This window comes from Amborella trichopoda, chromosome 8, assembly GCF_054954075.1.
Source record: "Amborella trichopoda isolate Santa Cruz 75 chromosome 8, AtrichopodaSantaCruz75HAP2 v2.0, whole genome shotgun sequence".
NCBI classification, from domain to species: domain Eukaryota; kingdom Viridiplantae; phylum Streptophyta; class Magnoliopsida; order Amborellales; family Amborellaceae; genus Amborella; species Amborella trichopoda.
The window spans coordinates 2,669,030-2,726,518 of NC_142343.1; the positions used below are offsets into that span (position 1 = coordinate 2,669,030).

The 57,489-nt window shown below is 34.4% G+C and overlaps 4 protein-coding genes and 1 pseudogene across 6 annotated transcripts; 1 reads left to right on the forward strand and 4 right to left on the reverse strand.

Moving 5' to 3' along the window:
• Window positions 1-6,432: 6,432 nt before the first annotated feature.
• On the reverse strand, window positions 6,433-7,145 carry LOC18437795 (pathogenesis-related protein PRB1-2). Its single transcript, XM_006847994.4, has one exon. The coding sequence runs from the start codon at window positions 7,121-7,123 to the stop codon at window positions 6,626-6,628; it is 498 nt and encodes a 165-aa protein (XP_006848057.1). The 5' UTR covers window positions 7,124-7,145; the 3' UTR covers window positions 6,433-6,625.
• A 9,834-nt stretch (window positions 7,146-16,979) lies between these two features.
• On the reverse strand, window positions 16,980-42,123 carry LOC18437794 (Neutral/alkaline non-lysosomal ceramidase). Of its 3 annotated transcripts, XM_088873371.1 has the most exons (12): window positions 42,079-42,123; window positions 41,867-41,956; window positions 29,029-32,364; window positions 24,793-25,186; window positions 23,935-24,143; window positions 23,126-23,491; window positions 22,447-22,711; window positions 21,825-22,095; window positions 21,299-21,424; window positions 19,343-19,406; window positions 18,998-19,167; window positions 16,980-17,678 (listed from the first exon to the last, which is right to left on the reverse strand). In XM_088873371.1, the coding sequence occupies exons 4-12, from the start codon at window positions 25,140-25,142 to the stop codon at window positions 17,124-17,126; spliced, it is 2,376 nt and encodes a 791-aa protein (XP_088729497.1). In that variant the 5' UTR covers window positions 25,143-25,186; window positions 29,029-32,364; window positions 41,867-41,956; window positions 42,079-42,123; the 3' UTR covers window positions 16,980-17,123. The 3 variants fall into 3 exon arrangements, 2 of the variants coding, with proteins under 2 accessions (XP_088729497.1, XP_011624702.1); XM_011626400.3 differs by lacking the exon at window positions 29,029-32,364; XR_016060349.1 differs by lacking the exons at window positions 16,980-17,678; window positions 18,998-19,167; window positions 19,343-19,406; ... (3 more) ...; window positions 23,126-23,491; window positions 23,935-24,143 and having other exon boundaries at window positions 25,085-25,186.
• On the forward strand, window positions 35,343-36,362 carry LOC18437793 (pentatricopeptide repeat-containing protein CRR2, chloroplastic). Its single transcript, XM_006847992.2, has 3 exons — window positions 35,343-35,566; window positions 35,818-36,062; window positions 36,220-36,362. The coding sequence occupies exons 1-3, from the start codon at window positions 35,343-35,345 to the stop codon at window positions 36,360-36,362; spliced, it is 612 nt and encodes a 203-aa protein (XP_006848055.2).
• Window positions 42,124-50,141: 8,018 nt separating the features above from the next.
• On the reverse strand, window positions 50,142-52,529 carry LOC105420945 (putative pentatricopeptide repeat-containing protein At3g23330 pseudogene; annotated as a pseudogene).
• Window positions 52,156-52,749, reverse strand: LOC105420944 (pentatricopeptide repeat-containing protein At4g25270, chloroplastic-like). The gene is made up of 2 exons (XM_011626512.1): window positions 52,357-52,749; window positions 52,156-52,272 (listed from the first exon to the last, which is right to left on the reverse strand). The coding sequence occupies exons 1-2, from the start codon at window positions 52,747-52,749 to the stop codon at window positions 52,156-52,158; spliced, it is 510 nt and encodes a 169-aa protein (XP_011624814.1).
• Between the last annotated feature and the right edge of the window lie 4,740 nt (window positions 52,750-57,489).

Below are 57,489 nucleotides of genomic sequence, written 5' to 3' on the forward strand. Positions count from 1 at the left end.
GATTCATTAGTGGACTAATGACAAGTTTAGTTTATTACATAGGATTAACAGTTTGGTGAAAACTTGTTAATCTTAATTAGCTGCACTTAAGGGAATTAAAGCAGGAGTCACATTTGGATCTCAACTCCTGTAGACCATGAGAGTTACAAAAAGAATGGGTTCTCTATAAAAAAAGGGTTAACCCCTCAAGAAATGTAGAAGAGAAAATAAGGGATAAAATATAGAAAAAGGATATAAAAGAGATATGGAAGGTGAATGAGATTCACCTAAGGGAACTCTCGAAGTTGCCTGTCACCGGATGACTTGGTCTATAGGATTTCGTATGGAATCTTAAGCCCCTTGTGTAATTTAATGATAGATCCGAGTAACTTGTTTATTGATTTTATTTACTTATTGATATTATTTCTATTGATATTTTGTACGACGAATTTCTATTGTTATTTTGTAGTGGGACTAACAATTTCCTTTGCTTGTGCTGAATCCAAATAGTTGGGGAAAAGTTATGTTGATGATGATGATATCCCTCAACTATTACAAGAACACTAGTGTAATTTCTTGTGCGTGCGACATTCATCAGAAGATAATGCAACCTGGCTATTGCATTCATGAGAAGATAATGCAACCTGGCTATTGATTAAATTAGACATAAAGAAACAATTATTGTTTCATGTGGGTGACTCCACACCCTATATGGATGATGTCATCCTTTAAAAAATTAATAAATGCTTTTTTTTTTATCAATAATTTTTACTTTACCCTTAATTAATTACTTAAAATACCCCAAGACCAAAAGGCTAAAATACCCCAAGACCAAAATTAGTAGGGTAATTTTTACTTTACCCTCAATAAGTAGGGTAAGTGTATCAAGTATCCAACAATTTTGAGTATCCTAAGGAAATACTCATAAGTATGGTGGGTGAGGTTTGTATAAGATGTCAACTTTGAACAATCATGGCAAGGTGCACCTCAAAATCTTGTTAAAAAATATAATTTTGGTGCCAAAACTCTTAGCATCACCTAAGAGTCTATTTTTCACTTCTATAATGAAATCGAAAGTTCAAAAAATGGTGTAGAATTAGCAGATCTATGAACACTTGAAAATTTAAAAAATGGACGGTCCAGATAATGTGTAAAAAGATGTACTATTTCTAAACTTTAAAAATTAATTTTTTCTTTCATATCCATACATATCGAGGTCAAGATGATCAATTGAAGAATTCTATAGTGACAAAACAAACATTCTTTGTTGGGGTTTTGAGGTGCACCTTACTTCTACACTATAAGTTTGACACCTTATATAAACCTTTTTTATATTAGAATGAGTTGTGGTTGCGTGTATTTATCAACAAATCATTATTTTTATTTAAAACTATTTTAATAAGTAACTTAATCATCAAGTAAGGGTAAATTTAATATTTTTACAAAAGTACAATAGTATTTTAGAAGTTAATGTCCGGAAATTTTATTTGTAAAATACCTTTGTCTTTTAGTAAAAATTTCGATTTTATTCCATGTAGAGATGACAAATTGTCCTTTAGTAATATTTACATATATACCCTTACTTGTCGAACAAAATACTACAAATGTAACGTTTTTTTTTTAAAAAAACCATGTCGTTAGTAAATCCACCATTCAACAATTATTTTAATATTAATCTTTGTATTTTAAAAGGTTATGAATTGTAGATTATCCCGATATACACACTTGAAAATATAAAAAATGGGTTCTCCAAATAATGCGATGGAAGATGCACTCTTTTTGAGACTTAAAGTTCTTTTTTTTAAAAAAAAAAATTCGGACTTCTTTGGTTTGAAATCATCAATTGACAAGTTTGCTAGCGACAAAACAACATTTTTTAAAAGGAAAAAGTTTACATAAGGATGCAACCTTATAATGTGGAACTACAAATGCCTCTCAAAAATCCATCAAAAAATATAGTTTTAATGTTGCCTTTGATTGATCATCTCGACATCGAGATGCATGACCATGAAAAACAAAAAGATTTTAAGTCTCAGAAATAGTGCATTTTACAATATATTATCTACACCGTCCATTTTTAAGATTTTCATGTGTTTATAAATCTACTTGATTTTGACCATTTTTGAAATTTAAAATTTTATAATTAGATATAAAAACAGATTTTGAGATAATCCTAAGAACATTTTACATCACAATTATATACCATGATAAAATTTGAAGGTGTACCTTACGTCTACAGCTACGGTTGCATCCGTATGCCAACTGCACCCTTTTTTTAATGGATCGTTCGAAGAAATACTATGAGTTTTGGCCTCTTGGAGTTGAGTTTGGGGCTATTCCAAGATTAAAATGTCAATCAAGAAAAACAACATACGACATTCAGAAAAAGGGGCATAACAATAGACTAAGCGGAGTAGGAGTTAGAAATAAAATTACTAGAGAGCCCCAAGTAGGCTGCCGAATTCGATGTGCCTAAGTGGCATTCATGTTGGGACAATGATGCAAAATCACCTTCCATTTAACCTCATATTATTCTCTTAATGGCCAAGGGCAATTTTGGTCAAATGAAAAAGTCATTTTAAGGAGCATTTGACGGTCAATTGTAGAGAGAGAAGGTATACTGAGGGGGCTATTTGTAAAGAGAGAAAAGAGAAGATTCGTAGAAAAGAAGAGGTTAGGGGTTTTGTATAAACTCTAGTTTTATAGTTATATTAGGCTGAATTTCATCGGCCTTTCTTCGTGACGATGGTGTTGGTCGACGATAGACGAAGAGAGGAGTCGATTGATGCTATCGTTGTGGTATGAAAGTTCATTTTGAATTTTTCTCTACCATTGTAAGGTAATCGCTATATACGTCAAAGCTTGTAATTCTTTTATTGATAGTTAATAATTTTCTTGCTGATTACCCGTAGATGTATGCCAATTTTGGGATAACTACGTATATTTGTGTTTGATGGTGATTACATTACAGTTTGTGATATGTGATTGTGCCATTAGATTTTCTCTTTTATCTTCTCTTGATTTCATCTTATTGTTCCAAATTTATGATACTATATACAATTCTCGAGTGTGGATTTTCTGAAATCAGTTTGTCGGTAATAGACAAGTTGGTTTTAAGGCATCAGATTTATTGTAGTGCGAGGTTCACCGCAACAAGAGGTGATCGAGGTAATCTCGATTCCCAACAATTCAGACCGTCAAACCGAAGGACCCCAATTTTGAGAACCAAACACAAGGAGCCGAAGACACTTTACTAAACTAAAACTGCCGGAGACAACTATAAATGAACAAAAGACTGTAAAATTCTTATGTTTCGAGGAACATGCCAATTTTAGAACTAAAACTTCAAGGAAAATGACACAATAGACCATTTTTTTTAGTACAAAGAGATCATAATCACTCATATCCATTGGGTTTTAAATCGGGGGTTTTAGTTCAATAAAGTGTATTATTGACTATGAATAGTATAATTGTATTATTGATTAAACTTAAGATTCAAAAGAATTTCGTAAAGCACCTCAAGTCATCTAATTTAACATTTAATGATTAAGAGTGATTGTAACCTCCTCGTAACAATTAAAAATAGTAGTCTCATGATATATAGAATCCTAAACCTTAATTATCTCATGATATAGAATCCTAAACCTTAATTATCAGATCCGCACTCTTCAAGGAATCTGAAAGCAGTAGATGGACTTGCTCTCTTTGAAGGGTGTAGTACTAAGGTGGGAATCTAAGGAAAAACTACACACTCCTTGAATACAATAAACGCGGTGAGTCACCTACAAGTCTTTGAGTTTCACTCTCTAGAAAATATAGAAATCACTACTGTGTACTATTAATTTTTTGTTCTTAAGTTCAAATGGAACGTTATTTGAAATCACAGTTGTGTACCGACTTGGGCTATTTGAAATTTGATCAAAAGAAAGGCTATTGAAAATTAGATTAAAACACATGGTAAGTTATTAAATAGTTCAACTCTCAGGTTTGATTTAATAAAGTTCCCTTAGGAGGATGAGATACTAAATAGTTCTCCTCTTAAGTGCGATTTAGTAAATGACTGCAATAATTCACGTAAAAAAATCTAAATGACGAGAAGGCAAAAGGAATCCCTACAATGCATACATTATTTGGAGTTGTGTATGTAGAGAGAGAAAAAGAGAGAGAGATTTAAGATGGACGTTGAAAAAAGGGGGCACCAAACGAACGATGCAAAAAAATTCTCATATATATATATATATATATATATATAGAAGAAAATGTTAAGATCAGCCCACAAATTTATATAAACATATAAGCCCAACGGTTCAGATTGAATCTGGACCAATCTGACGGTCACGACTTCTTTTTGTGTTTGAATTTTAATTTTTTTCTACATATCCAAATAACTTGAAATTTTAGGTGTGTATTCTTCAAAAATATTAGAATCTACTAAAAATATCAAAAAAAATTTGTAAAAAATAAATTGAACAAAATACCCATGAAATATTTTGGGGGTATTTTGATCAATTTATTTTGTTATGAATTATTTTTTAAATATTTTTATTAGGTGTGCCTTGATGAGAAGAATTGACACTAAAAATTTCAAGTTATTGAATTTGTTGAAAAAAATTTAAAATTAAAATACAAAATGAGATCGTGACAGTCAGATCGGCCTAGATTCAATCTGGACCGTTGGGCTCATATATTCATATGAGCTAGTGGGCTAATCTCGATGAAGTTTCTATAGGGCCTAGGCTTCATGAAAACAAAATAAAGCCTCACATTGAATCCTCATCCAGAAAGAACTTTGGGTGCTAGAAATCTCTATGATGGCTTTAAAATCAATTTCCAACACTCGTTATGAAATTAAACTAAAAAAGTTGTAGATCTTATCTATATGTGCACTTATTCTTAGGGAAAATTGGACGGTCTAAATAATGAGTTACAATATACACTATTTTTAGGCTTGAATTTTTTTGTTTTTGTTTTTCACAACTATAATGGTCATGGCTAAGACAATCGATTTGGAGGTTTTTTTATGCCAAAGCTGACATTATTTTTGAGGCTTGAATTTTTTTTTTTTTTTTTTAACAACTATAATGGGCTAAGGTTTTCCAATATCAAAGCTGCAATTTTCAGTGAATTTTGATGTGAGGCTTTACTCTTGATAAGGCTCCTATCGAAATATGTTTCTAAAACATAAATATCTAAAATCCATCTTAAAAGAAATCCGGTCCTTATTTATATGACCTTGTAAAAGTCTAACCCATGAATGCGTATTCACTGCATATCGTGGCCTGTTATTTATATTAGCTTTATGCCTTTATCAAGGGGAAAAGTTTATATAAGGTTGCAACCTTAAAATGTAGAATCACTGATGCACCTCAAAAATCTATCAAAAATATTGTTTTAATGTTGAAAAATCCTTCTAGTTGATCATCTCGACAGCAAGATACATGAATATGAGGAAAAAAGGTTTTTGAGTATCGAAAACAGTGCATCTTACAACACATTATCTAGACCGTCCATTTTCAAGATTTTCATATATTTATAGATCTACTTGATTTTAACAATTTTTGGAATTTAAAATTTCTAATTAGATACGAAAATAGATTTTAAGATAATAGTAAGTATTTTTTACAACAAAATTACATGTTATAAATAAAATTTTAAGGTGCGCCTTAATTGGATTGTTCAAGGTTGCAACCTTATAGAAACCACACCCTTTATCAAATGCGCTTGAATAAAATTCAAACTTAGATACTAATATCTCATTATTATATTTTATCATGGGAAAGGTTTTTATACTTCATCTATATAGAATATATCTACTTACCTCTATTCAGCCTTCCAATTTAGATCAAGTGAGCTACTGACCGTTTGATATAGATATGGTGCGTCAGAGTATTTTATTTTTAATTTTTTCTACAAATTATATGAATATAAATTTGGTACGGGCCATCATCTCAATGGCGCACACCTAACAAAAATATTTAAAAAGTAATTTTGATAAAATATAGTGACCAAAATACCCCTGAAACATTTCAGGGACATTTTGATAATATTAGTTTATTGGAAATATTGTTTTTCTTTTTTTTTTATGGAGAATTGTACGCTCAAAATTTGGTGTCAAAATATTTTATAAAAAAATATTAAAAATGAAATAATGTAGAGGCATGACATTGTGGTTGAGATTATCTCAGCCGTTCATTCAGAATAAACAATTGGATAGGGGAACTATATATGTTTTATGAGAAATTATCCTATAGGACTCTCCCTCACCCATGTGTTTAGGACCCCAAAGGATCACCATTAAATTTGGCACGGATCTTTAGAAAAGTCAAGTCCCACACCCATGTGGTAATTTTTCTAAAGATCTATGTTAACTTTAATGATGATCCTTTGAGTCCTACACATGGATGAGAGAGAGTCCTATAGGATCTTTACTCATATTTCATTTAGCATGAGAAATATAAAAAGGTTGCCCTTTTATTATATGGCATCGTCACTCCAACTTATACTACAAGCATGAAAGACAATAGGTGAGCATGGTCTATACTAACTTCAAGGATCCAAGTCTACCACTAAGTCGAACCCTAATGGACAACTTAGAGCACGGATACCGGCTCAAAAGCTTTATTTCCGACCGAAAGCTAATGATATATCAATAGGGTTTCTGCCCGATGAAGTTGCCGGGAGGGTTGTAGTTGCAGGTTATGAAGATGCCTCCATTGTTGCACCTGACCTTGGCACAACCCAACCGCACCGAGTTGCGCCACACGACTTGTGTGTAGTGGCCGCACTGCTTGCCGGCTGCACAAGTGTTGGAGTTGTAGTCATAGTCTGCCTTCTCATTGACCCATGCGTTCACTGCGTCTGCTGCTGAGAAATCAGCACCCGAACCCCCGAATAGGTTCTCACCGTAAGGCCCCCCAGAGTGTATGAGATTGCAATCTCTAGCCCTCTGGTTCGCATAGTTCTGCGCAAAGGCGGCGACGTTGTCGTCCCATGTCAAGGGTCCAACGTTAAGTCGTGTCCGTGCGGCGTTATGCGGGTTGAGATAATCCTGGGGAGAGTTCTGGGCATGGCACAGATGCACCATCCCCATGGTGCACAGCACTACGAGCAAGGTAAGGGACCAGGATTGCTTGTTCATGGCCATCTTTCAATTGTGGTTTTGTGAGTTTTGGTGATGGCTTGAGCCCAAACCAGTGCAGGTATTTATAGGACTCTTGGACCACAAAAATCACATTTCAAGAATAAAATTCTTGAAAATTCTAGCGTGCATACGTCAGGAGATGAGGCAACCCCTTGACGTTTTCGGCTGCTTTTAGTTTTACTATGAAAATTATTTGTTTTAACAAAACAAAACAATGGGACAGTTTTTCTTGGAGTAACGCAACTTTAAACGTTCAAAGTAAGGCGTGTCTCTAGACTTTGTCATAAGGTGTAATTTTGGTATAGAAAATTTTTAAGATGGTTTAAAAATCTATTTTTTATAACTATAAATTTTAAACTTTAAAATTGGTTCAAATCAAGCAGATCTATAAATGCATAAAAATCTTGAAAATAGATGGTACAGATAACGTGTTGTAATATGTACTATTTTTGGGACTTAAAATATTTGTTTTCATATCCATCCATGTTGATGTTGAGATTATTAATTAGATGGCTTTACAACCTTAAAATAAGCTTTTTTATTTTTTTATTTTTAAGTGCACCTTAATTCTATGATATAAAGTGTCAACCTCATATAAACTTTTTTCATATTAAAAAAGAAGGGCCAGGCTAGGGATTAATCGGTCAGGGAGATGTCTATATAGATTAAACCGAGCAAAGGAAGGTTGCCTATTTTTTGTAATTCTTTCCCAACTTTTTGTTTTTGGATAATTCAATAGAGAGGATAGACCCTTATCCCTTTTTTATTAAGGAATTAGCTTTTTTGAAATTGTCGGTAGGATTGAAAACCACAACGTGATAACTAAGTATAGGGTTACTATAACTACGACCCCACCCTTCGTTTATTCATTCACAAAAACAAAAAAAAATACTTGGGATGATATTACTATTTTGGATGGGAAATTGAAATGATTTCTTAGTCCACGAAGAGCACACCGTCCACTTGCTTCCTCGGGCAAAGATCCAAAATTTTGGGGATATAACAAATAAAAAATCTTTTTAGATTGAACAAGTAACTAACTGAAAGAGAAAAATAAAAAATAAAAAAAGAAAAGACCTGAAAAATGAAATCCCAGGTCTTAAGATTTAACAAGTGCGTCCAGTTTTTAGAGGGCATGATCTAAGTGTTAAAAAACTCAAAATCTTTTTTTTATTTATTGTTGAAATAATAATGTGGTCATTCTAACATGGATCTCAAAACTCCATATCCGAAAAAATCTCCCAAATAAAATTTTCACTCCACGAGAGCACTTATTTTTATCTGGACCCATTTTGTGTTATTTTCCACAGGCAAAGAGAAAAAGCACGGCACAAAAATACCCACTTTTCCTTAATTTGTGGTCAATATGAACTTGGCACATTCATCTTTTTTTTATTTATTGTTGAAATAATAATGTGGTCATTCTAACATGGATCTCAAAACTCCATATCTGAAAAAATCTCCCAAATAAAATTTTCACTCCACGAGAGCACTTATTTTTATCTGGGACCCATTTTGTGTTATTTTCCACAGGCAAAGAGAAAAGCACGGCACAAAATACCCACTTTTCCTTAATTTGTGGTCAATATGAACTTGGCACATTCATCTCTTACGTGCATCCCCAAGTCTCCAAAAAAACATCTCGATCTATGGATAACGATAATGACAATATAAGTAGTCACCTAAAATGACGTCAGATTTTGATCGGATGGTTGTCATGAAATTTAATGCTCCAAATGTTAATATATATTTTCAACTATCCGATTTGTAGACCTAATCATGAAATTTCATGTAGATCGAGGAGATCTATATGTATTTGAAAATTTTGAAGTGGACAATCTATAAAATATGTTATAAGATGTTTTGAAATGGATAGTCTATGGCAATGCTGTAAGATTCGTTTCGGTGTTTTTCAATTTGGTGAGAAAAATGAAGCAATTCGATGCTTAAGTCGGTTCAGAGGAAGACTTTGAACCCTTTTTTTGAAATTTAATTTAAAGAAATTAGATATTTATATATAATGTATTAAAATAATGGAAAAAATTTAAAAACAAAAAAAAATTAAAAAAAATCTACAAAGTACTTTCATATAGGTATTTCTTTTTTGACTAAAGGAACCCAAAGCTTCGGCCAAAGCAGACCCAAATATGACCGAAGCAACCCAAAGTGGTCCGAATCTGATCGAAGTGCAGCACCAAGCTTCTCTTTACTTCGGTTTATGCCTAAAATCCGAAGGTTTTAGCCTCTTCAGCTGAAGCAAAGCGAATTTGATAATATTGTTCTATAGAATATGTCAAAAAATGTAATATTTTAAAGACTAGAGTCTTTATTTTTCTTGCTCGTACATCTCAAGGTCTAGATGGTTGATTGGAGGGCTTTCTAGGGTCCAAATGACTTCTTTCGATGGTTTTTGCGGTGTCCCTTCTATGTTATGAAGTTTATTCAACACAGTCATATATTATACAATGGGATGTCTACAAAGAGACAATTTACTTTTTTTACAATGAGGTCACAATCATTCTTGTCCTTTAGATTTCAAAATATGTGGTTGTAAGAGTGTCATTGAATTGATACAAAGTTTCAAAAAATACTCTTGGACTTCATGACTCATTCGAAGCCATCTAATTTGACATCTGATGAGTGAGAATAGTTGTGACCTCCTTGTAATAAAGATAAATGGTCTATTTATAGAAAATCCCATATTCAATACTTCAAAAATTATTTCACATAGATCATACATTGATACGGCTATTTTTAGCCTCCTTCTTATAAAGGGAAACCATTTATACATACCCACGAGGTACTTTATGTCTAATTTGTCTTTAGGGATGCTCTTCCTTCTTCAAATCAATCATCTCGACCTTAAGATGTATGGACAAAAGAAAAATGAATTTCAAGTCTTGAAATTATTGCATCTTGTAATATTTTTTATGAACCTTCAATTTTCAAGATTTTCAAATGTTTATAGATCTGATCGATATACACTATTTTTTAAGCTTTAAATTTTATAACTAGAGATAAAACAAAATTTCAGGCCATCATAAAGATTTCTAGTACTGAATCAACATCTTTTGACATTATTTGTAGGCGCGCCTTACTTTGATTGTTTAGGGCCTAGGCCCTATACAAACCACAAACTTTAATCAATAGCCAGGTTGCATTTTCTTCTCAAGAGGGATTTCCAAATGTAGCGCGCACAAGAATTTACACTAGTGTTCTTACACTGGTCGAGAAATATCATCATCAGAGCCTTTCTCCAATTATTTGGATCGCCCAATTCACTGTGACCGAGCCTAATAGATTCTTTAAAAAAAAGAAAAGAATAACTAAAGGGCAAACACTTGGAGAGGGTCTAGTACGACCGGCTTGGCCCTCAATCCATATTTTGTGACCCACACCCTAGTTTTTTAGGATTGGACTAGGTTGAACCACCTTAGGTTCCAAGTTGGTCCACTTAGTTTCAAGTACTCCCCTTGTAATAAAAGTTAAAGCAATATATTTGTAAAGGGATTGTATACAATGAGACCATTTACCTTTGATACAGGGAGGTCAAAATTACTTACAACCAGTGTTTTAAAAAACGCCGAGTCGAACCAGACTCGCCCGGTTCGACTCGGAAATCGTAAAAAGTGGATCGTATCGGCTAAAAATCAGAAATCGTCCGGTTCTAGAGAGAACAGGACGATTCTGTATAGTGACTCACCGATTCACTGTACGGAATCGGCGAGTCCCGTATGGAATTTTTTTTTTTTTTGTAATCCATGATAGATTTTTTTGTAATACTTGATCGATTTTTTTGTAATCCATGATCGAATTGTTTTTGTTTTTTTGTAATCCATGATCGAATTTTTTGTTTTTTTGTAACCCATGATAGAATTTTTTTGTAATCCATGATCGAAATGTTTGTTTTTTTTTCTTGTAATCCATGATCGAATGTTTTGTTTTTTTTTTTTTTTTGTAACCCATGATAGAATTTTTTGTAATCCATGATCGAATGTTTTGTAATACATGATCGAAATGTTTGTTTTTTTTTTTGTAATCCATGATTGAATTTTTTGTTTTTTGCTTTTTTTGTAACCCATGATTGAATTTTTTGTAATCCATGATCGAATTGTTTTTTTCTTTTTTTGTAATCCACGATTGAATTTTTTGTTTTTTTTTGTTTGTTTTTTTTTGTAATCCATGATCGAATTTTATGTAATCCATGATCGAATTTTATGTAATCCATGATCGAATTTTTTGTAATCCATGATTGAATTTTTTGAAAATTTGTGATTTTTTTTTTGTTATCCATGATAGAATATTTGGAAAATTTGTGATTTTTTTTTTAAATCCATGATCAAATTTTTTTTTGTAATCCATGATAGAATTTTTTGAAAATTTGTGATTTTTTTTTTTAATCCATGATCGATTTTTTTGAAAATTTGTTTTTTTTTTTTTAATCCATATTATTCAAAGAGAAAATGAGAGAGATGATGATTCTGAGGCCATCCTACCCCAGCCATATTATTCACGTATCGAGTCCCAACAGCAACAGTGTAGGGATGAGCACGACAGTGCAGGTGAGCATGAAGGATGGACAATCTTCGGGGATTTTAGATTGGGAACACAACAAAACACTAACACTCAGGGATTTGAGAATAGTCAGACGCCTGCTAATATCGATGATTCGTTTTTAGATCGAATCAATGAATTGTTAAACGAATTCAATCAATGGCACCAGCGTGACCAAGAAGAACAATAACGCCGTCTATCATTTTATTTTTAGATCATATGTTACTAATTTTATGCTTTATTGTAGTCCATGTATGTTGATATACTTATTCCATGATAATTATATGTTTATCCTTTTGTGTGATGTAAATTAAATGCTGAATGGCGGTTCAAGCAGGGAAATAACATATCAATATTCGCATATTCATTCAAAAACATGAAAATTCTTAATGGAGTACCCTCATTTCTTATTGAATTCCTAAAAAACAATATTTATAATGAATTTTAATAATTTTTTCGGATTTTTTTTAAACTTTATTCTGACCGATTCACTCGATTCCCGATCCGGATCGCCGATTCGTCGATCCGGATCAGTTTTTTGGAAGCCTGATCCGGGTCACCGATCCGTTTTTTAAACCATTGCTTACAACCATTCGATCTGAAATCTGGTAGCTTGGGTGTGTCACAAAGTTCTAAAAAATTTCTTTTGAACTTTAAGCTTGGTCAATGAAATAAATGTAGCCACTCAATTTCACATCCAATGGTCAACATTAATTGTGACTACCTTGTACCAAAAGTAAATAGTCCCATTATATATTTTCCGATGTAAAAATAATATAGAAGTTAAAAAGAATTTATTGGTAGTCAAAAAGAGAAAACTCCAAAGGTAATGTGTTTGAGCAAAATTTCTCAAGATTGCCGTATCCAAATGCAAGATCAAGGCGGCTAAGAGAGAAATCTTAGGATCACTGATTGACCAGTCCAAAAATATGTTGCTTACTGTTGTTTATTTTCTTGCCCTTGCCACCATGAATTGACTGTCTCAAACTAAAAAACAAAAATGTTGCTTGCAGTGTAATTTAACTTAAACTTTTGCAAGACATTTAATTAACGTGGTCTAGAATGACAACTACTTTTAAATTTTTCTTTATCTTCATAATAAAGGTGGGAAATATATAAGCTAGTCAGCCTCTTCTTCTATGAACAAGATAAGGTTAGAAAAGAGACTTAAAATTCTAACTTTTGGACGGTTCTAGAATGGTAGAGTCTCTTGTAGGGCTGAGAATGGGTTGGATCGGGTCTATATTTGAAAAGTATACACGGGATTCGGATTCAGATTTGGACTCTATCATATCCAAAATATTCAGATCTGGATCCAAAAAGTATACATGGGCTTTAAATGCAGATCCGAACACAATCAGATCGAAAAAATTATTTTATGTATTATTTTATATCTATTAAATACTATATAAAAAAATTATTATATAAACTATATGTATATATAAAATAATATATAATATTTTAATAACTAGGTCAGATCTACTTGTACTCAAATCCAATCCGAATTACTATTCAGACCCGACCCATCAGATCCAAATTTTGGATCCCAAAATTCGAGTTTCATATCCAAACCGCACAAATTCTCAGCCCTACTCTTGATACCATAATATTAGGAATACTTGACCCTTCTTATCTTCTAACTTATAAAAATTTAATAAATTAATGTGTACTTTCAAGTCTTGCTAAAAGGCGCAGTTGTAGCGCAAATGGTGCTAAATTGAGTACTTCCCAAGCTCTAACGTGTAGTCTATTCCTACCTCTCCTTAGTGCAAATTGAGTATATCTAAATATTTAAAAATATAAAAATAGGCAGTCCAGATAATGCATTACAGGATACATTCTTTTTAGGGTGCAGTTGGCATACAGATGCATCCATAACTGTAGAGGTAAGGTATACCTTCAAATTTTAACATGGTATATAATTTTTTAGGATTATCTCAAAATCTATTTTTATATCTAATTATAAAATTTTAAATTTAAAAAATGGTTAAAATCAAGTAGATCTATAAACATATGAAAATCTTGAAAATGGATACTGTAGATAATATGTTGTAAAATGCACTATTTTTGAGACTTAAAATCTTTTTATTTTTCATGGTTATACATCTCGATATGGAGATGAACAATCAAAAGGTTTCAACATTAAAACTACCTTTTCCGATAGCTTTTTGAGGTGCATCCGTAGTTCTACGTTATAAGGTTGCATCCTTATATAAATTTTTTCCTTCTTCTTAATACTCGAAATACTTTTTTCTATATTCATACTTCTCAAGGTCGAGATGATCAATTGCTAATTGAAACAACTTTTTTTTTATGGATTCTTAATTTGCGCCTTACTTCTATAATATAAGGTTAATGCCTTGTATGCATTTTTCCCATTAATCAACTAGCATTCCACTTCAATAGGTTCAAATCATCCCTTCCGCCTTAAATTAACAAAGGAAAATGGTTTGATAGAACTACATCGCTATCAAAAATAAGTAAAGCCTCATTTCATAATTCATCAAAAATTATAATATAAGTATTGGAAAACCTATGCATTGATGATCTCAGCTTGAACATATTAGTTGTGAAAAAAAATTAGGATCTTTGAAAATTGTGTACATTGTAACAAATTATCTAGATCGTCCATTTCCCCTTAAAAACAAGTGTTCATAAATATGTAAGATCTGTATCATTTTTTTAGTTTTAAATTTTATTTTTTATTTTTTTGACAAGTAGTTTTAAATTTTATTATTAGTGTTTTAAATTTTATTGTTAGTGTCGAAAATTGATTAGTTTGCATCTTCTTTGATTTTTATTTATGTTAAAAGATGAGAAAAAAAACAACAAGATTGCAGCCGTAGAAGAAGCAGCTTTGATTCTTGTTAAAAGATGAGAAAAAAAAAACATGATTGCCGCCGTAGAAGAAGCAGCTTTGATTCTTGTTAAAAGATGAGAGAAAAAAAAAGAACCATAGAAGAAGCACCTTTGACGTTGAAGAGTCCAAAGACTTTGGTGGGAAGCTAAGAGATTGATTACACAAGGAAAACATGCTATTTTTTTGGGTGCAGTTTGTATAGAGTCGAAGCTCTAAACAATCAAAGTAAAAGCGTATCTTTAAATAGTATTGAGAAATGTGGTTTTCATATTGAAAATCTTTCTGATAGTCTTAAAATATGTTTTTATCTTTAATTATAAAATTTAAAGCTTAAAAAATAGTGTAGATCAAGCAGATCTATGAAAATTTGAAAATCTTGAAAATTGACAGTCAAAAAATGTATTACAAGATGCACTATTTCCAAAACTTGAAATTCATTTTTTTCTTATGTCCATGCATCTTGATATCGAGATGATCAATTTGAGGATATTTAGGCATCAAAACAACCGCTTCTGGTGAAATTTTTGATGTGGGCTCTAATTTGATTGCTTAGAGCCTCAGCTCTATAGAAACTTTTTCCAACTTCTTTTGTTTTGTTAACTTTATAAGAAAAATATGCTACCAAACACATGAATGGGTTAGGAAAAAAATGCAATCAAGCATGTGAATGGATTTTGGCCTCTTGGAGTCCAATTTAGGGAAAATTCAAGATTAATAAGTCAATCAAGAAAAAAAAAAAACAAAAAAAGAGCATAGAAGAATATACTGGGTGAAATAGGGGCTGAAAATAAAACCAGCAGACTCAATTGACCTATCGAACTGTAGAGGATAAGAAACCAATGTTTGAGTAAAATATGACACGGAAAAAAATAGTGCAGAAAAATAATACAAGCATGATGCAAAGATTCACCTGATTCGATTGCCTGCGTCTAAAAGGAAAATGTTTATATAAGGGTGAAGCCTCAAACAATCAAATTAAAACGCACCTCTAAAATTTACTAGAAGGGGTTTTTTTTATGTTGAAAAACTCTTGATTCAATTACCTCGACCTCAAGATGTATAGACCTGAGAAAAAATAGATCTCAAGTCTGGGAAACAATGCATCTCATAACGTATTATCTAGACCGTCAATTTTTAAGATTTTCATGTGGTAATAGATCTGCTCGATCTACATTATTTTTTAATCTTAAATTTTATAATTAAACATAAAAATAAATTTTCAGACCATCATAAATATTTCTAATACTAAAACAATATATTATGGTACTATTTGAATGTGTGCCTTACTTTGAATGTTAAGGGCTTTGGTCTTATACAAACCACACCCATATAAGTAATTTAATGAAACCACATCTAAAAGATATGTTTGTGGCATTTGTATAACTCTGAATTTTGCACAAATACTCTTTCATCCCAATAATCGATCTTTTAAAAAAAAAAATTCAATTGTTGGCCAAATAAGTCCTTTTAAAAAAATGAATCTAGACTATCTATTTTGTGAATTTCAAGATTTAAGCCTTTACCAATTAAAAAATATATATTTTTTTAACATTGTTAATTTAATGATAATAAAATTATCTCAAAAAAAAAAAACCTAAAGCTTATATCTAAGCATCTCACTAAGATAGAGGTTAAAAAGCACTTTTTTGGGTGTATTTTCATTTTTATTTTATTTTATTTTATTTTATTTTGTGATTGTTCATTAAAAAGAAAAGAATATATTTGAATACATAGTTCAAACAAATAACCCTGACATGACTTTTGAATATTGTTTTGTTATATTACTATGTACATATATAGATACCAAAGAGGTTCAGTGTAAGAGCAATCCCTCCAAATTCTAGATAATTTCAATATGGATTTGGGAGATTTGATCAAAACAAGCCCCAAAAGTCCAGCCATCTGGGTGCCATTTATGGCCCTGGAATTCCTCTTGGGGATTTGTTATCTTCAAGTCTTCTCAAATCACCCACCATTTAGAAGGAGAATGTTACCTTGGGTTCCATAAGCCCCTCACTTGCAAAAGCCAATTCATAAGGGATTTGTTCCTATGACAACCATTTCTATTGCAGTTTTCATATTCTGTACAACCCAGAGCAAAACACAATATAACCCTAAAACCTCTATGGAGTTTTGGTTTAGGGCCATTCCATCCCACCATAATAATAATAAGAAGAAACCAATCCCTTTTGGACTGAAGGGCAGTGGAGAATTTGTGAGATAAGGAGAGGTGATAGAGATTGCTTGGAAGGGGAAGAGACCACAGAGGGGTGAGAAGGAAAAGGTTGAGAGAGAGATTGAATTGACTGGTCTTTCCAGTTGATGGGTAAAGAGAAAGACTGTCCATGTGCGTGTGTGAGAGAGAGTAAAACGGCATAAATTGACCTCTTCATCAAAAGCACCACACCACAAGGTGCCAGAGAGAGAGAGAGGGGCCAGGACACATTGCATTCCAATACTATATACACCAGATCACATTAAAATTCCACATATCAGTAGCAACATGATTAAACCTACACAATTAAGCATGCTTGAGCAAGAGCAATATCTATAACATACAAATTTGGCACCAACTTCCAAATCCTCTCGCTAAACGACGACAAAAGCGCTAGATGACCCTGTAAAATGATGGATCGATCCGAATATCCTCTTTGCTGCCCCATAGTGTGTTAATCTATAGACCCCTGGCACCGCATTTTGTCGTATATACCATTCCAATGTCGCATAGCTATGCGTACTAAACCTGGATGGTCTCCCCCACTTGAACCTTAAGCAAAAATCATCATCATCATAAGATGGAACCCAAGTTTTATTGTCCGTCTCACTAAGCTTCTCCACCACTGCAAAGGACCCCTCAGTTAAGAGATCATTTCTAGGACAAGCTGACCAAAACGAAGCCACCACTTTGTCACCTCTCTTAAATGAGGCATTTTTCGGGACATCTGTGTCCATATCGCCAAAGCTTGTGCCAGGAGGGGTCATGTCGACTACGACAGGGGGAAGGAGACTGATTTGTTTGTTAAGGAGGTCAGGGGGTTGGGGGCCGGGACTTGCGGGATGGCCGCTTGTTAGAGCAGTGGCGAGCTTGTTGAACTCTTGAATGTAGGCGCTGAGGGTGTGTGGGCCATAGAGTGTTGAGGCTCCCTGGGAATTGTTCATGGGATGGTTAGACAGAGAGGAAGAGTGTGGTATAATTGGAAAATTTATCAAATCACTCCAAAGAGTTTTAACTATTTAGCATTTCACTTGATTTGGTAAGTTTCAAAACCCAGATGATGTATCATTTGATGGGCTATTTGAAACTTGATCACAAGAAAGTCTATCTGAAATTATATTAAAAAACATAATTTGATTAAGTAGTTCATCTCTTGGGTGCAATTTGATAAAGGTCCCTTTGATGGTAGGAAGAGATGTTAAATAATTCCAACCCTCAAATGCGAGTTGGTAAATTATCTTTCGATGGTAGTTCATAGCGATTGCAATAAATCAAGTAAGAAAATTTAAATGACCAGAAGACAAAGGACTCAATAGAGTTATATAATTTATTTGGTGTGTGTATGTCGAGAGATATTGACATCAAGATCATGAGAGAGAGAGAGAGAGTTAAACAAGGTTAAAGAAAACTGTAATAAAGACCCAAATGGAGCGGGGCCAATACTGATGGATAATGGTCTTGGAGATATTACTGGATAGTGGATATGAAATAGGGAAAATAGAACAGGCATAATATTTTTTATTTATTGTGTATCCATTAATAGAATTTCAACAAAAAGATTTATAGTAGCTATATCAAGGGATGTTTTTCAATAATAATGAATTGAACATATTTAGGAGGGATATAAAATGGTTTACTTTTGGAAAAGTAGAACCCAATAGATCGGCCTTATGCTATTATGCATTGGTCAACTTATTGATATTTAACCATATCAGCCAATCTTGACCAAGTACCCATACTGGTCATCACAACTGGATGGGCTAAACCCACCGATGACATGCTTGACTTGCTGACAGTTTTTCTGAACTTACGTTTTTATGCCAAACTGGTGATTGCTATAGGGGGGGAAAGCATAGCATGATGTATGCAGCATATAAATACTGTAATGCATGAAGAAATCAACAGTCAATGATCAGCAATGGATAGTTGAGATGAGTCATTCTCCGCTCAAATACGTCAAAGTCAGTTATGTCCGGCTTCAGTGGAGAAACAGTTCATCTCAACCATATGATTCTTTCCTTTTTTTTTTAAAGATAAATACTCAACCAAGTAGTGTTTGTATCATATAGTAGACGATCCCTCAAATCCCTTGTAGAGGAAGGTCATTTTTCAATCCAGTTAAACTGGTTGAAAATCCCAACGATGAGAAGAAAAGGAAACAAAAGAACCCATCAATATGTGTGCAAATAGATAGATAGATAGATAGAGAGAGAGAGAGAGAGAGAGAGAGAGAGAGAGAGAGACAAACCTCGTATCTCTGAATCTGGTACTCCTCCAAGGTGGTCACATATTGTGAGTAGGAGTTAGTGAGCCCTGCAATCACGACATGCATATTGCCATCAAAGACTCCATTCCCACCATTTATTAGGGCTGTCTTAACTGCATCACGGAGGCGTCTCCCAGCCATTGTTGTGAACTCTGCAAGATATTGATTTAGAAGATATCATAATCCTCTTTTTTCATAATTGACTTTTATTGAAAACAAAAGGATATAGGGGGAATTTATAGATCTCTCTCTCTCACACACACACACATGCACACACACAGACAGAAGGGTGTACCCTTTGCAAGTAATAAAGTCTAGACAAAATACCTCCAGGAACACAGAGAATGACCATCTGCCCAATCCTGAGTATTTGTATGGGGAGTATGGAGGGCTGCAACAAAAAATTAGATAGACTTCCTATGAAACATTTTTTGTGTTTATATCAGTAAGTATATAAAAGAGCAAATAATTGTAGATCATATGATCTTTAACATAAAAATCAGAACAAATGAAGCCCAAAGGAAAGAAGTAACATGTAGAAATTGTAAACGTTCATCACTATATTTTAGGTGGGCAATAAAGGAAAGTATAACATGCTTATGCCATATGGTAGTCCGAGGCTGCAAACACCATCTCTTCCCCTGACGGATCGATAAAGGTCGACTGCAGTGGGTTCCACAGGATTTACCACAGAAAAGTTAATATCCAAGAATCCACTACTGGGATGCACCAACAATTTCTCGTGTTCACCCTAGGAAGATAAGCTTATAGGTAAAATTCATTAATGAATGGCATAGGGATTCCATTAACTTGTTAGCTTGTATTTTGACGACAAAGGGGAAGGTTATAGAAACATCCCCATAGCAAACATTTATGCAGTGTTGCACGGTGGTATCCGTCACTACATAACCCTAGGGTGTTGGCTTGGATTTCATTTTAGAATGCCCTATTCTTGATTAGGGGAGATTTAATTAACGTAATGTGATGAAAGTAGCATGCTTAAACATCAGAACACTATTACTTTTATTAAAAGAAAAAAGATACGAGAAGATATCACTAAAATGGTCAAACCACATTAAAAAAATCATTGACATGGTTAGATCATCCACTTTAGCAATAGAGTGGGCAGTTTATTGAATTCATTTCACTTAGCTACACCCTCAACCATTTTAATAAAAATGCCCAAACTGCTATGTTTTGAGTATGAAACCCGGAACAAGTAAGGGCGTGTTAGTAATTGGCTCCATTTATCTGGCCCAATGACAAAAATATGCTGTTTGCACAAGGTTAGAAACCCAACACATGCTTTTCTTATTAAAATCTCTATTTCCATGTTCCTATAAACTGAACAAGAAGGAATAATTTCATCATTTGGTTAGGAGCAAGGTGGCACAAGCCAAATGACGAGTCTCCTCCCACTTATTTCAACTTTAGGAACAATGAAACATGTTTTTTAATTGAAAGATCTTGTTCTGGGTTCCTAAACCTAGCATCGAGGGTAGCTTCATCATTTGACTCAATTTAAGTGGCTTGATACAAATGATGGGTCTACCCCAGCTTGTTCAGGGTTAGATACACCAGTTCCCAATCTTGAAAGACAGGGTCATTTGGCTCAAATGCCCATAGCCAAATGACAAGTCTACCCTTGCTTCTTTAGGGTTAGAATGAGGAAAGCATCTTGTATTTTGAAATATCTTGTTCTTAGCTTGTAAACCCGAGCAAGGAGTGGCAGTTTTATCATTGGACTCAAGGTCAGTGGCTGAGCCAAATGACGAGTGTACCCCCATTTGCTCATGGCTAGGGAAAAGGAATTTTTTTTGTTGAAACAACTTGTTCCTAGTTTGTGACCCTTAACAAACTGAGAGTATTTACATCATGGGCCCTGTTTCATTGAATTGAGGCTAAACAAAAGGTAGGGGCAGTTCGGTTATCTTTAACAATATAGGCAAGGAGATATCTAAGTAAAATAAATTTTACAAAGTTACCACTTTGTTGCTAATTTGGCTGATTTAACCACCTCATTGATTTTTTAGGTTGTTTGACCATTTTAGTGATGCAAACCAGCCCGTGCCCCCTTTTTTTCTCCTTTTTCTTCTCAACCACCAAAACACATACACGCATACACACACACACGCACACAAAAACTACATCAATCTAAGTTATAGCATAATTTTCCTCACCTAACAAATTATACTAGATTTACATCAATGCAATTTATATGCATAATGTTTATCACCAAACCACTTTCTCATGAAAGAAAACAAGGAAAATGTAGAGGCTCACCGCCCAGTCATATGGCCGCTTCATTTCTCCTGTGTCAAGTAATATAGGTTTTGGCTGCTGACAATCAACTTGCTCCTTATCTGGTGTTTTCAGTACATTCCTCACCAGCTTCCAAAAAGGATTTCCCTAAAAAAATTAAGACCAAAACAGAATTTACCATAAAATGTTTACAACTTTATTTGGGTCCATATCTCCCACCAGTTTGAAAAAGATAACATAGAAGTCTATGAGCTGAAGTTGGAAGGAAAAGGGAAAGAACCATCTATTAAACAAATAAAATACCCAAAAGGTATTTCTATTGAATTAGATAAGGGCAACCATCTATTCACAACCAACAAATAAAAGTCCCCCAGAAAGAAAGTTTGACCACAACAGCTAGTTATTTCTAGTCAATAACCAAGAATTAAAACCTCCTTAAGAAAGAGATAAATTGAGTTAGAGCAGAACAACTATCTATTCATAACTAACCGATTAAATCCCAAAAACTTATCCAAAGTAATTATTATCCTCAATTTATCATCCTTGCCTTATCATCCCCTTGCTTAAAATCGAAAGCTCCTGGTCCATCAGTTGTTCCAGCAGCAAAAGCAAAACCCATAGCAGCTGGACATGTTTTAGCAACCTCTTGCTTGCCATTCCCTCCTGAGAGACTAACCTCAAGTTTGGAGAAATCCACATATGTGTGTCGATATTCAACTTTCCCTTTCAACTGTTCAGATGCCGTATTGAATAAATCAACTGCTTTTCTGAATTGCCTCTCGCCAATTATCCGAGTGCTTTCAAATTCATCAGGATAGCTGAACAACAAACTTACAATAAGCAATTTAAAAAATTAACAAAAAACATACAAATGCATTCCTACAGGAATACAGGGTGGTCAAGCTTTTTTTTTGTTTTGGTTAATAGTTGCAATTACTTATGGGAAGTACACCATCCTCCAAAGGACCATGGCATATGGTACACCAAGGTTAAATCCATCATCCATTTCCACTGAGGGATAGTTGGATATTAATCATTCCCAAGCAATCATCCACATAAACCCCACCCCAATTAATGTCCACCAGTTAGTAAGAACAGACGACAGATATAGTTCTGGAATACCATATAGCATGGTCCATAAGACTATGATAATTCTAGTTGGTTGTTACCCTGGACCACGGCCATAGCATAACTCATTTTTTCCATTGCAGGTACTGTGATTGAAATCGCAAGGTAACCCAGTGTCATTGCAAAAAGCACCGAGAACATTTGGGCTCACATCCCCAACATTAGACTGGCAAAATGCGGAGACAAAGCTTGGATGGCCACTCATCTTCAGGGAATTCCGAATCCGCTGAGAGACACCAAGCAACTTTGTTACTGGCCTCCCACCTGGACTTTGAAAAGAACCCGCAAGCTCAATTAACTCCTTATCTGCATAAAACACCACTTGTATATAAATCTTCAAACGATGAACAATGAAAATAACTCTCTTTGGCCACCCATTGTACCATATATTTATTCATGGGATTGCATATTATAATCCAGTGAATACAGAAAACGCACCACAATTCAATGGACTATGGAAAGTCATATTATGTCCAACTATTTCTGTAGTCCAATGCAGCATTATTGTCCAATGAAATGCTGACAGCTGATGGAGAAGAGAGAGTGGAACGCACCACTGGTATCATACCTTTCACAGTTGGGCCACTCCCTCTCTATCAGTGACCATTTTAGTGGATGACGATGATCCCCACTATGGTTTTCCCATAATTCATTGGAGAAAACAATCACAAAATTAACATACAAAAAAGAAATTGAAGAAAACAATCTACACAAGCTTACGATTTGCATTCTGATCGGAGATCATCCAGGAAACTCTTCTAGGGATCTCACTAATTTGATTAAGGCTGAGGCCAAGCAAACTGGAATGCATCCTTTGAGCTCTTTTCTGATTTTGTTCATACCAGTCTTCCATAAAACGAGCAGCCGCCCCTTTATTGTCGCCACTTATTAAAGAATTTGTACGGCTCATTGAGGTCCCATGGGTGGGAAACCAGTTAAAAGTTCCAACAGGGCCCCACTCAGCATCTACAAACTTCAGGAGTGTCATTTCCTTGTCGACATTATACTTGTATTTCTTCCGTTCCTCTGCTGGGTTATTGAGGTAAGCACTAGGACTACGATTTATACCAGCATCAAGAAGATCACCTGTAAAAATCAGCAACAAATCCATGATAGGGAAGAAGGATTTCTAACTAACAAAAAAAGATGTAATCTTAATAGGTGAATGTAGAATGCTATTATTCATTTGGATTTTGAAAAATGCAGTTCATTGAAGCAATCACCATACAAATGATGTGAGAGAGAGTGGAGATGTGAAGGATGTAATCCCTTGGGATCAGCACCATGCAATCCAATGATTTGAGACATCACCATGCAAGCAAATTATGTGAGAGAGAGAGAGGAACCCACCATTAGTGTCATGTAGTCTCTCTCTCTCTCTCTCTCTCTCTCTCTCTCTCTCTCTCTCTCTCTCTCCAATGAACTATGGTCTTCCACAGTCCATTGGATGATGGTATACTTTCCTTTCAACAGATCATATATGTGCGTATACAAAGGGAGGGCACAATGAATGTGGGAATCCTGCTTACCCTTGTTCACAAAAATTGATCCTGGTCGGAGATTTTCATGAGCTTCTATAATGCTTTTCTCAATGCCATCAACAATGACATCAAATGATTGTCGTACAAATCCAAGAGATGTTACAAGATAAACAACATACTGAAGGTAACCCCCTGGTCCTGCATGTGTGTGAATACCACTGATGGCCACATTTTGTACATTGTATAGGTTCCCGTACCTGGAAAGATATAGAATGTGAAAACATCATAAAGACAACATCAGATAAATACCTTTCAACAAGTTTAATCTTCTGGATAACCACTATACTGAAAAAATCTCTGAAAAGTCTAGCTCCCTAATAAAATAGTAAGCATTCAGTAAATAATAAATCGTAGCTCAGGAAATAATAAAACAATCATTTGCTTTCTTTTATTAAGATTTGAGTGTTATTGAAGTTTCTCAAGTTAACAACTATACTGAGATAAGTGGTTTTCTTTGAGTATTGAGGAATTTATACAAGATTTTAATGTTGGAAGTCATTGAGAGACATCAAAGTGATGGTGATCCCAATTTTAGACATCAAAATTGATCAATAAATAATCAAACTATGGATCAGAAAACCATTAACCTCGTCAAGCATAGTGAAACCCATTTCATAAACCATCAAGCAGCCACATACTTCTAGGAAACTGCTTAGAATCAAGAACAGAATTATAGAATAAAAGAATAATGCTCTCATTCTGAATAAAACAAGAAAAAAAAAGTCCTAATTAGGCACCACTATAGGATAACGTAAAGGGAATCGAGCAAGAACCAGAAACAATAATAACAACAATCATGGAAGGAGAGAGAGAGAGAGAGAGAGAGAGAGAGAGAGAGCAAACTACCTGGCCTTGAGTCTCTCGAGAACTTTAATAGTGACAAGTTGGGAAGCCATGCATGCATCAAGATTTACAAACACTACGCGGTTTCCTCCAGAGTCTGCTACAATAAATGACCGAGCTCGCAATCTAAAGTGAACACCAGATGCAACCTGTTCGGTATTTGCATAACCCATCATATTGACATCAGCTGCAGGCCCCGTTATGTCATAACTTCCCAAGCCGATCAGATAAGGAGAATCTCGAACTGCTCCATTACAATCCCAGAGACATAATGATAGCAAGAGATAGAACAAGACAATTGCAAAAGGTCTCTGTATATAATGTTTGAAGAAAGAAAACGGCTCCATTATCATTAGCCAAATGTTACATTCATACTAACTCAGAGCATCCCATATTCCTGCAGTTGAGAGCAGAACACTGTGAGCATTTTTCCTAAGAGATGACATTGTGAGCATGTTCTTCTATAAAAAGATACAGGAGCTCAACTAACAAAGAAAAGGCAGAAACTATTTCTTTGTAGCAATAGATAGGAAAAGCAAATACTTGATCAAATGGACTATGTGCCAATCTCACTCCATTACCATCCATCATTTCAACGGGCAGTAACACACTTATTGGTACAGAAATGTCACAATTCTGACGAGTGAGGGTGTACAATTGACCATGCTTGAAGTCTGAGAAAATGTTCCTTGGACTTCGTGCCAAGAAATGGCACACTCAGCTGTCCAACTTCACATCTGACGGCTTGAGGTGTTTGTGACCTTTGTACATGAAAGGTAAAATCTCTCTCTCTCTCTCTCTCTCTCTCTCTCTCTCTCATTACATTTTTTTTTTTTTTGAAGAAGAAGAAAGTACAACTCCAATGCACTCCAAATTTTGCAGTATGTATCTCATCTAGGCACTCCAAATTTTGCAGTATGTACCTCATCTAGGCACTCCAAATAAAAAAAAAATGTATACTCTCGAGAAATGTTGGGAGAAGTATAAGCTCTTTGGCTTATAGAATATCTATCCTTTATATACATACAACATAATTTCAGTTATTTCATATTTTCCCCAAGAGATATCAAGTCAAAGCCATGTCAAAAACAAATAAAATAGCATAAATTAGTATTTTCATGGGCATCTTTTAAGATGATCATATGCATTTATTTTTGTTATTGTGGCACTACAATCATCTTTTTTTTGAGTAAGTAGCACTACAGGCATCTAACGAGCAGTTACGACCATTACAACTATTGCTACTAAAATAACTACTACGACTATCTATTCTACATAAAAAAAATTTGTACTTTAAGGCACATCATGCATAATAATAAACAATTATTGATAAATGCCAAGTTGGAAAGTATATTTTCAATGGGAAGTTGCTGATGATGAAGCAACACAATGTGCGACCATCACAACACTTAAATTATAGACTCAACTACCACACATCCAGATATAATGACACAAACCTATAAGGTAATAATAGTCTCATCAACCATTCACATTTATAACTCATCAAAATAAGTCAAGCCTCACCTCATAACTCATCAAAAATTGCAATTTAAGTGTTGAAAAACCTTTAAATCTAGCATCTAAGCTTGAACATTAAAACAAATTAGGATTTCAAGTTCTAAAACAATGTATATTGCAACAAATCATCTAGACCATCCATTTCACCCTAAAAATAAGGTTCACAGATCCACAAGATTTGTATCATTTTTTTAGTTTCACATTTTGTTGTACATATTGGAAATTGATTTTAGAGCCATCATGAAGATTTCTAATACCTAAAGTTCTTGTCAGATGTGGATTTGAGGTGAGGCTTTATTTTGATTTCATAAAGCCTAGGCCCTATAGAAACTTCATCCTTTGTATTAAGACCAGACTAACATCAATTATGCTTATCAGCTAGAAAACTAATAGATATTTTTATACAAGTTTGAGATATTGGGTCCCAATCTCATTTCCAAAAGGAAATATTGACCCATCCACCCAAAGCAAACAAGAAAATTGTAGGCAATTTTGTGATGTAGCATTAGGTCACAGTGGTGTGAACACACAACTTGGATGAGGAAGATCATGGGTGTGAATTCTAAAGCCACTCCCTTGTAGCCTTAGGTCCAAAAGAGTGGCACACAATTTGCAATGAGAAAAGGGTAAGAGTATGAACTTTATATTTTGTCCCTTACCCAAATCAGGCTAGGTACCTCCAAAAATAAAATAACAACATTTTTTCTTTTTTTGGAAGTTATTTATGTCAATGAAATTCTCCCCAAAGTTCCTTTCTTGGATCAGAAGTCCCAAGAGGTGAGTTATATTATAGTTTTTGCCCTCAATTAGGCTTCATACCTGTAGAAACAACAAGTAAGCTTTATCTTGATGTTAGTTTATCAATGAAAATAAAAAGGTGGACTTGAGTGTAAATATGAAATACAGAGAAATACTCTTTAATTCTAAAAATAGACAGGATTTTTTGGAAAATTCTCCTAAAATTTATTCCTAGATAGGATTTTAACCAAGCAAGAGCATATAGTTTTTTGGAATTTCTAAAGAAACAATATATAACAATGTCTCATTTTATACATGTAGAGATAAAACATTAATTGAAACATCAAAGTTGTGAAACATTGAGATTGTTTTAGAAAACTCCCCTGTAGATAATGGGATTTTTCAAGAAAAAACAATACATCTATACCTTTTTTTGGTTTTTTGGTTTGAAATTTTGGAAATAATACAAAACAAGAGTCAAGAGGTTGGATCTTATTAGCAATCATGAAAATAATTTATATTAAGACTAGGAAAACATTAATGTGCTTATAAAAAAGCAAGAAAACTAATAGATTTTATACAAGTTTGAGATATTGGGTCCCAATCCCATTCCAAAAGGAAAGATATCAATTGATAATTGACCCATCCACCCAAAACAAACAAGAAAATTGTAGGCCATTTTGTGATGTAGCATTTGGTCTTAATGGTGTGAACACACAAGTTGGATGAGGAAGATCAAGGGTGTGAATTCTAAATACCTTGTCTTGTAGCTTTGATCCAAAAAGGTGACACACAGTTTGCAATGAGACAAGGCTTAGAGTATGAACATTACATTTTGTTCCTTGCCCAAATCAGGCTAGGTACCTCCAAATATAAAATAATAACGTTTTCCTTTCTTTTTTTTGAAGTTATTTATATCAATGAAATTCTCCCCAAAGTTCCTTTCTTGGATTAGAAGTCCCAAGAGCTGACTTTATTATTGTCTATGCCCTGCACAAATTCAGCTTCATTCCAGTAGAAACAAAAGGTAAGATTTATCTTGATGTTATTTCTGTCAATGAAAACTTACCCAAAGTTCCTCCGAGGGCTTCCAAAGGCAAGCAACTCTATCATAGTTAGGGTCATATATTGTGCTCTCTCAGGAGTATTGGTTTAAGAAGGGTGATGACCTTGAACTTTCTCTTAACCTAAGCCTGGGTAAAGGAGGTGGGTTGTGCTAGGCAGACTACTATGTAAAACCTTGCCAAAACTTTTCATGAATCCTGAATCTACGTCATATAATGATGAATATTCTCTCTCATGAGCATACTATACACTAACTCCTTTTGTGAAAGACGTACCTAGGGATCTGCTTAGCAATCGACATATCCTTACTTTCAAAAAATAAAATTTGATTATTGAGTTCTTCGATGCTTAGACATCACCCTCCAAAAATTGGACTATCTATGCTCAATCTGTGGATGTTACCCTTTGCAAGTCAAAGTGTGATTTGAAACTTTTTTTTTTTTTTGAGGTTAGTGGCAGGGTTGACGAGGTCTACATCCCCAAAATTTGAGTCCTAATACTCCTCCTAAATTGGGTTTTACTTGAGAGAGTAAATAGACAGTATACTTCATCCAGAGCACATAATCCTTAGGCATTGTAGTTTGCTTAGTCAAGAAATAATTCTCTTATGGTTTTCCTTTCGAGTTAGAAGTCTCTACTTTGTTAAACAGTTGTTGGGCTTCTTCTTGTCTATGGAGTCCTTGCCATTACACACTCTCATGTTTCCTAAGCAATGGTCAATAACTATCCACAGTTGTTGGGCTTCTTCTTGTCTTTTTGTTTCGAGGTACATCTCAATGGCACCCTTTCAAGTTAATATTTGCTCTTTACCAGGATAAACCTCAGTGTAAATTAAGGATCAATGGAATAGAGAACAATCTATTTCACGTTCAATGTACACAAACAACAAGAACCAGAAAACACATGAGAATTGCTTACTTCTTAAGAAGAAAATGTGAGAGAGAGCAAGAGACAGTTTGAAAAGAGTCCCAATCTCCACTTGGTTTCCAACAACCTCCTTTCATGATCATCTATTTCAGCTTAGAAGGTCTCTATCTGCTCCCTTCCAATTCAAGATGATACTCTTCCAAGACATGCACAGCCTAAAAATGGGAATAACTCAATTGATTATTGATGCGTCCATTCTCCATTCCTTGAATGCTCAATTGATTATTGATTGGTCCATTCTCCATTTCTTGAATCCTTATAATTCACTCAGACAAGCCATGAAAAGAGAATAGATGATCCAGTATAGATGAACAACTGCCATTGTTTAAAGTGATGAAAGTAAGTTTTCACATGGTAGTTTCTTACATCATGATCCATGAAACAAGCTGCATTTCAATGTAGCAATTCCTAAATGGGAATATGTTCTTAGTGACCTGAGCCATGGCCCATGGTTCCACGCATGAAGCCAAAGTTTTACTCACTGAATATTTCTGTAATCGATCATGGTTTCTCTGTTTTCGTAAAAATTATTCAGAATGAATCTCATAGGGAGTATATGACCTGCCTCCCTCCTCTCTTTCAGGCAAATAAACTTCTCTACCATTGCCATCTTCTCCTCCAATCCAACTGCAACCAGGAATTTTCTTCAGCCTTTTACTGTGCATAACCATTCTCATCTTATGAGCATCATCCCACCTTCCTAAAGAAGCATGAATATTAGAAAGAACCACATAATGTGCGGGGTTTTCAGGCTCTAAATCAACAAGGTGAGATAATGCTCTCTCTCCTAACTCTACATTGAGATGAATCCGACAAGCACCCAATAAGGCCCCCCATACCCCAGCATCAGGCTTCATAGGCATCCTTTGAATAAAAGCCCATGCTTCCTCAATCTTACCTGCACGACCCAATAGATCGACCATACAAGCATGGTGCTCCATATTTGGTTCAATGTAGTTTTCATATCTCATGGATTCGAAAATTCTCAAACCTTCATCAACTAGTCCTTCATGCCTACATGCGGATAGAACACTCAAGAGTGACAAGTCATCAAACAACACAGAATTCTCTCTCATCTGAGAGAAAAGAAAAATAGCATCTTGGCCATGGCCGTGGATGGCATATCCTGATAACATAGCATTCCACGACACCATATCCCTATGGGGCATGAGATCAAAAATTTCTCGAGCCATACCCAGGTGCCCACATTTCGAATACATATCTATTAGACTATTAATTACTATTATACTTGAGAAAAACCCAGTTTTTACTATGTATGAATGGATAGTTTTTCCTTCATTCAAGGCCGCCAATTGTGCATAGGCTGGTATTATGTTAACAATGGAGACCAAATTGGGCTGGAGCTCCTCTTTCTCTCTCATCCAACAAAAAATAGAAACAGCATCCTTGGGTCGCCCATTTTGTGCATATCCTGCAATCATAGTGTTCCATGAGATCTCATCCTTCACAAATTCGGTCTCAAATAATTTCTCAGCATGACCAATGCACCCACATTTGGCATACATGTCAATGGTGGCATTCATAACGTGAAGATCAGATTCAAAACCTAGCTTGATGGCATGGCCATGTATGCAATTGCCATTATTTATAGCTTTTAAGAGTGCACATGAAGGGAGCAAGCCCACTAAGGTGCTAGAATCTAGCTTAAGCCCAACAGATTGCATGTGCCTAAATGTTTCCATGGCTTTATGGGCATGACCCATCTGAGCATAGCCGTTGACCATGGCATTCCATGTAACTACATCTTTGCATGGCATCTCATGAAACCAAAGCTTTGCATGACTAAAGCATCCACACTTTACATACATGGCCACAAGTGCTGTTCCAATCGAAACATCCAATCCCATACCCATGTCAACTTTCATAACATAGCCATGAATACTCTTGCCTAGCTTCAAAGCTGATATCTCTGCACAAGAAGGAAGAACACTTACTATAGTCACACGATTTGGCTTTAAATTCACATTTTGCATTTCTCTGAAAAACTGCAATGCTTCATTGGGATGCTCACCATGAGCAAGAGCAGATATCATAGCACTCCAAGCTACCAAATCTCCATTTTCAATACCATTAAACAATTCCTTTGCCAGATTGAGGTTTCCACACTTAGCATACATTGTTATAAGTGTGGTGCTTACCTCAATATCCAAACTAGTTCCCCTTTGAATCAAGTAATCATGGATTTCCTTCCCTTTCTCAATATCTCTCAGATCAGTTGCTGCCAAAAGAGCCCCAACTATCTGCACTTGATTAAGCCTCACTTTATCTCTTTTTAACACACCGAAAATCTCCAAAGCCTCAACACTATACCCATTCTGAGAATAAGCAGAAATTAAGGAGCCCCAAGAAACATCATCTCTCTTCAAAAGTCTATCAAAGATTCGACGAGAAGCTTCCACGTTTCCACATTTTGCATAGAGATCGATCAACCCATTAAAAACCGAAAGCTCGAACTCTCTTTTGATGGCAAAACAATGCAAACATTTACACAGCACAAGACTAGATAACCAGCACACTGAAGGAAACAGGTTCAATAAACTCACTGAATTGGCCTCAATGCCCACCATTTGCATCTCTCTAAACACTTTCAACGCTTCTTTAGGATCACCAACTTGTGAATAACCAGAAATCATCGCATTCCAAGCCACCACATCTCTCTCACTCATTTTATTAAACACTTCTCTCGCGAATTCGGTGTAACCAAATTTACAGTACATATCAATTAGGCCAGTGCAAATGTAACCATCTAGTCCAAATCCTCTCTTAACAACCTCCCCATGAAGAGAAAAACCCATTTCCAAACACAAACTTCCAGTACATGCCTTCAATACAAAGGGAAAAGTGTAATTATCAGGCTCAATGGCCTGTTTTAGCATATCAGTATACAAAACCAGAGCTTCTCTGTACAAATTACTCTTGTTATAAACTTTGATCATGGAATTCCATAAAATAACAGTTGGGGTTTTCGAAAAATCAAAGATTAGGCGACCCCCAACTGATCCATGATAAACTGAATATAAATTAAGGAGCTTTGCCTCTAATGAATGGTCTGATTCAAGGCCTAGAGCAATCAAACGACCATGAATTTGTTTCAAAGAGCTTAAATTCTTGCAAGAACTCAAAAGATTGGTATAGTAGTATTGTTCTGAGCATGAAACTGGTTTATCAATGGCGATTTTTACTGTTGCAGGAAAAGAGAAGCGCCTGAGAAATCCGTGTCTGATGCAGAGATACGTATGCATGGGAAGAGGATTTGTCCCAAAGTATCGAGGGTACAATGTCATTAGCATTCTTTATCTTATATACCTGCATTATATGCATTGATCGAAATATTAATCGATAATTAAGAGAGAGTCAAGAACAATGTACTAACTTAAAATTAATGTTGTTATTTGTTATAATTAAGAAAAACTTTTACAATTGACACCATCCGCATATATACACATATGTCACTGAAATTCAAAGCTGTATAATCTAAATGAATGTTGAAAAGTTTCAATCAAAAGGTCAAGTCTAATATGGTCTTATTTTTATTTTTCTATAAATTATCTTGACACGAAATTTGTGATATGTCCACTACTTGTTGCAATGCATCCAACACAAAAATTATGAGTAAAAATAAATGACCGAAATAAATGCTCTTTTTATTTGTTGCGCTGAGGAGATACCCGAAATTTCATCTCAAATTGATTTGTAAGAAAAAGATTAAAAATTATATATTACGCCAATAATTTCGTATAATAATATAATGCAACAATATTTAAAAATCATGTTAGGGCTTAAGAAGTCACTATATCAAGATAAGACATTCATACGCCTATTTGTGACATATGAAGATTAAAGTTGTAAAACAAAAGAAATATATGATAAGATAGAAATTAGGGCACTCTAATCGACGGCCCATTATGGCACTCTAATAGTCCCCTATTAGAGCACTCTAAACTTTTACCTTTGGTAAGTTCTCTTTTAAGTTAAGGATTTTATACCTATGGGAAAAGTTTATATGGTGCTTAGGCTCTAAACAATCAAATTAGAGCATACCTCAAAAATTTTATTAGAAGAGGTTGTTTTGATGCCCAAATATCATCAAATTGATCATCTCAACATCAAGATGCATGGACACAAGAAAAAATGGATTTCAAGTTTTAGAAATAGTACATCTTATAATGTATTTTTTTATCGTCAAGTTTTAAGTTGTCATTGATCTGCTCAACACTATTTTTTAAGTTTTAAATTTTATAATTAAAGATGAAAATATATTTTAAGGCTATTACAAAAATTTTCAGTATTAAAATCATATTTCTCGACACTATTGAAGGTGAGCACTAATTTGATTACAAACCCCACCCTATATTGTATGAAGAGGTCACAATTATTTATAACCATCAGATGTGAAATTTGATAGCTTGGATATGCTACAAAATTAGAGAAAAAATCTTTCGAACTTTACGCTTGGTCAATAGAATAAATGCACCCATTCAATTTCACATCTAATAGTCAAGATTATTTGCATAGATACAAAAAGAAATATACCAATGATGTGGAAATCAGTTATTTTAGTGCAAATATTGGAGACCAAATTTTTATTAATAGAACTTCCCTAATATTTTTATAGTTTCAAAATTCTAATGGAGTACCAAAACCCTAGCATATCAACTCAAAATTCAAGGAAAAAGTCTTAAAAACGCCTATAGGCGAATTGCTACAGTATTTCGCCCTGCCATGGACATGCTATGTCCGTAACGGTTTTGCCTAAAAACTGCCACAGACCTACAGAAGAAGTGGCGGTCCCTGCACAATTTTTGCGTGAAAAAAATCTCGTTACAGACTTGCTATGTCCATGACAGACCGCAACAAAAATGCTATATCCGTGACAATCTTGCCGTCCGAAAAAATCGAATGGTGCCGAGCCTATGGGCGAAAATACTCTTCATTTTCGCCCATAAGCGTTTTGCAGTCTCTTCCAAATTCAAGACTCCCCTAGTGTACTCATTTTCTTCGACTTCTTCGGCTTCTTCGGACTATGACTTCGTTCTCCGGATCATAATCACGTTCTTTTGTTATTAAGTCAAAAAATTTCTCTTTTTTTTTTAACATTAATTCTCAATATAGTAGTGTTCTTAGAACCAACTTTTGAGGATTGCCTACAATGTTTTATTGATGGACTTACACGTAAACATAATTAAATAACTCCCCTTGCTTGTCTTTGGGTTTAACTCTAAGCATTAGGATTGGGTTTAACTTTAAGCATTAGGATGCGAACTTTTCATTCCCCTGTACGAACATATGAAACCCAACGGGCCCGGTGGGGTCTCGATGTTGTTTAGGGCAAGTTTGAACAATTTGTTAATTTTTAGTACGGGTGGCAATGGGCCAGCTCGGGTCTCGATCGTTCGCGACCCAAACTCGACCCGACTAGACTAGGTTGAAGTTGGACAATGACCCGTCCGATATGATACTAGAAATTAGAAAAAGAAAGTTATTTATATATTTTATAAGATGTATATATACACATTTTTTTAAGAGAGGAAGTTAATTATGGAAAAGAAGTGAGATATAGTTAATATTATTAGGTTAAATAATTATATATTTTGCACTTAGATAATCCAGGTCAGGACGAGTCAAGTTCAATTAATTTTATCATAACATGTAATTATAGAGTAACAAAATCTCCATAATGTTAACTTAAAATTTTAACGTTAATTTCAAGTTAGTACATTGTTCTTGACTCTCTTAATTATCGATTAATATTCCGATCACTGCATATAATGCCGGTATATAAGGTAAGAAATGCTAATGACCATTGTACCCTAGATATTTTGGGACAAATCCTCTTCCCATGCGTACGTATCTCTGCATCAGACATGGATTTCTCAGGCGCTTCTCTTTTCCTGCAACAGTAAAAATCGCCATTGATAAACCAGTTTCATGCTCAAAACAATACTACTATACCAATCTTTTGAGTTCTTGCAAGAATTTAAGCTCTTTGAAACAAATTCATGGTCGTTTGATTGCTCTAGGCCTTGAATCAGACCATTCATTAAAGCCAAAGCTCCTTAATTTATATTCAGTTTATCATGGATCAGTTGGGGTCGCCTAATCTTTGATTTTTCAAAAACCCCAACTGTTATTTTATGGAATTCCATGATCAAAGTTTATAACAAGAGTAATTTGCATAGAGAAGCTCTGGTTTTGTATACTGATACGCTAAAACAGGCCATTGAGCCTGATAATTACACTTTTCCCTTTGTATGAAGGCATGTACTGGAATTTTGTGTTTGGAAATGGGTTTTTCTCTTCATGGGGAGGTTGTTAAGAGAGGATTTGGACTAGATGGTTACATTTGCATTGGCCTAATTGATATGTACTATAAATTTGGTTACACCGAATTCGCGAGAGAAGTGTTTAATAAGATGAGTGAGAGAGATGTGGTAGCTTGGAATGCGATGATTTTTGGTTATTCACAAGTTGGTGATCCTAAAGAAACGTTGAAAGTGTTTAGAGAGATGTAAATGGTGGGCATTGAGGCCAATTCAGTGAGTTTATTGAACCTGTTTCCTTCAGTGTGCTGGTAATCCAACCTTGTGCTGTGTAAATGTTTGCATTGTTTTGCCATCAAGAGAGAGTTCGAGCTTTCGGTTTTTAATGCGTTGATCGATCTCAAAATGTGGAAAGGTGGAAGCTTCTCGTCGAATCTTTGATGGACTTTTGAAGTGAGATGATGTTTCTTGGGGCTCCTTAATTTCTGCTTATTCTCAGAATGGGTATAGTGTTGAGGCTTTGGAGATTTTCGAAGTTAACAAGAGAGAATGTGAGGCATAATCAAGTGCAGATAGTTGGGGCTCTTTCGACAACAATCGATCTGAGAGATATTGAGAAAGGGAAAGAAATCCATGATTACTTGATTCAAAGGGGAACTAGTTCGGATAGCGAGGTAATCACCACACTTATAACAATGTATGCTAAGTGTGGAAACCTCAATCTGGCAAAGGAATTGTTTAATGGTATTGAAAATGGAGATTTTGTAGCTTGGAGTGCTATGATATATGCTCTTGCTCATCGTGCATCCCAATGAAGCATTGGAGTTTTTCAGAGAAATGCAAAATGTGAATTTAAAGCCAAATCGTGTGACTATAGTAAGAGTTCTTCCTTCTTGTGCAGAGATATCAACTTTGAAGCTAGGCAAGAGTATTCATGGCTATGTTATGAAAGTTGACATGGGTATGGGATTGGATGTTTTGATAAGAACAGCACTTGTGGCAATGTATGTAAAGTGTGGATGCTTTAGTCATGCAAAGCTTTAGTTTCATGAGATGCCATGCAAAGATGTAGTTACATGGAATGCCATGGTCAACGGCTATGCTCAGATGGGTCATGCCCATAAAGCCATGGAAACATTTGGGCACATGCAATCTGCTGGGCTTAAGCTAGATTCTAGCACCTTAGTGGGCTTGCTCCCGTCATGTGCACTCTTAAAAGCTATAAATAATGGCAATTGCATACATGGCCATGCCAATCAAGCTAGGTTTTGAATCTGATCTTCACGTTATGAATGCCACCATTGACATGTATGCCAAATGTGGGTGCATTGGTCATGCTGAGAAATTATTTGAGACCGAATTTGTGAAGGATGAGATCTCATGGAACACTATGATTGCAGGATATGCACAAAATGGGCAACCCAAGGATGCTGTTTCTATTTTTTGTTGGATGAGAGAGAAAGAGGAGCTCCAGCCCAATTTGGTCTCCATTGTTAGCATAATACCAGCCTATGCACAATTGGCGGCCTTGAATGAAGGAAAAACTATCCATTCATACATAGTAAAAACTGGGTTTTTCTCAAGTATAATAGTAATTAATAGTCTAATAGATATGTATTCGAAATGTAGGCACCTGGGTATGGCTCGAGAAATTTTTGATCTCATGCCCCATAGGGATATGGTGTCGTGGAATGCTATGTTATCAGGATATGCCATCCACGGCCATGGCCAAGATGCTATTTTTCTTTTCTCTCAGATGAGAGAATTCTGTGTTGTTTGACGACTTGTCACTCTTGAGTGTTCTATCCGCATGTAGGCATGAAGGACTAGTTGATGAAGGTTTGAGAATTTTCGAATCCATGAGATATGAAAACTACATTGAACCAAATTTGGAGCACCATGCTTGTATGGTCGATCTATTGGGTCGTGCAGGTAAGATTGAGGAAGCATGGACTTTTATTCAAAGGATGCCTATGAAGCCTGATGCTGGTGTATGGGGGGCTTTATTGGGTGCTTGTCGGATTCATCTCAATGTAGAGTTCGGAGACAGAGAGCATTATCTCACCTTGTTGATTTAAAGCCTGAAAACCATGCGCATTTTGTGGTTCTTTCTAATATTCATGCTTCTTTATGAAGGTGGGATGATGCTCATAAGATGAGAATGGTTATGCACAGTAAAAGGCTGAAGAAATTCCTGGTTGCAGTTGGATTAGAGGAGAAGATAGCAACGGTAGAGAAGTTTATTTGCCTGAAAGAGTGGAGGGAGGCGGGTCATATACTCCCTATGAGATTCATGCTGAATAATTTATACGAAAACAGAGAAACCATGATCCATTACAGAAATATTCAGTGAGTAAAACTTTGGCTTCAGGCGTAGAACCATGGGCCATGGCTCAGGTTACTAAGAACATCTGCCCATGTAGGAATTGCTACATTGAAATGCATTTCATGAATCATGATGTAAGAAACTACCATGTGAAAACTTACTTTCATCACTTTAAACAATGGCAGTTGTTCATCTATACTGGATCATCTTTTCTCTTTTCACGGCAGGTCTGAGTGAATTATAAGGATTCAAGGAATGGAGAATGGACCAATCAATAATCAATTGAGCATTCAAGGAATGGAGAATGGACGCATCAATAATCAATTGAGTTATTCCCATTTTTAGGCTGTGCATGTCTTGGATGTGTATCATCTTGAATTGGAAGGGAACAGATAGAGACCTTCTAAGATGAAATAGATGATCATGAAAGGAAGTTTTGTTGGAAACCAGGTGGAGACTGGGACCCTTTTCAAACTCTCTCTTGCTCTCTCTCACATGTTCTTCTTAAGAAGTAAGCAATTCTCATGTCCTGGTAAAGAGCAAATATTAACTTGAAAGGGTGCCATTGAGATGTACCTCGAAACAAAAAGACAAGAAGAAACCCAACAACTGTGGATAGCTATTGACCATTGCTTAGGAAACATGACAATGTGTAATGGCAAGGACTCCATAGACAAGAAGAAGCCCAACAACTGTTTAACAAAGTAGAGACTTCTAACTCGAAAGGAAAACAATAAGAGAATTATTTCTTGACTAAGAAAACTACAATGCCTAAGGATTATGTGCTCTAGATGAAGTATACTGTCTATTTACTCTCTCAAGTAAAACCCAAGTTAGGAGGAGTATTAGGACTCATATTTTGGGTATGTAGACCTCGTCAACCCTGCCACTAACCTCAAAAAAGAAAAAAAGTTTCAAATCGCACTTTGGCTTGCAAAGGGTAACATCCACAGCTTGAGCATGGATAGTCCAATTTTTGGAGGGTGATGTCTAAGCATCGAAGAACTCAATAATCAAATTTTATTTTTTTAAAGTAAGAATATGTCGAGTGCTAAGCAGATCCCATAAATCTTCCTAGGTAGGTCTTTCACAAAAGGAGTTAGTGTACAGTATGCCAATGAGAGAGAATATTCATCATTATATTACGTAGATTCTGGATTCATGAAAAGTTTTAGCAAAGTTTTACATAGTAGTCTGTCTAACACAACCCACCTCCTTCACCAAGGCTTAGGATGGGTTAAGAGAAAGTTCAAGGTCATCACCCTTCTTAAACCACTACTCCTGAGAGAGCACAATATATGACCCTAACTATAATAGAGCTGCTTGCCTTTGGAAGCCCTCGGAGGAACTTTGGGTAAGTTTTCATTGATAGAAATAACATCAAGATAAATCCTACCTTTTGTTTCTACAGGAATGAAGCTGAATTTGTGCAGGGCAAAGACAATAACAAACTCAGCTCCTGGGACTTCTAATCCAAGAAAGGAACTTTGGGGAGAATTTCATTGATATAAATAACTTCAAAAATAAGAAACGAAAAAGTTATTATTTTATATTTGGAAGTACCAGGCCTGATTTGGGTAAGGAACAAAATGTAATGTTCATACTCTAAGCCTTGTCTCAATGCAACCTATGTGTCACCTTTTTGGATCAAAGCTACAAGACAAGGTATTTAGAATTCACACCCTTGATCGTCCTCATCCAACTTGTGTGTTCACACCATTAAGACCAAATGCCACATCACAAAATGGCCTACAATTTTCTTGTTTGTTTTGGGTGGATGGGTCAATTATCAATTGATATCTTTCCTTTTGGAATGGGATTGGGACCCAATATCTCAAACTTGTATAAAGTCTATTAGTTTTCTTGCTTTTTTATAAGCACATTGATGTTTTCCTAGTCTTAGTATAAATTATTTTCTTGATTGCTAATAAGATCCAACCTCTTGACTCTTGTTTTGTATTATTTCCAAAATTTCAAACCAAAAAACCAAAAAAAGGTATAGATGTATTGTTTTTTCTTGAAAAATCCCATTATCTACAGGGGAGTTTTCTAAAAAAATCTCAATTTTTCACAACTTTGATATTTCAATTAATGTTTTATCTCTACATGTATAAAATGAGACATTGTTATATATTGTTTCTTTAGAAATTCCAAAAAACTATATGCTCTTGCTTGGTTAAAATCCTATCTAGGAATAAATTTTAGGAGAATTTACCAAAAAATCCTGTCTATTTTTAAAATTGAAGAGTATTTCTCTGTATTTTATATTTTACACTCAAGTTCACCTTTTTATTTTCATTGATTAAAATAACATCAAGATAAAGCTTACTTGTTGTTTCTACAGGTATGAAGCCTAATTGAGGACAAAAACTATAATAAACTCACCTCTTGGGACTTCTGATCCAAGAAAGGAACTTTGGGGAGAATTTCATTGACATAAATAACTTCCAAAAAAAGAAAAAATGTTGTTGTTTTATTTTTGGAGGTACCTAGCCTGATTAGGGCAAGGGACAAAATATAAAGTTCATACTCTTACCCTTTTTTCATTGCAAATTGTGTGCCACTCTTTTGGACCTAAGGCTACAAGAGAATGGCTTTAGAATTCACACCCATGATCTTCCTCATCCAAGTTATGTGGTCACACCATTATGACCAAATGCTACATCACAAAATGGCCTACAATTTTCTTGTTTGCTTTCGGTGGATGGGTCAATATTTCCTTTTGGAAATGGGATTGGGACCCAATATCTCAAACTTGTATAAAAATATCTATTAGTTTTCTAGCTGATAAGCATAATTGATGTTAGTCTAGTTTTAATACAAAGGATGAAGTTTCTATAGGGCCTAGGCTTTATGAAATCAAAATAAAGCCTCACCTCAAATCCACATCCGAAAAGAACTTTAGGTATTAGAAATCTTCATGATGGCTCTAAAATCAATTTCCCATATGGACAACAAAATTTGAAACTAGAAAAATGATACAAATCTTGTGGATCTGTGAACCTTATTTTTAGGGTGAAATGGATGGTCTAGATGATTTGTTGCAATATACATTGTTTTAGAACTTGAAACCCTAATTTTTTTTGACAACCATAATGTTCAAGCTTAGATGCTAGATTTAAAGGTCTTTCAATTATGAGGTGAGGCTTTACTTATTTTGATGGAGTGCATTACAAATTTGTGTCGAGAAAGCAACTAAATTTTTTTCTATTTTCTAATTCCAACTAAAACCTTTATGGCATGTTTGGTTTATATGAAAATATTTCATGTAATTATATGTGAGAATATTTTAACACTAATTAGCCATTAATTAGTGTTAAATGGTAGGGGGCTGTCCTCCCCATTGATTCATCCAAAAAAAAAAAAAGTAAGCAAACTGATTAGCAATTTATTTTGATATTTAATGAAATGTGAAGCTCTAAAAATAGTATAGATCTGACAAATTTATGAACACTTGAAAATGACTATCCAAATAATACGATGCAAGATGCACTATTTTTAGTGCTTAAAATCCTTTTCTTCAGTTTAGATTGATTTTTTTAGGCCAAGATGATCAGCGCATCAAAACAGCATTTGGAAGTGTAACCCTACTCTTTTCATCAGTCTTATAATTTCCTGAACATCTTATTTTTCCTAAAGTAATTACCGAGAACTATCTAACTCTTAACAAGTATAGAATAAGGCATTTTTTAAAAAAAATATATAAAGAGGCCACAATCAACCATGACTGGTAGATGTGAAATCAGATTGGGTTATCCTATTGACTAGGCTCAAAGTAGAGGAAGAAATAAGTAAAACCACTCTCTACTTCTGCACATTAAAGTTTAAAAGAAAAAAGAAAAGACACTCGCCAGAACTATCATTTATAGAGAAAGCTTACATGGTGAGGAAAAAAAGGAAAACAAAAGACAGGAGACCTTCAGATACAGAGAAGCCATACCTTCACATAAACTCCAATACAAAATGATTGGCAAACATGATCATGAACATATCCAAAAGGCCAAAACAATCATTTCAATAAATAATCCTCTGAATATAACAGAAAGCAAGATGAACAAACCCCAAAAAAATGAATTCAACAAATAATCCTCTAAACATAACAGAAAGCCAGAAGAATAAGCCCAGAACAACTAATTCAATAAATAATCCACTGAAAGTAAAAGAAAGGAGAAAACCCAAGATCATCAAAACTAAATCTTCACAGAAAAAAGAAAATTAATACCTCAAGTTACACAGAGATAAGGACTTTGTATTCACATGGGGAGGAGCGAGCTTCACAATATATATAGTGTAACAACACGAGATTAAGTCCCTGTCATGACAAATAAACAAACACATTGGCCTAAGTAATAACAAAAGTCAATTTATTAACAAAAAAAAAAAAAAAGTGGGAATTTAAATGCAAAAAATGGAAGTTTTGTGCGATAAAAATACCAAAAGAAAAAAGGAAAACCATGTTTGTTCTTCCTTGTAATCCACGGTTCATAGATTGTGAGATCGGGTTGATATAAATGGAAAATAATAATAATATAAAAATAAACTGAAATTCGTCCTTTCCAGAGGGCATGGAAGTGGGGATAGTAGCCACGTAAGAAACGAAGGGCACGGTCAAAAGAGTGAAAACCACTGTCATGTAAATGGCCTCCAGAACTGTGCATTTATCCATGTAATTTTGGTGGAACTATTTCTATTTCTGCTTATAAAAGGAAACAAGTTTATATAAGGTTGCAATTTAAATTGTAGAATTAAGGTGGAACTAAAAATCTATTGTAAAATGTTGTTTCGATTTTAGAAAGCCCTCTAATTGATTACGACTATAAAAATAAAAAATAGATTTTGAGTCATAAATATAATGCATTTTACAACACATTATCTGGACCGTCCATTGTCAAGTATTTATACATTTACCTTATTTGACCTATTATTGGAGTTTAAGGCTCTATAATTAACGATGAAATTAAATTCTCAAACCGTACTAAGAATTTTTTACACCAAAAATTATATTTTATGATAAAATTTGTAGGTACGACTTAATTTGATTGTTCAATGTTCCAACCTTATACAAACCACACCCGTTATGAAAACTTAAAGCTCAAAATAATAGTATCTATCTAGTAGATATATAACACTTAGGGAACTTGAAAATACACAATCTATATAATATGAGATGCAATATTTTCAAGACTCTTAGAAAAACAAATTTTTGGAGATTTATCGAAATACACCTCACTTTTCAACAATTTAATAATTTTACTCTTTTTTTACTATTCCAATTCTTGCTCACGTATTTTTTATAGGCACTTTAAAGTTAAGTCAAAATAGATGGGTAAATTGTTAAATAGTTTATCTCTATGGTTCAATGGATCTTCTTCTTTTTTTATTTCCAACATCTAGAGGTTGAGATGATTTATTGGGAATTTTTAAATATCAAAACACTTTTTTTCGATGGATTTTTTTTGAGTTGTGCCTCACTTCTACAATAAAATGTTGGCACCTTAAATAAACCTTTGGTTAGTTAAATTAGATATTTGGTTCCCGTTACTTCCTACATAGGTTCTTCTCAGTTTCAATTTGTTTTCTTTTTTAAAGTTTATGTAGTAAAAAAATTAGCAAGCCGACTCAGAATCGCAAAGTCCGGGTCGAATTGAAGTTCTTAGCTTCGAATAATCCCGAACCTAGGAATTCGATTGTTAAAAAATGAAGTGGTTCACTGAAGTGAACTACAAGTGAACTTTTCCTTTTTCTTTTTCATGATTTTTTCCACAAATTAGCGAGCCCACTTGGATCATGATTTTCTTTTTGTCACCATTTACGCTTAGAAATTAGCAAAGTCTAATCGATCCACAAGTGTCTATTTTTTTATTATCATTATTAGCCATCCTCAAAAGAAAAAAGCTCCGATGATGATGAAGAAGTTGTCAATGTTTACACCACCATGTTCCAAGTTAAAATCTTGAATTAACTTAACTCTATTTCTTGGCAAACAATTATATTATCTCATAGGGGCATATCTTATATTCACCCCCTATAAAACCCTGCTTAATATTGTTTTTAAGACTTCAAATTTTGGGATGTAAACTCCACAATTCTTGTAAGAAATAGTGAAAAAATATACGAGGACTTATGGCCTCACTTAGAGTATGACTTTTAATAGATAAGAATGACGGAATAAGATTTATATATAAAACCCCAAATAATTGAAAAAAATGTTATGATGATGATGAACTCCTCAACCACTTGACTAAATCATTAGGAAAAAAAATCCCACACGCACTCTATGAACACCTAAAAAAAATTAGTGTTTTAAGATTAAATGGAACTCACTAACTTTAAAATGAACACTTCTAATTATTGGGAATTCGGAATCCCATTTTATTTCTTGAAAATAATCATTTGGTTATTCTAAAATCTACCTCAAAATTTAATACCCAAAAGATAAATGTACAGTATGGTCCAGCAAAGTAAGCTGTGCACAATATTATACTTGTCACGCTTGTTGTTAGGAGTGAGTAATGAAGACAAGAATAAAAGTAATAAATACGCAATGCATCCGGCAACGGTTGGTAAATGCCATCATTATGTTTATATGAAAATATCAAAATAATCATTACGCCGTCTAAGTCAGGCATCAGGAGGCTTCCAAATTTGTGTCGAGAAAGCAACTAAATTTTTTTCTATTTTCTATTTCCAACTAAAACCTTTATGGCATGTTTGGTTTGTATGAAAATATTTCATGTAATTATATGTAAAAATATGTTAACACTAATCAGCCATTAATTAGTGTTAAATGGTAGGGGCCCGTTCTTCCCATTGATTCATTCAAAAAAAAAAAAACTGATTAGCAATTTATTTTGATATTTAATTAAATGTAAAGCTCTAAAAATAGTATAGATCTGACAAATTTATGAACACTTGAAAATGACTATCCAAATAATACGTTGAAAGATGTACTATTTTTAGTGCTTAAAATCCTTTTCTTCATTTTAGATTAATATTTTTTTAGGCCTAGATGATCAACGCATCAAAACAACATTTGGAAGTGTAACCCTACTCTTTTCATCAATCTTATAATTTCTTAAACATCTTATTTTTCTTAAAGTAATTACCGAGAACTATCTAACTCTTGAAAAGTATAGAATAAGGCATTTTTTTTAAAAAAAAAAATATAAAGATGCCACAATCAACCATGACTGTTAGATGTGAAATCAGACTGGGTTATCCTATTGACTAGGCTCAAACTCTCATAAAAATTTCAAACTTGATGACACAACACATGATCCAAGCTGTCAAATTTCATTTTAGATGGCTCTGGGTAATTGTGATCCCTTGCCAAAAGTAAATTATCTTATAGCATACAACCCTTGAACTTTTTATTATGTAGATTATCATATATTTTTTAACGATATAGTCCATTAAGGCAATTAATTCCTGATTGGTGGGACAATAATTCATTTATCAACCAACGAGTTTCAAATTGGTAGATTCATCGATGAAGTCTAACACTTGATAAGGCAAAATGAACTTTGATAGAGCTAAATGACATATCAAGATTCATGTAGCCGATCCCTAATAATTAGATAAAACATTATCTCTTAAACATACATATGAATTAATAATAAGTCGTTTTTTATCATTAAAAAAAAAATTGCCACGTGTGACGTTCTGTACTAGATGTCACGGCACACTATGCTTTGCTTCACCTGCGTGATGTTCACATCCCCTTGATGTCTCCCACAAAGAGCCAAATTACCCATCTACCATTCGTTTTAAAAAGTTTATCATCCATACGGTCTTTACTTGTGGGAAAAAATTTAGGAAAAAAATTAAATGTCAATCTTGTATTGTAGACGTAAGGTAAGGTGTACTTTAAAAATCCATCGAAGAGTGTTTCTTTGTCATTAGAAAATTATCCAATTAATCATATTGATCTCGATATGTATGGATATAAAAAAAAAGAAAATTTAAATATTAAAAATAGTACATCCTATAATACATTATTTAGACCATCCATTTTTAAGATTTTCAAATGTTCATAGATCAACACTATTTTTGGAGCTTTCAATTTAATAATGGAGGTAAAAAATGGACTCTTGGGAGTTTCGACACTGAAAATATAGTTTGCAACGAAATCTTGAGGTGCACCTTACCGTGATTGTCTAAAGTTGACGCTTTGTACAAACCTTACCCTTTGTCGTGGGTTCTTGGGTTGTTTAGGGGTTGAAGTTTATCAACCGCTAATCTAGTTTTGGCTTTTTCTTGCACCACCCGCAAGATACACTGTGTATTTACCTCCTTGGGTAAAAGAGCTACTTTAAATAATTTATATAAAATTTTGAGATTCACCCTAAGATCACTAAGTGAGTATTTAAAAAGAAAATAGAATTTGAGTTCCTAAACATGGAGATTTAATCATTCAACAATCATAAATTCTCAATCTTAGGGTTTTTTTTTGTTTTTTCGGCACATATATAGTGTGAATATCTTTATTTTTTTATTTTTTCTCTTAGGATAGCTGGCTGCTAAGATAAGTCTAAAAACTGGGGTCCTAAATTTTAGAAAAATTTACAAAAAATCCTATTTTAAATGTGGTATTTAAAAACAATCTCATACATTTTATATTTTACACTCGAGTCCCTTTTTTAGAGCATATAATATATTCTAGTTTTCTCATTTTTTCTAGACATCGGATTAAACTCAAATTTAGTATATGCATCCTTCGCACATTAACATACCTATAAAACTATTTTTAAAAAATTGAAAATAAATAAATAGCCAACTTACCCCTACAAGATTTGGTTGTATTTTGTATTTTTATTTAATGTTTTATATTTTTATAGGTATGTGATAATAAAAAGTATGAACAATAAAATTTGAGCTTTATCTGATAAATAGAAAAAAGATAAAATTAAATCTACCATATACCTCAAAAGGTTGGACCTGAGTGTAAAATCTGAAATACAAAAATTACTTTTTAATCCTATTCATAGAATTTTCTGTAAATTCTCCTAAAATTTATTCCTATATAGCATTTTAATCAAGGAAGTTCATGGACGACATGCTCCCTCAGGAGCATATAACCTTTTGAAATTTCTAAAGAAACAATATATAACAAGATCTCATTTTATACCTGTAGAGATAACACATTAATGGAGACATCAAAGTTGTGAAAAAAAAAAATATTTTAGAAAACCCCCTTGGGCTTTCTCAAGAGAAAACAATACATGTCTATCTTTTTTGGTTTGAAATTTTGGAAATAGAACAAAACAAGAGTCAAGAGGTTGGATCTTATTAGCAAACATGAAAAAAATTTATATTAAGACTAGGGTAACATCAATTGTGTTTACCAGCTACAAAACTAATAGATAATTTATAGAAGGAAAATGGTTTGATGGGGTTGCACTCTATCAAAATAAGTAAAGCCACACCTCATAACTCATCAAAAATTGCAATTTAAGTGTTGAAAAACCTTTAAATCTTGCATCTAAGCTTGAACATTATGGTTGTGAAAAAAAATTAGGGTTTCAAGTTCTAAAACAATGTATATTGCAACAAATCGTCTAGACCATCCATTTCATCTTAAAAATAAGGTTCATAGATCTACAAGATTTGTATCATTTTTTTAGTTTCAAATTTTGTTGTCCATTTTGGAAATTGATTTTAGAGCCATCGTGAAGATTTCTAATACCTAAAGTTATATTTGGATGTGGATTTCAGGTGAGGCTTTATTTTGATTTCATAAAGCCTAGGCCCTATAGAAACTTCATCCTTTGTATTAAGACCAGACTAACATCATTTGTGCTTATCAGCTAGAAAACTAATAGATATTTTTATACAAGTTTGAGATATTGGGTCCCAATCCCATTTCCAAAAAGAAATATTGACCCATCCCCCCAAAGCAAACAATAAAATTGTAGCCATTTTGTGATGTGGCATTTGGTCATAATGGTGTGAACACACAACTTGGATGAGGAAGATCATGGGTGTGCATTCTATAGCCATTCTCTTGTAGCCTTGGGTCCATAAGAGTGGCATACAATTTGCAATGAGAAAAGGGTACGAGTATGAAATTTATATTTTGTCCCTTGATCAAATCAGGCTAGGTACCTCCAAAAATAAAATAACAACATTTTTTTTTTTGGGGAAGTTATTTAGGTCAATGAAATTCTCTCCAAAGTTCCTTTCTTGGATCAGAAGTCCCAAGAGGTGAGTTTATTATAGTTTTTGCCCTCAGTTAGGCTTCATACCTGTAGAAACAACAAGTATGCTTTATCTTGACGTGATTTATATCAATGAAACTAAAAACGAGGACTTGAGTGTAAAATATGAAATACAGAGAAATAAACTTTAATTCTAAAAATAGACAAGAATTTATGGTAAATTCTCCTAAAATTTATTCCTAGATGGGATTTAACCAAGCAAGTGCATGGACGACATGCTGCCGCAAGAGCATATAGTTTTTTGAAATTTCTAAAGAAACAATATATAACAATGTCTCATTTTATACATGTTTAGATAAAACATTAATTGAAACATCAAAGTTGTGAAAAATGGAGATTGTTTTAGAAAACTCTCCAGTAGATAATGGGATTTTTCAAGAAAAAACAATACATCTATACCTTTTTTTGGTTTTTTGGTTGGAAATTTTGGAAATAATACAAAACAAGAGTCAAGAGGTTCGATCTTATTAGCAATCATGAAAATAAATGTGCTTATAAAAAAGCAAGAAAACTAATAGACTTTATACAAGTTTGAGATATTGGGTCCCAATCCCATTCCAAAAGGAAAGATATCAATTGATAATTGACCCATCCACCCAAAACAAACAAGAAAATTGTAGGCCATTTTGTGATGTGGCATTTGGTCTTAATGGTGTGAACACACAAGTTGGATGAGGAAGATCAAGGGTGTGAATTCTAAATACCTTTTCTTGTAGCTTTGATCCAAAAAGGTGACACACAGTTTGCTATGAGACAAGGCTTAGAGTATGAACATTACATTTTGTTCCTTGCCCAAATCAGGTTAGATACCTCCAAATATAAAATAATAACTTTTTCCTTTCTTATTTTTGAAGTTATTTATATCAATGAAATTCTCCCCAAAGTTCCTTTCTTGGATTAGAAGTCCCAAGAGGTGAGTTTATTATTGTGTTTGCCCTGCACAAATTCAGCTTCATTCCTGTAGAAATTAAAGGTAGGACTTATCTTGATGTTATTTCTATCAATGAAAACTTACCCAAAGTTCCTCCGAGGGCTTCCAAAGGCAAGCAACTCTATTATAGTTAGGGTCATATATTGTGCTCTCTCGGGAGTATTGGTTTAAGAAGGGTGATGACCTTGAGCATTCTCTTAACCCATCCTAAGCCTAGGTAAAGGAGGTGGGTTGTGTTAGGCAGAGTACTATGTAAAACTTTTCTAAAAATTTTCATGAATTATGAATCTACATCATATAATGATGAATATTCTCTCTCATGAGAATACTATACACTAACTCCTTTTGTGAAAGACCTATCTAGGAAGATTTATGGGATATGCTCAGCAATCGACATATCCTTACTTTCATAAAATAAAATTTAATTATTGAGTTCTTCGATGTTTAGACATCACCCTCCAAAAATTGGACTATCTATGCTCAATCTGTGGATGTTACCCTTTCCAAGCCAAAGTGCGATTTATCACCCTTTTTTTTTTTTTTTGAGGTTAGTGGCAGGATTGAAGAGGTCTACATCCCCAAAATTTGAGTCCTAATACTCCTCCTAAATTGGGTTTTTCTTGAGAGAGTAAATAGACAGTATACTTCATCCAGAGCACATAATCTTTAGGGATTGTACTTTGCTTAGTCAATAAATAATTCTCTTATTGTTTTCCTTTCGAGTTAGAAGTCTCTACTTTGTTAAACAGTTGTTGGGTTTCTTCTTGTCTATGGAGTCCTTGCCATTACACACTCATGTTTCTTAAGCAATGGTCAATAACTATCCATAATTGTTGGGCTTCTTTTTGTCTTTTTAATTCGAGGTACATCTCAATGGCACCCTTTCAAGTTAATATTTGCTCTTTACCAAGACAAACCTCAGTGTAAATTAAGGATCAATGGAATAGAGAACAATATATATCGCGTTCAATGTACACAAACAACATGAAGCAGAAAACACATGAGAATTGCTTACTTCTTAAGAAGAAAATGTGAGAGAGAGCAAGAGAGAGTTTGAAAAGTGCCCCAGTCTCCGCTTGGTTTCCAACAAAACTTCCTTTCATGATCATCTATTTCATCTTAGAAGGTCTCTATCTGTTCCCTTCCAATTCAAGATGATACTCATCCAAGACATGCACAGCCTAAAAATGGGAATAACTCAATTGATTATTGATGCATCCATTCTCCATTCCTTGAATGCTTAATTGATTACTGATTGGTCCATTCTCCATTCTTTGAATCCTTATAATTCACTAAGACAAGCCATGAAACGAGAAAAGATGATCCAGTATAGAAGATGATCCAGTATATATGAAAAACTGCCATTGTTTAAAGTGATGAAAGTAAGTTTTCACATGGTAGTTTCTTACATCATGATCCATGAAATGCATTTCAATGTAGCAATTCCTACATGGGCAGATGTTCTTAGTGACCTGAGCCATGGCCCATGGTTCTACGCATGAAGCCAAAGTTTTACTCACTGAATATTTCTATAATGGATCATGGTTTCTCTGTTTTCGTATAAATTATTCAGCATGAATCTCATAGGGAGTATATGACCCGCCTCCCTCCACTCTTTTAGGCAAATAAACTTCTCTACTGTTGCTATCTTCTCCTCCAATCCAACTGCAACCAGGAATTTCTTCAGCCTTTTACTGTGCATAACCATTCTCATCTTATGAGCATCATCCCACCTTCATAAAGAAGCATGAATATTAGAAAGAACAACAAAATGCGTATGGTTTTCAGGCTCTAAATCAACAAGGTGAGATAATGCTCTCTGTCTCCTAACTCTACAGTGAGATGAATCCGACAAGCACCCAATAAAGCCCCCCATACACCAGCATCAGGCTTCATATGCATCCTTTGAATAAAAGCCCATGCTTCCTCAATCTTACCTGCACGACCCAATAGATCGACCATACAAGCATGGTGCTCCAAATATGGTTCAATGTAGTTTTCATATCTCGTGGATTCGAAAATTCTCAAACCTTCATCAACTAGTCCTTCATGCCTACATGCGGATAGAACACTCAAGAGTGACAAGTCATCAAACAATACAGAATTCTCTCTCTTCTGAGAGAAAAGAAAAATAGCATCTTGGCCATGGCCGTGGATGGCATATCTTGATAACATAGCATTCCACGACACTATATCCCTATAGGGCATGAGATCAAAAATTTCTCGAGCCATACCCAGGTGCCCACATTTCGAATACATACCTATCAAACTATTACTTACTATTATACTTGAGAAAAACCTAGTTTTTACTATAAATGAATGGATGGCTTTTCCTTCATTCAAAGCCATCAATTGTGCATAGGCTGGTATTATGCTAACAATGAAGACCAAATTGCGCTGGAGCTTCTCTTTCACTCTCCCAACAAAAAATAGAAACAGCGTCCTTGGGCGCCCATTTTGTGCATATCCTGCAATCATAGTGTTCCATGAGATCTCATCCTTCAGAAATTCGGTCTGAAATAATTTCTCAGCATGACCAATGCACCCACATTTGGCATGCATGTCAATGGTGGCATTCATGACGCGGAGATCAGATTCAAAACCAAGCTTGATGGCATGGCCATGTATGCAAATGCCATTATTTATAGCTTTTAAGAGTGCACATGAAGGGAGCAAGCCCACTAAGGTGCTAGAATCTAGCTTAAGCCCAACAGATTGCATTTGCCTAAATGTTTCCATGGCTTTATGGGCATGACCTATATGAGCATAGCCATTGACCATGGCATTCCATGTAACTACATCTTTGCATGGCATCTCATGAAACCAAAGCTTTGACTAAAGCATCCACACTTTACATACATGGCCACAAGTGTTGTTCCTATCGAAACATCCAATCCCATACCCATGTCAACTTTCATAACATAGCCATTAATACTCTTGCCTAGTTTCAAAGCTGATATCTCTGCACAAAAAGGAAGAACACTTACTATAGTCACACGATTTGGCTTTAAATTCACATTTTGCATTTTTCTAAAAAACTCCAATGCTTCATTGGGATGCCCACCATGAGCAAGAGCATATATCATAGCACTCCAAGCTACCAAATCTCCATTTTCAATAGCATGAAACAATTCCTTTGCCAGATTGAGGCTTCCACACTTAGCATACATTGTTATAAGTGTGGTGATTACCTCAAGTAATGGATTTCCTTCCCTTTCTCAATATCTCACAGATCGGTTGTTGCCAAAGGAGCCTTAATTATCTGCACTTGATTAAGCCTCACTTTCTCTCTTTTAATTCACCGAAAATCTCCAAAGTCTCCATACTATACCCATTCTTAGAATAAGCAGAAATTAAGGAGCCTCAAGAAACGTCATCTATCTTCAAAAGTCTATCAACGATTCGACGAGAAGCTTCCACCTTTCCATATTTTGCATAGAGATCGATCAACCCATTAAAAATCGGAAGCTCGAACTCTCTCTTGATGGCAAAATAATACAAACATTTACACAGCACAAGACTGGATAATCAGCACACTGATGGAAACAGGTTCAATAAACTCACTGAATTGGCCTCAATGCCCACCATTTGCATCTCTCTAAACACTTTCAGCATCTTTTTAGGATCACCAACTTGTGAATAACCATAAATCATCGCATTCCAAGCCACCACATGTCTCTCACTCATTTTATTAAACACTTCTCTCGCGAATTCGGTGTAACCAAATTTACAGTATATATCAATTAGGCCAGTGCAAATGTAACCATCTAGTCCAAATCCTCTCTTAACAACCTCCCCATGAAGAGAAAAATTCATATCCAAACACAAAATTCCAGTACATGCCTTCAATAGAAAGGTAAAAGTGTAAGTATCAGGCTCAATGGCCTCTTTTAGCATATCAGTATATAAAACCAAAGCTTTTCTATACAAATTGCTCTGGTTATAAACTTTGATCATGGAATTTCATAAAATAACAATTGGGTTTTTAAAAAATTCAAAGGTTAGGCGACCCCCAACTAATCCATGATAAACTAAATATAAATTAAAGAGCTTTGCCTCTAATGAATGGTCTGGTTCAAGGCCTAGAACTATCAAACGACCATGGATTTGTTTCAAAGAGCTTAAATTCTTGCAAGAACTCAAAAGATTGGTATAGTAGTATTGTTCTGAGCATGATACCGCTTTATCAATAGTGATTCTCACTGTTGCAAGAAAAGAGAAGCGCCTGAGAAATCCATGTCCGATGCAGAGATACATACGTATGGGAAGAGGATTTGTCCCAAAATATCGACGGGACAATGGTCATTAGCATTCCTTATCTTATATACCTGCATTATATGCATTGATTGGAATATTAATCGATAATTAAGAGAGAGTCAAGAACAATGTACTAACTTAAATTAATGTTGTTATTTGTTATAATTAAGCAAAATTTTACAATTGATACCATCCGCATATATACACATATGTCACTGAAATTCAAAGCTTTATAATCTAAATGGGTGTTGAAAAGTTTCAGTCAAAATGTCAAGTCTAATATGGTTTTATTTTTATTTTTCTATAAATTATCTTGACATGAAATTTATGATATGTCCGCTACTTATTGCAATGCATCCAACAAAAAAAAAAATTATGAGTAAAAATAAATGACTGAAATAAATGCTTTTTTTATTTGTTGCGCTGAGGAGATACCCCAAATTTCATCTCGATTTGTAAGAAAAAGATTAAAAATTATATATTACGGCAATAATTTCGTATAATAATATAATACAACAATATTTAAAAATCATGTTAGGGCTTACGAAGTACCTATATCAAGATAAGACATTCATACGCCTATTTGTCACATATGAAGATTAAAGTTGTAAAACAAAAGAAATATATGATAAGATAGAATTTGTGCCTCATTAAGGCACTCTAATCGACGCCCCATTAGAGCACTCTAAACTTTTACCTTTGGTAAGTTTCCCATCTTTTAAGTTAAGGATTTTATACCTATGGGAAAAGTTTATACGGTGCTTAGGCTTTAAAAAATCAAATTAGAGCATACGTCAAAAAGTTTTGTAGAAGCGGTTTTTTTGATGCTCAAATATTATCAAATTGATCATCTCAACATCAAGATGCATGGACATGAGAAAAAATGGATTTCAAGTTTTAGAAATAGTGCATCTTATAACGTATTTTTTTGACCATCAATTTTCAAGTTTTCATTGATCTGCTGAATATGCACTATTTTTTAAGTTTTAAATTTTATAATTATATATTTTAAGGCTATTACAAAAATTTCTAGTATTAAAATCATATTTCTCGACACTATTGAAGGTCAGCACTAATTTGATTACAAACCCCACCGTATGTTGTATAAAGATGTCACAATTATTTATACCATCATATGTGAAATTTGATAGCTTGGATGTGTCACAGAATTAGAGAAAAAATCTTTCGAACTTTACGCTTGGTCAATAGAATAAATGCACCCATCCAATTTCACATCTAATAGTCAAGATTATTTGCATAGATACAAAAAGAAATATACCAATGATGTGGAAATCAGTTATTTTAGTGCAAATATTGGAGACCAAATTTTTATCGATAAAACTTCCCTAATATTTTTATAGTTTCCAAATTCTAATGGAGTACCAAAACCCTAGCATATCAACTCAAAATTCAAGAAAAAAGTCTTAAAAATACCTATAGGTAAATTGCTACAGTATTTCGCCCTGCCACGGACATGCTATGTTCGTAACGGTTTTGCCTAAAAACTGCCACGGACCTACGAGAGCCATGACGATCCCTGTACAATTTTTGCGTGAAAAAACTATCGTCACGGACTTGCTATGTCCATGATGGACCGCAACGCACATGCTATATCCATGACAATCTTTAATCCATGCCGTTCGAAAAAATCGAATGGTGCCAAGCCTATGGGCAAAAATACTGTTCATTTTCACTCATAAGCGTTTTGTAGTCTCTTCCAAATTCAGGACTCCCCTAGTGTTTTCATTTTCTTCGACTTCTTCGGCTTCTTCGGACTATGACTTTGCACTCCGGATCATAATCACGTTCTTTTGTTATTAAGTCAAAACATTTCTCTTTTTTTTTTAACATTAATTCTCAATATAGGAGTGTTCTTAGAACCAACTTTTGAGGATTGCCTACAATTTTTTATTGATGGACTTACACGTAAACATAATTAAATAACTCCCCTTGCTTGTCTTTGGGTTTAACTTTAACCATTAGCATGCGAATTTTTCATTCCCCTGTAAGAACATATGAAACCCAACAGGCCCGGTCGGGTCTCGGTGTTGTCTAGGGTCGGGTCCGATATGAGACTACAAATTAGAAAAAGAAAGTTATTAAATATATTTTACAAGATGTATATATACACATTTTTTAAGAGAGGAAGTTAATTATGGAAAAGAAGTGATATATAATTATGGAAAAGAAGTGAGATATAGTTAATATTATTTAGGTTAAATAATTATATATTTTGCACTTAGATAATCCGAGCCAGGACGAGTCAGGTTGGATTAATTCTGACTTGGTCCCAATTCCAGCCTGCCTAGTCCAACACCTGAATCCAGATGTGGTTTGAGTCAACCTACCCGATTGCCAACCTTTCTTTTCTTTTTTCTTTTTTTGGAAGTGGGGGGAGGTAATTTAGTGGGGAAGTCAGGCTATTTGCTTTTTTTCAAATAGTTTAGGGAGTTAACTTCAAATTGGAGGTGTTAGGAGGATTTGAAAACCACAACGTGATAAATAGATATGAGATGTGAAAGGATATATAGATCGCATAAATTATAGCTTATTTTATGAACATATTATTTTATGAACATAGGGATTAGCCAAAGCATGCAGTTTCCCTAGGGGAGGGCTTTATGAAATTTTGGTAAAAATTTTCAATTGTAAATCCTCTCAGAAAACACAGTTTGGGTGCCAAAAACCCATGTCATGGCTAGGAAATCTGTTTCAGCCCATGATCATCGAGCTTATAAACGATGCATATCCAAAACATTTGTAAAGACAGGAAATGGACAATTGACGTGCCAAAACCCTCATAACGACTTGATAAGTTATTCCCATAGTAGAATTAGCAGCTCCAAAATATGCAAATCCAGAAATTTATGATAGAATTTGATGCCCTAGTGCAAATCTAGAAAATCTAATAAAACTTAAAATGGACATTCTAACTAATTTATTGCAAAATAAGGTCATTTTCTAAGAGAGAGCTAGGACACTTCAAATAATTTATTGCAAAATGAGGCCAATTTTTAAGAGAGAGTCCCTTAGCCCCGGTTAGGGATAATCCTTTAACCTGGGTGGCCAATATGGCGAAACCCTAACATCGCATCAACTAATGTACTCCACAAGTAAAAGAATTGGAAAATATTTATATGAAGTATTAATATTATATTATTGAGCATCGTTAAAAGTATGACTTTTGATAGAGTAAAATAACATACCAAGATTTATGTAGTCAATTCTCAAATAGTTGAGAAAAGAGTATGATGATGATAATAATGATTAATATTATACTATTGAAGTGAAGTCCATCACAAAGATCCCCGAAAAAAGAAATTTTCTACCTTGCAAAACCCTGCAATTGACCATTTCAACCTTGAGATATTTTGATACGATGAAGAAGTTTTTTTGTTGAAAATAATACATCTTATAACAAGTTTATCTAAAACATTAAATTGGAAAAATTTTACGTAAGCAAGCAAACACGAGCCGACTGACCCACGAACATCCATCTTCAAGATGGACGATGCTAGACCGCCCTAAACCAAAATACCATATAGACAGTGCAAAAATGAAAACCTCGCAAAGAAAAAAAAAACATTTTAAATTTAAAAAAATACCTTTTTCATATTAATGATCACCTTGGCCTAGACCATAAATCCCTAAAAATTTCAATAAAAAATCCATATTTATGTTGGAAATTTATGTTTAAGATGGATTTTAGAAAGGGAACGCAAGTATACATATGAGTCTTAACTCATAGAACCCCATCCTTTTAAGTTTTATAACTACGGATAATTACATCTTCAAACCATAATAATTTTTCCAACCCTAGAACTACTCTAAACAAAAATTTAGAGGCGCGCCTTACCTCTACAGCATAAAGATGGTGCCTTGGGTAAACCTCAAGTAACTTTTAGGGTTCAAATCTTTTCTTTTTTCTATTTTCTTTTTTTTATTACATCCACGGAGATGATCAGTGAGAATGTCTTTTACGAGATTTGAGAAGCGGAAATGGCCTAGCAAGGCCCCAAGACCCTAGCCCAGCCCTGGACCTCAAGGGCCAGCCTGAAGCCAACCTGGACCTAGCCAAAGAGGCCCTGGTCCAAGCTTGTCTGAGCCAGACCTACTAGATCCAGGTAAAAAAAATACAAATAATGAAATGATAAAAAAGGGTCGCAGGGTCAGCTCACTTCTTAGACTAGCAAGGCCCAATGGTCTAAAATAGGCCGAACGGCCATTGCCAACCCTACCTACACATATCATGGTAAAACCGAGAGATCTTAGCGAACTAGGAACAACTCTAAAGGACATTTCAGAATGGGCAGCATCAAATCCGTTTATTATAACGATAGGTTTTACATAAGCCCCTCAGAACTGGACCCGACTGGGTTCAGTCCAGGCCCAGCCCGAACAATCCGGTGGCAGACCGGACCCAAATATATACTCAGGGCA

Coding starts and splice junctions, on each gene's coding strand:
- LOC18437794 (XM_011626400.3), bottom strand. CDS start 25,142: ATGATAATGGAGCCGTTTTCTTTCTTCAAACATTATATACAGAGACCT. Junction 22,712..23,125: donor CTCCGATCAGAATGCAAATC/GTAAGCTTGTGT, acceptor TGTTTTATGCAG/ATAAGGAGTTAATTGAGCTT. Junction 19,168..19,342: donor CATTCTCTGTGTTCCTGGAG/GTATTTTGTCTA, acceptor AATATCTTGCAG/AGTTCACAACAATGGCTGGG.
- LOC105420944 (XM_011626512.1), bottom strand. CDS start 52,749: ATGATCAAAGTTTATAACCAGAGCAATTTGTATAGAAAAGCTTTGGTT. Junction 52,273..52,356: donor TGGGCATTGAGGCCAATTCA/GTGAGTTTATTG, acceptor TTTGCCATCAAG/AGAGAGTTCGAGCTTCCGAT.
- LOC18437795 (XM_006847994.4), bottom strand. CDS start 7,123: ATGGCCATGAACAAGCAATCCTGGTCCCTTACCTTGCTCGTAGTGCTG.
- LOC18437793 (XM_006847992.2), top strand. CDS start 35,343: ATGGGTTTTTCTCTTCATGGGGAGGTTGTTAAGAGAGGATTTGGACTA. Junction 35,567..35,817: donor TTGAAAGTGTTTAGAGAGAT/GTAAATGGTGGG, acceptor GCTTATTCTCAG/AATGGGTATAGTGTTGAGGC. Junction 36,063..36,219: donor GGCAAAGGAATTGTTTAATG/GTATTGAAAATG, acceptor CTTCTTGTGCAG/AGATATCAACTTTGAAGCTA.